The 72,089-nt window shown below is 33.9% G+C and overlaps 4 protein-coding genes across 7 annotated transcripts in view; 2 read left to right on the forward strand and 2 right to left on the reverse strand.

Moving 5' to 3' along the window:
* Nucleotides 1-317: 317 nt before the first annotated feature.
* On the forward strand, nt 318-16,860 carry LOC132715043 (long-chain fatty acid transport protein 4-like; the record flags this gene model as incomplete). The annotated part of the gene is made up of 5 exons (XM_060698017.1): nt 318-487; nt 1,315-1,452; nt 7,530-7,694; nt 11,075-11,224; nt 14,498-16,860. Coding segments are annotated over 5 exons (781 nt in total), but the record flags the coding sequence as incomplete, so codon positions are not given.
* Nucleotides 16,861-26,099: 9,239 nt separating this feature from the next.
* Nucleotides 26,100-43,699, reverse strand: LOC132715041 (uncharacterized). Of its 3 annotated transcripts, none has more exons than XM_060698013.1 (9): nt 43,558-43,699; nt 41,168-41,479; nt 37,844-39,431; nt 35,357-35,511; nt 33,768-33,923; nt 32,302-32,440; nt 30,317-30,417; nt 28,136-28,453; nt 26,100-26,521 (listed from the first exon to the last, which is right to left on the reverse strand). In XM_060698013.1, the coding sequence occupies exons 2-9, from the start codon at nt 41,462-41,464 to the stop codon at nt 26,471-26,473; spliced, it is 2,805 nt and encodes a 934-aa protein (XP_060553996.1). In that variant the 5' UTR covers nt 41,465-41,479; nt 43,558-43,699; the 3' UTR covers nt 26,100-26,470. The 3 variants fall into 3 exon arrangements, with proteins under 3 accessions (XP_060553996.1, XP_060553997.1, XP_060553995.1); XM_060698014.1 differs by having other exon boundaries at nt 43,651-43,684; XM_060698012.1 differs by lacking the exon at nt 43,558-43,699 and adding an exon at nt 43,353-43,496.
* Nucleotides 43,700-52,222: 8,523 nt separating this feature from the next.
* Nucleotides 52,223-72,089, forward strand: part of LOC132715042 (NXPE family member 4-like) — a 21,338-nt gene continuing 1,471 nt past the window's right edge. The window contains exons 1-7 of one of the 2 annotated variants that reach the window (XM_060698015.1): nt 52,223-52,752; nt 64,605-64,902; nt 67,333-67,505; nt 67,998-68,168; nt 68,390-68,500; nt 70,206-70,258; nt 71,484-72,089. The exon at nt 71,484-72,089 is cut by the window's right edge and continues 1,471 nt beyond it. In XM_060698015.1, coding sequence (XP_060553998.1) covers nt 52,637-52,752; nt 64,605-64,902; nt 67,333-67,505; nt 67,998-68,168; nt 68,390-68,500; nt 70,206-70,258; nt 71,484-72,089 — 1,528 coding nt within the window. In that variant the 5' untranslated portion in view covers nt 52,223-52,636. The remainder of the gene's footprint in view (nt 52,753-64,604; nt 64,903-67,332; nt 67,506-67,997; nt 68,169-68,389; nt 68,501-70,205; nt 70,259-71,483) is intronic. The other variant, XM_060698016.1, reaches the window with a different exon arrangement.
* On the reverse strand, nt 55,990-56,720 carry LOC132715045 (uncharacterized; the record flags this gene model as incomplete). The annotated part of the gene is made up of 2 exons (XM_060698018.1): nt 55,990-56,566; nt 56,599-56,720. Coding segments are annotated over 2 exons (699 nt in total), but the record flags the coding sequence as incomplete, so codon positions are not given.

The following is a 72,089-nucleotide window of genomic DNA, read 5'->3' on the forward strand; positions in this document are numbered from 1 at the left end:
ATAAATCGCTCTTCGTTATTACGCTCAATCTCAGTATAGCACTCATAGACCTACCCCCCCCCCCCCCCCCCCCCCCCCCCCCCAAAAAATAATTCAGTAGATCTAGATTTATAGCGCGCTATAACGCTTGTTCAATTTGACTGTCAAGTACTATAAACACTTATTGTAGTTATTACGGAAAAACTGGGTGAGGTTTGAATGATCTGAAATTTTGCACACAAGTTAATGGTCTAGACCTTCAACAAATTGAATATTAATCTCAAAAAATTATTTCCAGTCCTGTTATATCAAAAAACCTCAATGGAGTCCCTTTAAAGTATCTGTATTGGTTTTGTTTATCTTTCAGTCAATTTCACCAATCACATTGGAGCGTGCGGTTTCACCTCTATGATAGCTCCGTTTATGTACCCTGTGACCCTGATTAAAGTAGACGAAGATAATAACATTATGAGAGACAGGAACGGTGTTTGTGTAAAAGCTAAGCCAGGTAAAACTGTGGGGATTTTATTAGTTTACCTAGACTGGAAAGTATTATAAATTTTACAATCTTTTCATGTGATGTTACATCACTGTTTTGAAAGGGTTGGATCCTTGTATAAAGTCACAGTGACATTGTACAAGGATCCATGAATTTGAAATGAATATAACATGAATATATCATGAATTAACAATGAATGTATCATGAATTAACAATGAATGAATCATGAATGAATTATAAAAATAGCATGAATATATCATGAATTAACATTGAATGAATCATAAATATGTCATTAATTAACAATGAATTGATCATGAATTTAAAACGAATTTTATATGGATATATCATGAATTAACAATGAATGAATCATGAATATATCATTAATAAACCATGAATGAGTAATGAATATTTCATGAATTAATCATGAACATATCATGAATTTAAAATGAATGAATCATGAATACATCATGAATTTAAAATAAATTAATAATGAATACATCATGAATTTAAAATAAATTAATAATGAATATATCATGAATTTAAAATGAATAAATCATGAATATAACATTTATCTTATACATGAATATATCATGAATTAACAATGAATTAATCATGAATATATCATGAATTTAAAATAAATTAATAATGAATATATCATGAATTTAAAAAGAATAAATCATGAATATAACATTTATCTTATACATGAATATATCATGAATTAACAATGAATGAATAATGAATATATCATGAATTAACATTGAATGAATCATAAATATGTCATGAACAAAAAATTTATAATGAATTGATCATAAATTAACATTTATCTCGTACATCAGGAGAGCCTGGAGAACTGGTAGGAAGAATTGTTGTTGGAGATCCACTCAGACAATTTGATGGCTATGTTTGTAAGAAAGCTAGCGACAAAAAGATTGCGTCTGATGTGTTTAGAAAAGGTGACATGGCGTTCTTAACAGGTATGTGGTGTCAATATAAATGTAATAAATTGTTTCACAGCACACAAAATCACAGAGTAATGGGAAATTTTACACAATCCTAACTTCTCATGAAATTTTATAGAGTTAATATGATAATCTAGAAACATAATACTAAATAACAGCTATACCTTACTGACCAATAGAAGAAAACCCCAGTATAATACAATTATAAACAAAATAGTTATAACCAATTTTCTATACTGCATATATTCCAAATTATATACATAAAATTCTGTATAAATTGGGTTAAATACCTATTTCTTAACCTCTCAGGAAAAAAATAAAAAGTGTATAAGGTAAATTAATTTGTTATAATTATTAACATATATATTTTAGTGATTAAATAATAAAAATCCCAACTACTTCCTTCATAAACCTAAAAAGTTATAGCAATTCTCCTATACAGCATACCTTTCTACAAGAAATTTGCCAAATCACCTAAATTAAACATCTCTTAAACTGTATTATAGCATAAAATCGGCTATTTTTCCCTATTTTGCCCATGTTATAACGGGACCAAAACCATGTGTTAACATAGTCACGCGCTCTTGTTATAGCCCGGTTTCACCTATGCGCAACACATACAGGGCCCAGTAAACAAACAAAAAATGACGATTTTGCCTGTTTGCCAAAGAGTCATGCGCTCTTGTTATATTGAAATTTATTGATTCGAGGGCCTCAGTCGCATATTCAAGTAAATATGCCGGAAAAAACGGCGTATAGACATCGGTGCTAATCTTGGTTGTCGCCCTTTCTAAGAAACGGACAGTTGTCAATGTAAACAAATACAGTAGAATCTACCTGTCATTCAGTTTAAAACTCCGATTAACTTACAAAACTAGATAACACAAAATTAATATGAGAAAATGTTTTTTATTTATGTTAATGTTGATAAATGCTCTTTATATTTCTTTGAGAGAATAATGCTTAGTGCCTGATTTTTTTATAAACTTGTTTGCTTGAAAAAAATAAACCGATTCTGATGTCACTCATCAATCTGAAATCATTCTAAGAATTTCTGAGGGTCATGTTTTGTCTTGGGTAGAGGGTAGAGTAATGCAACCTGTTTTTTTCTTGAGATAATAAATCTCCAAAGGCAAAGCTTTGCTAAAACAATTAAAATTCAAAATAAAAAAACATAAACATAGTATATTAGTTAACAGACATATCTACTGGACATAAAACAGGAAATTCCAACAAATTTCACGGAAAAATAAAAAAGTATCACTATCAGCAAATTTCCTATGAGACATAAGATACTGATATAATAAACTAAATCAATAAAAAATTTGAAAATTTTACCCAATTATATCCATCTAGGAATTAAAAATACCCAAGTTAACCAATATATATCTATTATATTAATTAACAGATACATATAAATGACTAAAAAAAGAAAATCCAAACAAAATTCATAACAAAATAAAAATGTTATTTTATTTTTCTATAAAGCCCCAATTTCTATATCAGATACAATAAGCTCCAATAAGTGACTATGAGCAGTCCAAGGGAAAGAACTCAAATAAACCACTTTGCACTAAATCTCTTACATGTTGTAACTTCAACTGATTTAGTAAACCTCATTATAGTAGGATAGACCAAATTTAAATTTGAATATGTTCTTAATGACTTCTCGGTATAAATCTAACTAATAATTAGTTCAAATATACAGTTTAAGGGCTTATATTACCAAATATTTACTAAATAATCAATTAATAGGAGTTATCCACTCTCCCCTTTGAAATAAATAATATTTCACCACCTTTCTGCATTATTGTAATGTAAACATACTAGAAATAATGAATAAAGCATATATCGGGGTTAGATATTAGACTATCTTTGGTCAATTCGCACAATATTCTATCACTTTCCATGTTATTTGACATATACAGCATATAATTATCCAATTATACCCCAAACTAAGTATAAAAATGACTACTGTTGGTAAGGCGGGGGTTCAGGGACATCCTATGCTTTCCTTCAGGTCTATTCCATCAGGGGGAGGACGGCAAAAGTCTGTCTCGGGCACCCCGGCAGCGCCCTGTTTTATCAGGGAGGGGGGATACTTGTATCCTAAGTTACCGGGGAGGAGCTCTGGTTCACTCCAGGTTCCCTTGCTATTCCAAAATAAAAATAACATATATCATATATATATATAATGTAAAATCTCAATTGTATAAAACAATTTCAATAAAAAAACAGATTGGGGGCAGGCGGACCTGAGCGAGTGGACTGGCCAAACATTTGGTTAAAACCTGTCCCCGGACTGTTTAAATATTAAATTCAGACTACTTCCAAATAATTGAAATATATATAAACAATTAATAGCTTAATATACATATAGTTCTTATATTCACTCCTATGATTTCTACAAACAAATCAAACCAAATTAATAAATAAACTAAAATAAGTTAATAATCTAAATTTAACTAAGCTAACTAATGTATCTATAGAGAATAATGATGAATATATAGTTTTTATAATGTAAATAATCAAAGTTTTAACATAAATTAAGTCTAAATGCTCTACATAGTGTACTGCACAATATAATATACATGACTTGTTTATGCCACATTCCCAAAGGGGTCATAGGTCAATGTCTTGAGCTTGAAGTACGAAAAGTGTTATGTTATGTTTTTTTAACCATTATATATGTTTTCTTTTGTTTTGTTTTCGAAAGTAATGTTGTAACAAAATTTTCAGTGTAATATTTATGGGATATCTATAGACAATTCTTTTTTATTTACATGTTCATGAAAAACCTGAACTTTTCCCGAGGTTAGACATAGATATTGCTGTATTTGCTAAAAAATATACATTATAAATGGCGAAATTATCTATAGTTATAGACTATATATCAATATGAACTGAAATAATGTGTGTTTTTAACTAAATATTAGAAAATAAGTCGAAAAACTGCCGAATATTAGTATATGTTTTCATACCAAACACGGGATATAGAAGCTGCTCTCTGAGTGGTCGAGAGCACTTGTCTCCTATGTCGCCATTGGTCCATTTACTATCCGATTTTGATTTCAAGCTCAAGACTTTGACCCCCTCAAGAATGTGGCATAAACAAAGTCATGTATATAATATTGTGCTGTACATTTAGACTTTATTATCCCCCGCCGATGGAATCGGGAGCGGGATATAGTTTTGGCGTTGTCCGTTCGTCTTTCCGTCCATCTGTCCGAATTTCGTTCCCGGACTAGTTCTCTGCAACTACTGGCTGGAATTCAACAAAACTTTATGGGAATCATCAATATCAAGAGGAGATGCGCGTATCGTCGGCTTGTTCCGGTCCGACACTTTAACTCAGAGTTATGGCCCTTGATTAGTTATGTAGTATGCATATAGAGTAAAAATCGTTTCCGCGCTACTTCTCTGCAACTACGGGCTGGAATTCAACGAAACTTTATGGGAACCTTCAATACCAAGAGGGATTGCGCATATCTTCGGCTTGTTCCGGTCTGACACTTTAACTCAGAGTTATGGCCCTTGATTAGGTATGCAGTATGCATATAGAGTAAAAATAGCTTCCGCGCTACTTCTCTGCAACTACTGGCTGGAATTCAACGAAACTTTATGGGAACCTTAAATAGCAATAGGAGATGTGCATATCGTCACCTTGTTCGGGTCAGACACTTTAACTCAGAGTTATGGCTCTTGATTAGTAATGCAGTATGCATATAAAGCAAAAATCGATTCCGCGCTACTTCTCTGCAACTACTGGCTGGAATTCAACGAAACTTTATGGGAACCTTAAATAGCAATAGGAGATGTGCATATCGTCACCTTGTTCGGGTCAGACACTTTAACTCAGAGTTATGGCTCTTGATTAGTAATGCAGTATGCATATAAAGCAAAAATCGATTCCGCGCTACTTCTCTGCAACTATTGGCTGGAATTCAACAAAACTTTATGGGAACCTTCAATACCAAGAGAAGATACGCATATCATTGCCTTGTTGGGGTTAGACATTTAAACTCAGAGTTATGGCCCTTGATTAGTTATGCAGTATGCATATAGAAAAATATTCGTTTCTGCGCTACTTCTCTGCAACTACTGGCTGGAATTCAATGAGACTTTATTGCAACCTTCAATACCAAGAGGAGATGGGCATATCATCGCCTTTTTGGGGTCAGACATTTTAACTTAGAGTTATGGCCCTTGATAACTTATGCAGTATACAACCAGCAATAATCGTTTCCGTGCTACTTCTCTGTAACTACTGGCTGGAATTTAATGAAACTTTATGGGATACGAAGAGGAGATGTGCATATAGTGGCCTTGTTCCGGTTAGACACTTATAACTCAGATTTATGGCCCTTGATTAGTTATGCAGTATGCATACATCTCATTGGCATTTCCAGATATTACTATTTAACAAAGAGTTAAGGCTTTGTTATTGCCCTGAATATTTATCAAGTTCAAAGAATATTACTGTTTATGCCAAGATAAATATATAAATAAAGCCTTATGTCTTCAGTTGTTGTGTTAGTAATAACCAGTACTCGGCGGGGGATGTAAATTCAACGAATTTGCTTGTTTATGTTAAAATTTTGATTATTTACAATATAAAAATTAGATGATTGTCACTATTCCTTATAGATATATCAGTTAATTAATATGCAAATTAAGTTTAAATTCTTTACTCATTTTAGTTTATTATTTAGTTTGCTTTGGTTTGATTTGAGAAATTATAAGGGTATATATTAGGTTAGTTTTAAATTACTAATTGTTTATCTATATCTCCATTATATTGAAGCAGTTTGAATTTACCATTTAAGCAGCCTGGGAACGGTTTTTTCCTGATGTTTGGCCAGTCCACACGCTTGGGTCAACCTGTCCCAAACCTGTTTTTTATCAAAATTTGTTTTAGAAAGATGAGATTTATTATTTAATAAATAGATATATTTCTATTTTATATTGGATTGACCAGGGAACCTGACGTCAAACAGAGCCTCTCCCCTGCAACTTAGGATACTAGTATCCCCCTCCCTGAAAAAACAGGCGCCGCCGGGGTGCCCGAGACAGTCTTTTGCCATCCTCCCCCTGATGGAATGGATCTGCAGGACAACATAGGATGTCTCTGAACCCCCGCGTTACCATAAGCAGTCATTTCCATTATTATTTTTGGATAAATTGGTAATGTGACAGTGATTTTTCTCGCTCAATTGGGAAGAGGCCTTAGCCTCTTGATTTTGGGAAAAATTATCGCTAAAATTGCTAATTTGGGAAGAAAAAAGCAGGTTTAAGTTCAGAGTTTTGGGAAAACTGCATGATTTTAAAGAAAATTTCAATTGGGAAGAGGCCCTTTTTCGGAGTCTGTTATATAAGTAGGAAAATCACTGCTGTGACTAATGTCATATCCTCTGTAGGTCTAATTACATGAAAAATGAGGGAAATTTGTACACATTGACCAAGGATTGTTCAATATCTAACCCATATATGTTCTATATTCCTTATTACTATTATATTTACATTGTATTAATGGCAGAAATAACATAAAGGTTGTAAAGCAAAAGATATAATCTGTTTGTTGTTTAATTCAATGGGGTGAGTAGATAACTCCTGTTACTTGGTTATTTTGTATATATTTGGCTGTATAATTTATCATAACACATGATTTAACTAATTATTTATTGGTTTTATTCCAAAACGCCTTATAAACATATTATAATTATAATTTGGTATATCTTAACGTGTTCAGGTTAATTATATCTGTTAGAATCACAATGTAGTAGAAATTTAGTACAAGAATGATTAATTCAAGTAATCTCCCTTGGACTGTTAATAGCCACTGTAGGGGATTTATTGTAAATCATTTAGAAAATTAGATATCATAGGAAAATAGCCATAAATTTGTTATTTTTCAGTGAATTTTGTTGGGGTTTTCTTCTTTTAGTCCTTAATATGTATTTGTTATTTGAAATATGGGAATTATGCTGGTTAACTTAATTTGTTTTGATTCCTAGGAGGTTATAATTGTGTAAAATAATCACATTTTTATTTGATTAATGTATTATTTAAAATATCTCTTTATTATATACAAGGTGATGTTCTAGTCATGGACGAATACGGTTACATGCATTTTAGAGATCGTACTGGAGATACCTTCAGATGGCGCGGAGAAAATGTATCCACGTTTGAAGTGGAGACAACAATTAGTAAAATAATCAAACTTAATGACGCTGTAGTGTATGGTGTTGAGGTCCCAGGTAAATATCGTTTCATAATTATATTGAAAGAAAAACCAAATAGCATTGTAGTTTAAACCTTTGCCTGCTATAATGTACAGTGATTTGGCTGTCACTTACAGGAAAATAAACCTCCCTTGTATAACATAAATTGTGTATTAGAATTGGTGTTAACATACACAGAGTTTTATGATACAGGTATGGCACAGGGTTAAAATTTGTGTTAAAGCCAGACAGGGTTTAAATTTGTGTTAAAGCAAGACAGGGTTAGAATTTGTGTTAAAGCCAGACAGGGTTAGAATTTGTGTTAAAACCAGACAGGGTTTAAATGTGTGTTAAAGCCAGACAGGGTTAGAATTTGTGTTAAAGCCAGACAGGGTTTAAATTTGTGTTAAAGCCAGACAGGGTTAGAATTTGTGTTAAAGCCAGACAGGGTTAGGAATTTGTGTTAAAACCAGACAGGGTTTAAATGTGTGTTAAAGCCAGACAGGGTTAGAATTTGTGTTAAAGCCAGACAGGGTTAGAATTTGTGTTAAAGCCAGACAGGGTTAGAATTTGTGTTAAAACCAGACAGGGTTTAAATTTGTGTTAAAACCAGACAGGGTTAAAATTGGCGTTAAAAACTAGACAAGGTTAAATTTGTGTTAAAGCCAGACAGGGTTAGAATTTGTGTTTAAACCAGACAGGGTTAAAATTTGTGTTAAAACCAGACAGTGTCAAAATTGGTATAAAAACAAGACAGGCTTAAAATTGGTGTTAAAACCAGACAGGGTTAAAGTTGGTGTTAAAGCCAGACAGGGTTAGAATTTGTGTTAAAGTCAGACAGGGTTAGAATTTGTGTTTAAACCAGACAGGGTTTAAATTTGTGTTAAAACCAGACAGGGTTAAAATTGGCGTTAAAGCCAGACAAGGTTAAAATTTGTGTTAAAGCCAGGCAGGGTTAGAATTTGTGTTTAAACCAGACAGGGTTTAAATTTGTGTTAAAACCAGACAGGGTTTAGATTGGCATTAAAACCAGACAGAGTTACAATTTGCATTAAAACCAGACAGGGTTAAAATTGGTGTTAAAACCAGACAGGGTTAGAATTTGTGTTAAAACCAGACAGGGTTTAAATTGGTATAAAAACAAGACAGGCTTAAAATTGGTGTTAAAACCAGACAGGGTTAAAATTGGCATTAAAGGCAGACAGGGTAAAAATTGACGTTAAAACCAGACTCTGTTAAAATTGGCATTAAAACCAGACAGAGTTACAATTTGCATTAAAACCAGAGAGGGTTAAAATTGGCATTAAACCAGACAGGGTTAAAATTTGCATTTAAACCAGACTCTGTTAAAATTGGCATTAAAACCAGACAGAGTTACAATTTGCATTAAAACCAGACAGGGTTAAAATTGGCATTAAAACCAGACAGGGTTAAAATTGGCATTAAAACCAGACAGGGTTAAAAGTGGCATTAAAACCAGACTGTTAAAATTGGCATTAAAACAAGACAGAGTTACAATTTGCATTAAAACCAGACAGGGTTAAAATTGGCATTAAAACCAGACAGGGTTAAAATTTGCATTAAAACCAGACTCTGTTAAAATTGGCATTAAAACCAGACAGAGTTACAATTTGCATTAAAACCAGACAGGGTTAAAATTGGCCCTAAAACCAGACAGGGTTAAAATTGGCATTAAAACCAGACAGAGTTAAAATTGGCATTAAAACCAGACTGTTAAAATTGGCATTAAAACCAGACAGAGTTACAATTTGCATTAAAACCAGACAGGGTTAAAATTGGCATTAAAACCAGACAGGGTTAAAAATTTGCATTAAAACCAGACACTGTTAAAATTGGCATTAAAACCAGACAGAGTTACAATTTGCATTAAAACCAGACAGGGTTAAAATTGGCCCTAAAACCAGACATGGTTAAAATTGGCCCTAAAACCAGACAGGGTTAAAATTGGCCCTAAAACCAGACAGGGTTAAAATTGGCCCTTAAACCAGACAGGGTTAAAATTGGCCCTAAAACCAGACAGGGTTAAAATTGGCCCTAAAACCAGGTTCAAAGATGGACATGTCCATTGAAGACATTTAGGGTGGTAATAAATAATATATGATGTTATCTGGGTTTTGACACGAGAGCTGTTGTTTAGACTTCCTTTGTAGCACATTTTTGGAGCTATTGCCTTGACCTATTTTGGCAGAAGTGTTAGTTGACCTTGTAGGTCAAGTTTCATTTATGGGCATTTACTTCACTGTACCAAAGTACTAACAATGCTATTTATGTAAAACTTGGTATATGTATGCAGCTTGATCAGTTCTACCTGTCACACCTGTCAAACGTCAAGGTCACTGAAAGTGTATTAAGCTTAGAACATCAAACTTTTTTGTGTAGATTAACCTTGAAGAGTCCTTAATACCATACCAAATTTGGGCCAAAAGGTCAAAGGTCAAGGTTAACTATCATCACTAAGCACTGAATAATATGGAATGGTCTGCTCTTTCTACAGTGTGTGTGTTGTTGAAAAATAAACACAAGAACTTATATACAGTCAAACTTGTATTAAGCGACCGCACAAGGGAAACACCAAAAACGGTCGCTTAATGAAACGGTCTCTTAAGGCAAAGCATGACATAAAAGTCAAAATTTACAAATGACATCTTTCTGATGCGGTGGGAATGTTTGTTTAACAACTTCATTTTTACATAAATGTTGAATAATTGGTACGCTCGATAATCAAAATGGATGCCAATATAAAAATAACTTGCTGTTATTTATTGACAAAACAGTTTTGATCCATTACGTACATGTTTGACATTTTTTCCAGAATTTTTTAACTTCTCCGTTGTTTTTCCTTGTCTCCAACACAAAAACCCTAGAGTGAAGATGTTTCTGTTGTGCATTTTTCATTCGAAATAAACAAACTACATCTACTATAATTGCTGGTCAAGTTCAAGGTCAATTCAATGCAGTCTAAATGTCAACAAGCGAAGCGTATACACCACATCAGTAGGAGCGGAGCGTTGCATTGTTTAATCGATATTATTGGATAATACACGTCACGTGTATACTTAACTTCATTTGCTTACACTAAAACGGTTTGAGAAATAGAGTTTTTCACACATTTATTTGTTGTGTTTTGATTGTTGACACTTGTGACTTTACGAGGCGGCGGTCTCTAAAAACACAATTACTTGACAGGTAAAAGTGGTCGTTTAATGAAAAGATTGCTCTCAATTAGGTGACTAATTAGCGGTCGCTGGTCGCGTTGAGCAAAAGTCGCTTAATACATTAAAAATATAGAGAGAAAATGATCGGGGGGGAATTTAAAGTGGTCGTTTAAGACAAAAGTCGCTTAATACACGTGGTCGCATGGGCAAGTTAGACTGTATATTTTTTAATGTTTTTAGGGTCTGAAGGACGTGCTGGTATGGCAGCAATTGTTGATCCAAATGATCAGATAAATCTGATGGAACTGTGTATGGCGTTGCAGAAATCTTTGCCGTCATATTCGAGACCTTTGTTTATACGTCTAATGAGACAAGCTGCTGATACTACAGGTATTGTCATTGAGTTTTATATCATAATGATTAGAGTAATACAATCATACAAACATAATATAGAATAATAGTCTTTAATATTACAACATTAAAGCAGCACGCCTCCAGATTCATGGTAATTTTCATGAAAATTTTGAATATGTATTTAAAAGTAAAATATTGTGAGGTGAACTTATAAAGCAATTTGCATAATTAATGCAATCGGCATTTACAATCCAAGAAAATTACCAAAAAGTGGCCATGATATGGAAAAACAGCCCTTATTGCATTAGTAATGCAGTAGAAATATGGTGATAGAATACTGCTAAATCAGTCTTAAATCGCACATAACATGTAAAATATAATTTGATCTCGAATATTTTTACATTTCTGAAAATTCTAGAACATTTTCTCAATATTGATTTTCATGAAATATTTTTGCTCATCTGGAGGTGTGCAGCTTTAATATGTCCATCTACTTAGGGGAGAATGTCGTAATTTCTCCTCGAAAATTGATCTCATATATTGAGTTTATTTCGTCACCTCAGTGCAATAACTGTTAAACTGCTATTATATTTAGAAGATCTTATTCCGTTACTGCACCAATGTGACAATTTGTCATCCCCTGCTGATACAGAAACCATGTAGGGTTAATAATCACTCAGTTGTGTAGAACAAAGGAAATTACCTGATAGTTATCCAGGGAAAGCTAGTTAGGTAGATTTACCACCAAGATATGTTCACAAATGTGTTAAAATCAGAAAAAAAAGTGTAATACTTTAACTATTGATTTTTATGAAACTTGCATAAGTAATTACAATATGCTTGTGTGGCAGCAAATGAAGGAGAAGTGAAAGGGGAGAAGTGTCTTAATCTCTTATGGACACATTTCTAGTTTTCTGTCTTTTATATTTATAATGTAATTTGTCAAAGCAAGTTAACTTGTTTTAAAATTCATTTAGATGGCACTATTGTACAACAAAATGACTGTATATTTTATGATACAGGTACCTTAAATGACTATATTTTATGATACAGGTACCTTAAATGACTATATTTTATGATACAGGTACCTTAAATGACTGTATATTTTATGATACAGGTACCCTAAATGACTATATTTAATGATACAGGTACCTTAAATGACTATATTTTATGATACAGGTACCTTAAATGACTATATTTTATGATACAGGTACCTTAAATGACTATATTTTATGATACAGGTACCTTAAATGACTATATTTTATGATACAGGTACCTTAAATGACTATATTTTATGATACAGGTACCTTAAATGACTGTATATTTTATGATACAGGTACCTGAAATGACTATATTTTATGATACAGGTACCTTAAATGACTGTATATTTTATGATACAGGTACCTTAAATGACTATATTTTATGATACAGGTACCCTAAATGACTATATTTTATGATACAGGTACCTTAAATGACTATATTTTATGATACAGGTACCTTAAATGACTATATTTTATGATACAGGTACCCTAAATGACTATATTTTATGATACAGGTACCTTAAATGACTATATTTTATGATACAGGTACCTTAAATGACTATATATTTTATGATACAGGTACCTTAAATGACTATATTTTATGATACAGGTACCCTAAATGACTATATTTTATGATACAGGTACCTTAAATGACTCTATTTTATGATACAGGTACCTTAAATGACTATATTTTATGATACAGGTACCTTAAATGACTATATTTTATGATACAGGTACCCTAAATGACTATATTTTATGATACAGGTACCTTAAATGACTATATATTTTATGATACAGGTACCTTAAATGACTATATTTTATGATACAGGAACCTAAATGACTATATTTTATGATACAGGTACCTTAAATGACTATATTTTATGATACAGGTACCTTAAATGACTATATTTTATGATACAGGTACCTTAAATGACTATATTTTATGATACAGGTACCTTAAATGACTATATTTTATGATACAGGTACCTTAAATGACTATATTTTATGATACAGGTACCTTAAATGACTATATTTTATGATACAGGTACCTTAAATGACTATATTTTATGATACAGGTACCCTAAATGACTATTTTTAATGATACAGGTACCTTAAATGACTATATTTTATGATACAGGTACCCTAAATGACTATATTTTATGATACAGGTACCTTAAATGACTGTATATTTTATGATACAGGTACCTTAAATGACTATATTTTATGATACAGGTACCCTAAATGACTATTTTTAATGATACAGGTACCTTAAATGACTATATTTTATGATACAGGTACCCTAAATGACTATATTTTATGATACAGGTACCTTAAATGACTATATTTTTATGATACAGGTACCTTAAATGACTATATTTTATGATACAGGTACCTTAAATGACTGTATATTTTATGATACAGGTACCTGAAATGACTATATTTTATGATACAGGTACCTGAAATGACTATATTTTATGATACAGGTACCTTAAATGACTGTATATTTTATGATACAGGTACCCTAAATGACTATATTTTATGATACAGGTACCTTAAATGACTATATTTTATGATACAGGTACCTTAAATGACTATATTTTATGATACAGGTACCCTAAATGACTATATTTTATGATACAGGTACCTTAAATGACTATATTTTATGATACAGGTACCTTAAATGACTATATATTTTTATGATACAGGTACCTTAAATGACTATATTTTATGATACAGGTACCTTAAATGACTGTATATTTTATGATACAGGTACCTTAAATGACTATATTTTATGATACAGGTACCCTAAATGACTATTTTTAATGATACAGGTACCTTAAATGACTATATTTTATGATACAGGTACCTTAAATGACTATATTTTATGATACAGGTACCTTAAATGACTATTTTTAATGATACAGGTACCCTAAATGACTATATTTTATGATACAGGTACCTTAAATGACTCTATTTTATGATACAGGTACCTTAAATGACTATATTTTATGATACAGGTACCTTAAATGACTATATTTTTATGATACAGGTACCCTAAATGACTATATTTTATGATACAGGTACCTTAAATGACTGTATATTTTATGATACAGGTGCCTTAAATGACTATATTTTATGATACAGGTACCTTAAATGACTATATTTTATGATACAGGTACCTTAAATGACTATATTTTATGATACAGGTACCTTAAATGACTATATTTTATGATACAGGTACCTTAAATGACTATATTTTATGATACAGGTACCCACAAGTTAAAGAAGACTACTCTACAAGCAGAGGGGTTTAATCCAACTATAGTAAAAGACAGGTTGTTTTATATGAACAATAAAACTGGACAGTACGAATCTCTGACGCAGCAAGTGTTTACTGATATAACTAACCAGAAAATTAGACTATGATATAAATATGACACAAAGAAGTATATATTAAAATGTGCGGATAATCTAATTCTGATCGTTAATTCAATTTGGATAATTTTACATGTATACTGATTGTTATGATTCAGGGACTAAAAAAAATCTACAAATCTTGACTGGTTTTACAAAGGATCGAAATTAGGATCATTATTAGGATTGACATTGGGATCAAAAATTAGTCTCATTATTGGGATTGAAATTGGGATCAAAAATAAGGGTAAAAATAAATCCATTGTTAATATTGATGGGTTAATGAAAAGTTAGTGTGAAATTAGATGGTGACATGTTTCCATAATTCTTCATTATTTTTCAAGAAGGTTGTTTTAAGAAGTTCATGTTTATTAGTCCCCTACTGGTTTAACCAGAGGTGACTTTAGGTTTACCTATTGAGAGCTGTCCTTCTCACCAAGCGTTGGTGACCTCAACAAGCAAGTTTCTATGCTTTTTAACTATAAGTTTTTTATTTTTTAAGGATCCTGTAACTCAATTTTCATGATTTTATATCATAAATATAATGCTCAAATGCAGATTTATCAATATTGTAAGTTCCAAAAGCATTATTTGTAAAGATATTACTGAATTTACATTTCATGTTAAGAAAGGGTGGTAATTAGAATTTTTTTTTCTAGTCAAATTTTTCAATAAAAAATGAATGCATGTATTTAAATGATTACTTATAAAGTGTACAAATATTTGCAGTACATGTTTTACATATTCTTCGATGTTTGAAAATTGTTTTAGAAGCATAATTATATACATATATAAAATTTCATTTAAGTGTGATAACCTTAATTACAACATGACAGGATCTGTAAGGTATTTACTTCAAACTTCAAATATATGTTTCTGATCATCAATCACATCATATGTGACAAGGTTTACAACTGTAGCACAAAAATATCAGAATTACACCCCTGGAACTTATAATTTTCATTAAAAAAAGTGTGTTTTTTTTATAACTTCTTTTTTTCTTAATGTATCTATTTAGAACTCCAATACATGTTTCTTATTATCAATCAAGTCTGAGAAGCTTTAATACTTTGACTTGACTATTTTCAGAATTATGTCTCCTTTGAAAATGATTTTTTTTTCTAGAAATAATTATTTTTCCATGATTATTGTCAATTTGAACTTGTAATTTATTTGAAAATTGTTGTTCTTTTGTTTCATTTTCTTCTTTGTTACTATAATTGATATATTTGAAAATTGTTATTTTTTTCAGTTTTCTTATTTGTGACTGTAAATGGTATCTTCTTTAAACTATAGATATTTTTTCTTTGTTACACTCACATCATGTATGACAATGTTCATAAGTCTAGCATATTTATTTCAAGAATTATCTCATCTTTAGTTTAAGAATTTTGCTTTTAAAAATGTTATATTCTTGTAACAAGCAGGGATTTTTAAAAAATAATATATCCCAAACTGTGATTTTAGCGTTCAATAAAGTCACTGAATTATATCATGAGGGCGTAACTAAGGTGATATAATGATGTGCATCAGAACAACAAACAGTGATGTTATTAAAATCACCGATTTAGATATATTATTTGGATTCTAACATGACATCAACAATTAAATGCTGCCATACTTGATATTAAGCAAAATTGCGCCTGATTTGTTTCCATACTTTTTTCAGCGCGACGGTTTTTAGTGGTTACATCAAATGTACATGTATAATGATTACGTCACATGTCTAAATATAGAAAGTCAGCTTTAATATTTTTGCATAATAATACACTTTCGGTTCTTCTATGTTCAATTGGGAAAAATGCGGGTCGTGTTAGAATTTAAGATGTACCCTCAAGAGTGTCTGTCAAACCATTTGTTCCTTAAAACTCTTTCCTGAATTCACTTTTAAAGAACTTGGAACTTTTCCAACAAATTTACTTAAAATAGAGAGAAATTGAAATATTAGTTATATTCATTCCAAGAAAATTGGATCTTTTTAATATCTGTTGTATAAACATAATTTCCTTACTAAGCAGGGAAACTTAACACATTTCTATAGAACAGACAAACTTAGAACTCAAAAGATTTAAGATCATGCATGTCATTCATTCATTCCTTCAGTGGCATAATTGAGTTGCCAGTGGCCCTTCAGTATGTTACTGGGGTTCTGAGAGGTAGGGGACTAATGTATTGCTTGCAATACTGTGATAATTGCTTGAAATAATACTGATCTAATCATGCGCCTGGATTATTATTTTGATCCAGTTTTGAAATAGGTTTTCAATTTTGAAAATCTTTGTTATCCGATTGACAACTGGTGGGGTGATCGGTTGGTCGGTTTGGTTGGTCAGGTGTCTACAGGTGGTTTCTTGCCAATAATTAGAGGTAGGAACAAGATATTTTAACCAAACTTGGAATATAGGAAGCCTATGTGGATAGACCTTGCCTGGGATTGCTTTCAGACACCCTAGGGTCAAAGTCAAGGTCACTGTTAATTAAAAATAAATAGAATGGTTTCTTGTTTGAAAACCTTGGTTTTTTTGCATGTTTCTTGTTTTTGTAATTTACATTAAATTTGCTGGCTTAGTATAATGTTTTTGTCTAGTTTGTGAATTTGGAACTGTGTTTTCAAAGTTTAAGGAATTTCAATATAAAAATACAAAAATTGGGCTACCAGCACTAAAGAGAGCTCCCCCCTTGCCTGGCTTGATACTGATGGAATAGGTTAGTCAAGTTTAAAGGTTGAAAACTACATGTACAAATATATATAATGAGGACAGTGTACGATACTATGAACCATTGCTACAAATTTTAACTTAATCATGTTTTCCCATATTTTTTTTTCTTTTTTTTCTTTTTTTTTTAAATATATTTCTCTCTTTTTATATAAAAAATGAATTTTATCTTACTGAATTGTCTTGTTTTTTTTCTTTCTTGCTGTTAATTGTGTGTACTTTCAAATTGAAAAATTAAGATGTATTGCAAGTATACATGTATAGATGATATTATTTATTATCAGACCAGAGGTAACCAAGCTTTAATTTTGTAGATTCTTTGATATACTGTATAAAACATTTTTAACAAATATTACTCCCAGTTTTTGTTGTTTTCTTACAGAGTCAAGGATGGGGTTCTTACAGGGTCAAGGATGGGGTTCTAAGAGGGTCAAGGGTGGGGTTCTTACAGAGTCAAGGGTGAGGTTCTTACAGGGTCAAGGATGGGGTTCTTTCAGGGTCAAGGGTGGGGGTCTTACAGGGTCAAGGATGGGGTTCTTACAGGGTCAAGGATGATGTTCTTAAAGGGTCAAGGGTGAGGGTCTTACAGGGTCAAGGGTGAGGGTCTTACAGGTCATGGGTGAGGGTCTTAAAGGGTCATGGGTGAGGGTCTTAAAGGGTCAAGGGTGAGGGTCTTACAGGGTCAAGGGTGAGGGTCTTACAGAGTCAAGGGTAAGGGTCTTACAGATTCAAGGGTGAGGGTCTAACAGAGTCAAGGATGAGGGTCATACAGAGTCAAGGGTGAGGGTCTTACAGGGTCAAGGGTGGGGGTCTTACAGAGTCAAGGATGAGGGTCTTACAGAGTCAAGGGTGAGGGTCTTACAGAGTCAAGGGGTGGGGTTTTTACGGGGACAAGGATGAGGTTCTTACAGGGTCAAGGGTTGGGTTCTTACAGGGTTATGGGTTGGGTTCTTACAGGATCATGGGTGGAATTCTTACAGGGTCAAGGATGGGGTTCTTACAGGGTCAAGGGTGAGAGTCTTACAGAGTCAAGGGTGGGTTTCTTACAGAGTCAAGGGTTGGGTTCTAACAGAGTGAAAGGTGGGGTTTTTACAGAGTCAAGGATGAGGTTCTTACAGAGTCAAAGGTGGGGTTCTTACAGAGTCAATGGTGGGGTTCTTACAGTCAAGGGTGGGGTTCTTACAGGGTCAAAGATGGGGTTCTTACAGAGTCAAGGGTGGGTTTCTTACAGAGTCAAGGGTGGGGTTCTAACAGAGTCAAGGGTGGGGTTCTTACAGGGTCATGGATGGGGTTCTTAGAGGGTCAAGAGTGGGATTTCTTACAGAGTCAAGCGTGGGGTTCTTACAGGGTCAAGGATGGGGTTCTTAGAGGGTCAAGGGTGGGGTTTCTTACAGGGTCAAGGGTGGGGGTCTTAAAGGGTCAAGGATGGGGTTCTTACAGGGTCAAGGGTGGGATTTCTTACAGAGTCAAGCGTGGGGTTCTTACAGGGTCAAGGATGGGTTTCTTACAGGGTCAAGGGTGAGGGTCTTACAGAGTCAAGCGTGGGGTTCTAACAGAGTCAAGGGTGAGGGTCTTACAGGATCAAGGATGAGAGTCTTACAGCATCAAGGGTGGGGTTCTTACAGAGTCATGGGTGGGGTTTTTACGGGGACAAAGATGAGGTTCTTACAGGGTCAAGGGTTGGGTTCTTACAGGGTTATGGGTTGGGTTCTTACAGGATCATGGGTGGAATTCTTACAGGGTCAAGGATGGGGTTCTTACAGGGTCAAGGGTGAGGGTCTTACAGAGTGAAGGGTGGGTTTCTTACAGAGTCAAGGGTTGGGTTCTAACAGAGTGAAAGGTGGGGTTTTTACAGAGTCAAGGATGAGGTTCTTACAGAGTCAAAGGTTGGGTTCTTACAGAGTCAATGGTGGGGTTCTTACAGAGTCAAGGGTGGGTTTCTTACAGAGTCAAGGGTGGGTTTCTTACAGAGTCAAGGGTGGGTTTCTTACAGAGTCAAGGGTGGGTTTCTAACAGAGTCAAGGGTGGGGTTCTTACAGAGTTAAGGGTGAGGTTCTTACAGGGTCAACAATGGGGTTCTTACCGGGTCAAGGGTAGGGATCTTACAGGGTCAAGGGTGGAGTCTTTTTTTGACATGGTACAGCTAGGTGTTTATCGTAACTAACAAACTAGTTTATGTCTAAATATGTTCACACTTTATATCTGAGGCCCATCAAGGAGAAATTATCAACAATACAGTAAGTACCATGTGTCCAGATAGAAATGAAAGTCATCAGATGTTGATTCAATCAAGATAAAAGCTTGAATGTTTTAACATGATATACAATATTTCAGCAGCAAATGCTGAAGTTTTGGATATCCTATTATTTACTCTGTAAATGATTATAACTTGTAAAAGAGGTCAGGCATTGCTCTCTCGAAGTCCAAATTTTCAACATCAACATTCTTGAAATAGACATTAAAATATGATCGCTTACAAAAGTTGAAATGAATCTAATTTATTCATTATAGACGAATCGTGCATTTAATATAGATAAAAAAAGTGACTGATATTGACAACCACTGAACCTAAAAAAAGAAACTAGATCATGAATTTTTCGGGGCCTTCTGGGTTTGATGATGTTTGGTATTAGTGGTCCCTAACCAGTACAGTCTATCTTTTTTTATTTAAGGAATTAGCATATTTGCATATTATGAACTTACCTGTTTGCATATAATGGGTCATAACTTTGATGTTGCCCCAAATGTTATGTCCAAGTATGACAACAATCATTTAATCAAGAGCAAAGGTATATACAAATTAACCAATAAAATACAAATTCAAGCAAATTACAGAATAATTTGACCTATTCAGGGTTCATAACTCTGTGTTAAAAATTCTAACTGGCAATTATATGTGCATCTCCTTTTCATATTGATGGTTTCCATAAAGTTTCTTTAAAATCCACAAAGCAGTAAATGAGAAATATCATGGAAACATAAGTGTATATAGAGGATATTTGTTTAGTTCAGTGTAAGATCGGAATATATTTCACCAAGTGAGCACCAAAAGGTATATTTCACGAGTGGCGCAGCCACAAGTGAAATATGAACTTTTTGTGTTCACAAGGTGAAATATATTTCAATCTTACACTAAACTAAACAAATTTTCTTTTTATTACATGCAAAGAAACGTTTTAAAAGGACATTAAATCTAATACTGAATGAAAACGCGCCAAATTATAATACAACGTGACGTTAAGTTGGTACCCAGTACTGTGCACGCTGGTATTTCACTGAAACAAGGTAAGGGGCTTAAATTCAAAACAGTGAAATTATCAAAGTGGTAATTTCACTGTTTCAAACAGTGAAATTACCAGTTTTATATCACTGATATATTTCTATAAACCACCGAAAAGCATGTAATAAATCTGTATACATGCTTCAAAACTAATCAGATACCATTACTAATTGATGAGTGGTCTGACTAGGTCGTGCAAATTATATGTGCATCTCTTGTTTGTATTGAATGATCCCACAATTTCTTTAAAGTCCACTAAGTGGTTGCTTAGAAATAGCACAGAAACAAAAACATTACTCAGTTTACCATCATACTGTATTACCAATCAGGGGCCATAACTCTGACTTTAATGCTCTGATCAGGTCATGCAAATGATATAGTCATACCCCCTGATGATATTAAATGTTCTTACAATGATTCACTGAAATCCAGTCAGTAGTTACAGAGAAATGGAGCAAATGAAATATGTATACATAATGCATAAAAAAATCTGGGGCTATAGCTCAGATTTATGTTGTCAAGCTTAGGTAGAGTAGAGCTCCTTTAACATTTGAGCCATGTCATGACAAAACCAACAAAGTCGGTTTGCGACCAGCATGGATCCTGATCAGACTGCGCAGATGCGCAGGCTGGTCTGGATCCATGCTGGTCGCAAACGCACTGTTGGTTTTGTCATGGCGCGCCTCATTTTTTGAATAAAAACAATAAAAAATAAACAGATTTATGAAGAATCATTTTATTTCAATTTCACTAATATCATTTAAAACATTCATTAACAAAACATACTGTAGTTGTAAACATGTATACAGAAATTCTGTGATATATATAAAAACAACAACTAGTGATGGCATATATTATCTTTCTTGATATACAGTCTAACTTGCCCATATGTATGAACCAACTTGTCTTATGCGACCACTGTATTTTTAATTCCCCCCTGATCATTTTCTCTCTCTATCAGTAATGTATTAACAAACTTTTGCCTTATACGACCACTTTAAATTACCCCTGATCATTTTCTCTATATATCTTTTTTGTATTAAGCGACTTTTGCTCAACGTGACCAACGACTGCGAATCAGTCAGCTAATTGAGCTCCATCTTTTCATCAAACAGTCACTTTTACCTGTCAAGTACATTTGAGCCGCGTCACGACAAAACCAACATAATGGGTTTGCGACCAGCATGGATCCAGACCAGCCTGCGCAGTCTGATCAGGATCCATGCTGTTCGCTATCAGTTTCTCTACTTATAAAAGGGTTTGTAAGCGAACAGCATGGATCCTGATCAGACTGCGCGGATGCGCAGGCTGGTCTGGATCCATGCTGGTCGCAAACCCATTATGTTTGTTTTTGTTGTGACGTGGCTCATATATCTTAAACAATGATGACTATGGTACTAGTATTTCAGAGTGTGGGAAATTACAGACAACTTGTCAAAACATGACTGTAGATACATGTATATCTCTTATAACGGAAGTAACACTGGTACTAGAATTTTGGAGAGAAAAAAAATGAAAATTCTGACATTTTTTGCATAAAAAAATTCAATGTTTTCTTTAATTATTGATATTTATTAACTTAAGTCTGCATACCTCCTTGGCTATTAATCTAACAGAACACTGTTACTTATTTAGTGTTTGTCATGCAGTATTATAGCCAGGCTGAAGATAATATACCAGTAAATTGTGCAGCCGGACCAGATTCTTTCATGTTGACAGCTCAATTTTAGTATTTTAATACGGAAATCTCTTATTATTCAGATGGACTGTAAGTTGGGTAAAATCCATAACAAATACTTTTGTGATCAATTTTAGTATCTTAAAATGAAAATCCATTAATTTTTAAATAGACTGTAATTGTTCCAAATTCAAAGCTTGGTAGAATTCATAACAAATACTTTTGTGATAAATTTTAGTATTTTAAAATGGAAATTTAATCTATAAATGGACTGTTCCAGATTTAAAGCTGGGTAAAAATCTGTAACAAATTCAGCTAAATCACCTCACACATGATTATATGATGAACCTTAGGGCTCAGATATAAAATTCTAGGTAAAAAGAAAAGAAAAAAAATGCTGTATTTGCATATACTCTAAGGTATAATATATAAAACAGGTAAAAGCTGGTGTAAAAAAAAACAATAACAAAAAAAGAAACAGACAAGAGAGCCATGATGGCCCTCAATCGCTCACATGAGATACAGTGCTATTTTTCAATGTTAAAGTCAGTAATGAAGTCATTTTTTACCCAAACTGCATAACTTTAAAAAAAAAATGTAGATGTCTGCTATGAAATGCCTTGTGACAAATACCGAAGCTTTTAGCATTGTTATTTCACACAAGAATACTAAATTGAATGTATTTTACAATGTTTGTTTGATCGGGTTTTACGTCACACCAACACTGACACAGAATAGGTCATAAGGCGACTTGTCAGCTTTACTTGTGGAGGAAGACCTCAGATGCCTTTCCGTGCATTATTTCAGGCACAAACGGGCACCTGAGTAGAACCACTGACGTTCTGTAAGCTAGCTGGATAGCTTCCTTACATGAAAGAATCCAAAGTCCCTGTCGTGATTTGAACCCACAGCAGTGAGGGGCAAGTGGTTTGAAGTCAACAACCTTAACCACTTGGCCATGGATGCCCCCGTATTTTGCTATGTAAGTCTATATAAACTAAGTAACCCCTAGGGCAAGAACCAATTTTGATTTTGACCAAGGGGCATAATTTATTTAACTTTTATAGAGCACCACAATCTGATGCAAAATGTCTAAATTCTTTGCATTTAACTTTCATGGTAGACTTTTATGACTTTTTTAAACTGTGGACCCCAGGGCATGTCTGCCATAACTGTTTGAACTTTTGTACAATTCTACCAGGCAATGTTACATGCCAAATATCTAAGCTTTTATCATGGTAGTCTCACTAAAGAAGACTAAAATGTATTCCTCTACACAAGTGTTTATTAACTAAGTGCACCTCCCCCCCCCACCACCACCAGGGTGGGGTCAATTTTGATCAAAGGGGAATGATTTATGTGATTTTTGTTGATCAGAACAGAACAGTTGATGTTACATGCCAAATATCTAAGCTATAGGAATTGTAGTTTCTGAGGAGGTATCTTAAAATATTTTTTACTGTATAAGTCACTATACAAATTAAGTGACCCATTGGGCCAACTTTGACCCAATAGGCCATGATTTATATCACTTTTGTTGAGGACCACAAGGTGTTGCTACATGCCAAATATCTAGGCTCTAGGTATTGTACTTCATTCTTCTTACATTTCACAACTGTTCTGTGTAAACTAAGCCCCTGGTCTGTGCCAATTTTGCAATCAGGCCAAGAAATAATAATAAAAATCTATGACAGCTAAAAACTTATTATCAACATCAATCAAAATGAATAAGGATGAAAAAACATCATATATCAATAGAATTAAATGCACAGTAATTTTTGTATTAATATCCAATTACACATAATAAATTATAAAATAAACCAGTACTTGAATGAATAAATAAATTACAAAAATAATAAACTAATTAACAAATCACTAGCTTATTTAAAACACATCACATGGCTATGATATGAGCCGGGTCACGACAAAACCAACATGATGCGTTTGCGACCAGCATAGATCCAGACCAGCCTGCGCATCCACGCAGCCTGATCAGGATCCATGCTGTTCGCTTACAAACCCTATAACAAGTAGAGAAACTGATAGCAAACAGCATGAATCCTGATCAGACTGCGCGGATGCCCAGGCTGGTCTGGATCCATGCTGGTCGCAAGCCCATTACGTTGGTTTTGTCATGACGCGGCTCATATCTATTATCTTGTCCAGAAGACCTTAACTTTTATAAAACTGCACATTTATAACATTACTTTCTATCGATTAATCCTTGTGTTTATATAAACTATATGCACTGCTGTTGTCAATCAATGAAGTCGTTTCATTTTTTTCTCTAATGAAACAAATTTTCTTTTCTTTTATAAATTCTAAATAAAGATTCTTTGCAGGTTATATGGCCTGGTAGCTCAGGTTATATAATTATGCAAACAGTCATTTATACAGGGGCCATATAACCAGTCAATTTTTTTTCTTCATAACAATGTGATCTAAAAATAACTGGCAAAAAATCTTTTTTAATTACCTCCCAATAATATTTAACTGCTTATTCAAATCTTTATTAAAGCAGCACGCCTCTAGGTTCATTCTAATTTTCATGAACATTTTGAAAATGTATCTGAATGTTTGTTGAATATTGTGAAATAACCAAACTAATCCTTTTTGTTTTTGATGCCCCGCCCCTTTACTGACGCCCCGCCTCTATAGCGTAACACTTACATTTAGTGAATCTTTATGTTATATTTGTATAACGCAAATGACTTCATGTTAAAATAAATGCACAGCCATGCAATACCATTTTTGCGGACTCTCAAAAGCTGCATGGATACGTGATAAATTATATATATATTTAACACATATACAATGAATAGCTTGATTTGTATTGTTGAAATGTTGTAATGGCAATTTACTGACTATAATCAACAAGATTATTTTATGAAAAAATTTCATACAGTCCATCAAACAAATACAAGTAAAATATTTGAGCCGTGTCACGACAAAACCAACATAGTGGGTTTGCGACCAGCATGGATGCAGACCAGCCTGTGCCTCCGCGCAGTCTGAACAGGATCCATGCTGTTCGCTATCAGTTTCTCTACTTGTTATAGGGTTTGTAAGCGAACAGCATGGATCCTGATCAGACTGCGCGGATGCGCAGGCTGGTCTGGATCCATGCTTGTCGCAAACACATTATGATGGTTTAGTCGTGACACGGCTCATTTGATTATTCTATCACAATGAATACAATAATTTAAAAATATTTTTACATAACATAAGGTAAGAAAAACTGGAGTAATGATCGATTAGTGCTGTAACGGGTTACCAACCCCTATAACAAGTAGAGAAACTGATAGCAAACAGCATGGATCCTGATCAGACTGCGCGGATGCACAGACTGGGGCTGCATCCATCTGGGGCACTACTTATTTCGTCTCGGCGTGACTTTATATCAAAAAACCCGTTTACGATAAACCAAAAATTTAACTTATAAAAAAACATTGTTTGGGGAGTTAAAATTCTACAATTTTTGTTGCTTATAAAATATCCCTTAATTGTAAAAAAAAATATTAAAATTTTATAATAATCACTAGAAGTAAAATAATAACATATTGTTAATAATGATATTTTAAAATCAGTAAAAGTGGTTTCCTATAATCATGGGGTACAAAAGTTATTATTTTTACATGCTTTTCGTGTTTATAGAGATATATCATGATTTTTTCACTGTTTTGAATTTAAGCCCTATTTGTTTTAAATAAATACAGCATGCACAAGTACGGGGACGAGAAATTAAAGAATGACGTTTTAAATGCGTCATGTTGTTTTATTTTGGACGTTTTTCATTCAGTATTAGGTTTAATGTCTTTATAAAACGTTTCTTTGCATGTAATAAAAAGAAAATTTGTTTAGTTTAGTGTAAGATTGAAATATATTTCACCTTGTGAACACCAAAAAGTTCATATTTCACTCGTGGCTGCGCCACTCATGAAATATACCTTTTGGTGCGCGCACGGTGAAATATATTCCGATTTTACATTGAACTAAACAAATATCCTCTATATTGTACCTCAAGATAAGAAGGGATTTACCAAGTTCCTGAGTTTCTCTATGCAGAACAATTGTGCTGCTAAAAATAGATCACTTAGAATGCTAAAAATAGATCACATGTGTTGCTAAAAATAGATTAATCCTGTAACAATGTTAATCTCTATGTGCAGCTGACTGGCGACAAACTGGGCATATTGCGTTTCTCTGAAATATAAAAAATATTTATTAGTCAAATTTTTTAATCAAACTGTGAGGTAAAGTGGTAAAGATATTATATTAGCTGCGAAACTTATTTTCTTAACTTTGAAAAAAACAGAAAAACAAAATTTCTCTGAAATAACTGTATGAAATGAAATTCTTTAGAGTGTATGGCACATGCACAAAATTAATGCTAAATGGTTAAGAACTGTACTTTTAAAAGCAGCACTATATTTTGTTCGAGAACATTTTATTTGGTTGTTTGCTTGATTGGGTTTTACGTGACACTGACACATACAGGTCATATGGCGACGTTCCAGCTTTACTGGTGGAGGAAGACCTCAGGTGATACTCTGTGTATTATTTCAGGCATGAACGGAACCTGAGTAGAACCACTGACGTTTCGGAAGCTAGCTGAATGGCTTCCTCACATTAAAAGGAATCCAAAGTCCCCCCGTCTTTTAAGAATCTACCATAATACCATGTGAGCAACATAATTTTACTGTTTCAAAAGTTTATGGAAATATTTCATAACATATATATGTTACTTGTAACATCAAACCACTCTCCTGTAATTTGTATGAAATGAAGCATAGCCATGCATTAAACTAAATTTTCAATTTAATTCCTACTTAAAGGAACTCCACTAATTTGGATTTCAGACATATATCAGCTGAGACACTTAAAGCAGCACGCCTTTAGATTTATGCTTATTGTCGATAAATTTTGAAAATGAAATTAAAATGTATAATATTGTATAGTAACCAAAAGGAAGCAATTTACACTTCTAACCCAGGTTTAATTACCAAATGAGGTAAAAATATGCAAAAAAATGCCATTACTGTGTTAGCAACACAATAGAAGTATAGTTACACATAATGAAAATTCCATTATTTTTCGCCTGATTTGTGTGATAATTTTCAGTGGTACAATGCTTTTCAGTTTTGGGTCATATTGTTCACAATAATTAGAAAAATTATTCTGAAAAAAAAACCTAATTAAGCAAATGATCAAAACTTTTTGCACCCAACTAATTGGTTTAGACCTTCATCAAATGGAACATTAATCTCGAAAAATTAATTCTAGTTCTGACACGTCAAAAAACCTCAGTGGAGTCCGTTTAACATGCAAAGGTACATAGCAAATACAAATTTTAATCATCGCCATCAGTCTGTCAGCCTGCTAAATTATTAACAAACTGATCTAAGTCAGCTGCTGTTAACTTGTGGTTCTTAGGACAGATTTGCACAGTGGCATTTAAGGGGAAAATATTTGTTGGCATAGGGGAAACAGTAAATATTTGGCTGTAAAACGAGCCATGCCATGACAAAACCAACATAATGGGTTTGCCACCAGCATGGATCCAGACTAGCCTGCGCATCCGCGCAGTTTGATCAGGATCCATGCTGTTCACATACCAACCCTATAACAAGTAGAGAAACTGATAGCGAACAGCATGGATCTTGATCAGACTGCGCGGATGCGCAGGCTGGTCTGGATCCCTGCTGGTCGCAAATCCATTATGCTGGGTTTTGTCATGGCGCGACTCATTTGTTGGGATAAGGGAAAACAGTAAAATATAGATGACAAAAATTAAGTTGAAAATCATGATTCACTTACTCGAAGCCATTCATCTATACAGTCAACATGATATATATGGCAACATGGTAGAGTTCTCAACTTCTCACCCTCCGTAAACTCACTCAAACACACCAGGCAGTCAGTTTTATTATCATCATTATCACCTGAGCAAGGTGTTTTATATGTATGTATAGGTAACACAGATATATCCCTATCCTCCATTCCTACGCGCCTTACTTCACCGAGGTTTTCCGCTAACTCCCATAATGCCTCATAGTCGCTAAGATCGACGTGATTAGGTATCATCATGTCAGGTGCTCTTGTCATTAGCAACGTAGCTAACAACTGTGGATCACGCTGAAATATCAAAAACAAAAACCTTGTGAAAACCCTCACCAATAATAAATAAAGAATATTATGTTGTAGTAGCTAATTAAGGCTTTGTATTTTGCTAGGAGCAGCAGTGGAAAATTGATATCTCACGAGACCCAAGGTCAAGTGAGATATCAATCATTCAAGGTTGCGAGTAGCAAAATACAAAAATCTGGAAACAAAGTGATCCCTCGGAAGCATTAATCACAACAAAATTACACGAGAATTGCAATCTCGGTTTGATTGAGTCTGTACATGAGGGATAATGAATATGTGCAACATCCCTCACGCCCCCTAGTAGCACCCGCTTGAGCGGTACTCAATTCTCAACACTTAAAAGTGCTGGCATCAAAGATCCCAAGTGACCAGAAAAATATATAACAACACTGAAGTGAAGAACGGGGCAACATTTTACAGCTGCCACACAGCACTTGACACAAAGCCTCAGAAAGCTGCTACATTTATTATATACAGTACCCTATTCGTTTTAAGTAATAAGTATATTTGATATACTCCATTTCTATTATTAATTTCAGAAAATGAAATGTAGCTGTCAAGAAAAAATTTCATGAGGACGAATATGTATTTTTTGCAAAACGGGCCGCGCCTTTAATAATTTTGGTTCCCGTTTCAAAAGGCTAAGTTATACACAGATAAGATCGGACCCAACATCAAAAATTGTCCAGCACCTCCATATATGGTATTGTATTTGTCACTAAGAAAAATACGGAAATTTCTATCCGTTGCAGCATATTTGTGCTTCAAGACTTGCGTGTATTTTAGGCAGAAAATGTATAGGTATCCAGTAATATCAATTATAAGCATGACTAAAGATGACTCATTTTATTGCATACTCTTAAATATGTCTTTCTAACTTACGTTAATGCAGACAAATCTTTGTTACTTGCTTTGAATACTAACAAGTCCACCAAGCTTTCATATGCTGATTTGTCTAACTTACAATAATTCTTACAAGTCGACCCTACTAACATCAATAATATTGGCAATTATAATTGGCAATTTAAAGCAGCACGCCTCCAGATTTATGCTAATTTTCATGAAAATTTGAAAATGTATATAACAGTAGAATATTCAACACAGTATAGGTCATATCACGACGTTCCAGCTTTATTGGTGGAGGAAGACCTCAGGTGCCCTTCCGTGCATTATTTCAGGCACGAACAGGCACCTGAGTAGAACCACTGACGTTCCATAATGCAATTTACACATTATCAATGGCACTTACAGCCTATGTTAATTACTTTTAAGAGGTCAATATATGCAAAAATAGCCCTTACTGCGTTAGTAACGCAGTAGAAATATTGTTATAAATACTGAAAAATTTGGTCATTAATCGCACATAACACGTAAATTTTTACAAGAATTTTGAATCTTTATACCTTTCCTAAAATTTTAGTACATTTTTCTCAGGTTTGATTTTATCAAAATATTTTTGCATTTCTGGAGGCGTGCAGCTTTAAGGCTGACAAATCTTAAATGAGCTGCGTCATGACAAAACCAACATAATGGGTTTGCGACCAGCATGGATCCAGACCAGCATGTGCATCTGCGCAGTCTGATCAGGATCCATGCTGTTCGCTATCAGTTTTTCAAACCGACTCTGCAATTCTTATGTAATTTTGTTGTGATTAATGCTTCCAAGGCATCACTTTGTTTCCAGATTTTTTTTTTCTACTTGTAATAGGGTTGGTAAGCAAACAGCATGGATCCTGATCAGACTGCGCAAATGCGCAGGCTGGTCTTGATCCATGCTGGTCGCAAACACATTATGTTGGTTTTGTCGTGACGTGGCTCAATTATATTTCCTGACAAGTTTATCTGACTTACATTTATGCTGACAAGTCTATCTTCTCCATAATCATCAAGCATTAAGTCCGGATCATTCTGATAGCGATAATAATAATCCTGACTTGGTGGAATGTCATATCCTATAAATAAACATAAATTGGTGGAATGTCATATCCTATAAATAAACATAAATTGCTGGAATGTCATATCCTATAAATAAACATAAATTGCTGGAATGTCATATCCTATAAATAAACATAAATTGCTGGAATGTCATATCATATAAATAAACATAAATTAATGGAATGTCATATCCTATAAATAAACATAAATTGGTGGAATGTCATATCCTATATATAAACATAAATGGTGGAATGTCATATCCTATAAATAAACATAATTGGTGGAATGTCATATCCTATAAATAAACATAAATTGGTGGAATGTCATATCCTATAAATAAACATAAATTGGTGGAATGTCATATCCTATAAATAAACATAAATTGGTGGAATGTCATATCCTATAAATAAACATAAATTGGTGGAATGTCATATCCTATAAATAAACATAAATTGGTGGAATGTCATATCCTATAAATAAACATAAATTGGTGGAATGTCATATCCTATAAATAAACATAAATTGGTGGAATGTCATATCCTATAAATAAACATAAATTGGTGGAATGTCATATCCTATAAATAAACATAAATGGTGGAATGTCATATCCTATATATAAACATAATTGGTGGAATGTCATATCCTATAAATAAATATAAATTGGTGGAATGTCATATCATATAAATAAAAATAATTTGGTGGAATGTCATATCTTATAAATACATGTAAACATAAATGGTGGAATGTCATATCCTATAAATAAACATAAATGGTGGAATGTCATATCCTATTAATAAACATAAATTGGTGGAATGTCATATCCTATAAATAAACATAAATGGTGGAATGTCATATCCTATAAATAAACATAAATGGTGGAATGTCATATCCTATAAATAAACATAAATGGTGGAATGTCATATCCTATAAATAAACAAATATTAATGGAATGTCATATCATATAAATAAACATAAATTGGTGGAATTTTGTATCCTATAAATAAACATAAATGGTGGAATGTCATATCCTATAAATAAACATAAATGGTGGAATGTCATATCCTATAAATAAACAAATATTAATGGAATGTCATATCATATAAATAAACATAAATTGGTGGAATTTTGTATCCTATAAATAAACATAAATGGTGGAATGTCATATCCTATAAATAAACATAAATGGTGGAATGTCATATCCTATAAATAAACATAATTGGTGGAATGTCATATCCTATAAAATAAACATAATTTGGTGTGCAAATTTGTTCGAGAGATTAGGCAATCATTTTCCAAAGTTGTTGAACAATGTTAAAAATATATTAATCTGTTTATTATGGTCATTTACTAAAATAAACACATGTACAGGTAACATTCTATAGATAACACTGTTACAATTCACCACAGCTGTAATTAAAGCTGTCCAGGAAAACATCTTCTATTTACTGACTTATTTCATGTTATTGCCTTTATATCGTTACTAAAGACAGCAAATAAAAAATATTATCATAACAAACAAGTAGGGTAGAACACCTCTAATTTTGTATCAATTAACTTTAATTGCCTTTATCACGATCACAAGGTGTTAAAAGCATGTGTCGCCGGCTGTCATTTATTTAGAACATGCCGATCCGTAGCTTTTATTCTCTTTTTGTGTGTGACTGAAAAGGTGTGATTTTCACTACATTTCTGCTAAAGGGACCAGGGATAAGGTCCGAGAGTTCGAGCGAATGGTGTTCGATTGATCTACGGTAGAACAATATATATTATACAGGAATTTTGCTAGGACTGGGTGGTGGGTTCGAGCGAAGGGAGGTATTCGAGCAATCAGAGTTCGAGCGGACAAATATTAACTGTACGAGGGCACTTGACAACAGGGCACTTGAAGTAAAATAGGTTACCTTCACTGACAGGGAGATTATGGACTGAATCTAAATATCCGAATTCATTGTTGTCCGATCTCTGTTGAAGGGGACGGTCCCATGTGTTCCGACTCCGCACATGACTGTCTACAACATTGTTTGCTGCTCCACCTAGTGTCTGAAATGCAAAAATCAATAAAATATATTATAACATGTTAAAAAGTCCTTAAGTGCACTTTACTCTTTCAAAGGATGTAACAAGGGCAAGTAACTCTTTCAAACCAGGCTACAGTGATGGTATGTAACAAGGGCAAGTAACTCTTTTTTAACATGACACAGTTACAGGATTAAAAAAAAAGGCCTGTGACAGTGATGATATGTATCAAGGGCAAGTATGATGTTACATTTCAAAACAAGATATGGTGACAAGAATCGACAAGGGCAAGTAACTCTTCTATAACATGATACAGTGACAGCATGTAACAAGGGCATGTAACTCCTTCAAAACAAGATTCGGTGAAAATAATGTAAAATTACCATTGTCTTGATTTATCAGAGATTTGGAAGCAATATCTTATCATATTTATTCTTCTACAAATAATCACAGGAACTCTTCCTAACACTCCATAGAGGCCAGTAATATTAGTTGATTTATTAATATATAAAAGTTTCCGATTAAAAATTAAGTTTTTTGAATGACACTATGTAATCCTACTGTGATTACCTGTAGTGTGTAGAGTTTAAAACATAACATATTTTCTCTGTGTGTATTCAAAAGTTGTTTATTTTACTTTTCAAAAGGGACTGTAATTATCAGTGTTTTTGAATATCAAATTTGAGTGAAATATATCTTTAATATCATGTATTACAGACATTATTTTTTTGGATGCTAACTAACTTTTTTCTTATAACCACCAGGTTTAGCCATTTGTCCTAAAATTGTACACAGCTTAGCACAACAATTTGTTTTTGAAATTTGGGAAGCAGATCCAGTACCTTCTAATTAGGAAGTTGGTCCAGGGCCACGTAATTGGGAAGCAGGTCCAGTACCATCTAATTAGGAAGTTGGTCCAGGGCCACATAATTGGGAAATGGGTCCAGGACCATCTTATTTGAAAATACTTTGCAGCGTCATGCCAAGATTGGATTTTTTCTTAAAAGTTTACACATAATCATATTTTGTTCTTTTATCTATTTTCATATTAAAGATAAATGACTCTATTCTCATTTCTTTTGAATGTTTCAATTATGCCTGTTAGTATGCCCCATACATGTACATGTTAATGCTTTTTTTATTCTTTACTTCTAGAATTGGGAAAAAAAATGTCTGTATTTTCAATTCAGAAGTGTCTGTTTACTGGACCCAAAGAAAAAGGAAAAAAATTGCTGATTTGGGAACTTGAGTTTTGAATTCAATTTAAAATGTATGTAATCTTTAAGTAGTTAATGGTCCTTTAACCAGTCAAATTTTGAAGAAAAAAAATTACAGTGAAAGATACACTTACTGGCCCTACTCTCAATGGTCTATTTGTCCAGGTGTGACCATATCTTGTATGTAGAGGTTGAAAGTTTCTACGAGTATTGTTCTGCTCAAAGTTGCCAACAGCAACTCTGTTACCATGGTGATGTCCTATATGTGGATCCGCTTCACTTTCTTCTTCCTGTAATGAAATTGAAATATCAAGCAAGAATATTAGGGATTTTTTTTCTATCTTGAGTGATAAAAAAATGAAGTAGGAATATTACAGGCAGTTTTTTTCTATCTTGCATGACTGAAGGAATGATAGTTTTTCCATGTTGAGTGATTGAAAAACATGCAGTGGGAATAATTATATAGGGTTACTTTCTCTGTAGAGTGATTGAGATATTAGGTAGGAATATTAGGAACTATTTTTTCTACCTTGAGTGATTGAAAAATACCGCAATAATATTAGGTATTACTTTTTTCTATCTTGAGTGATTGAAATACATGTATACAGCAGAATATAAAGGACTATCTTATGAAAAAGTGAAATATTATGTAGGAATACTAGGGACCATATTTTCTACAAGGAATGAAATATACAGTTGAAATATTAAAGACTATTTTCTTTGTTGAGTGAATTTTTTTTCTAGCTTGAGTGATTGAAACAGAAAGTAGGAATATTAGGGACTATCTTTTCTACCTTAAGAGATTTAAATAATTACATAGTAGTAATATTTAAGGACTATTTTCTATCTTGAGCAATTGAAATGTACAGTAGGAATATAATGGACTATTTATATACCGAATGATTGAATTAAAATGTAGGAATATTAGGGACTTCTTATTCCTATCTTGATTGATTTAATTAAAAAGTAGGCTGGAATATTTTGGACTTTATTCTATTTTGTTTGTAATTAATGAGCACATACTATTTTCACAAGAGGAAAAAAATTCACAACAGAGAAATACTTGAGTTGTCAGAGAAAACTAAACAATACATGTCTTACACAATATTTGAAATATACGTACAGTATATATTTTATGTATATTTCAAATATTGTGTAAGACATGTATTGTTTAGTTTTCTCTGTAATATTTTCACTAAATATGCCTGGACTAAAAGAAATCTTTCTCTATATGTGCCTGACATTCAAGTTATGTCACTTAATATGCCAGCATTACTTGTAATATTTCACTAAATGAGCCTGGACTAAAAGTAATCCCTCTAAATGTCCGTGATATTCAAAAAATGTCACTAAATATGCCAGCATTACTTGTAATATTTTCATTAAACATGCCTGGACTAAAAGAAATCTTTTCTCTAAATGTCCCTGACATCCAAGTAATGTCACTAAATATGCCAGAATTACCCGTAATATTTTCACTAAACATGCCTGGACTAAAAGAAATGTGCCTGACATTCAAGTTATGTCACTAAATTTGCCAACATTACCCCTAATATTTTCATTAAACATGCCTGGACTAAAACTAATCTTTTCTCTAAATGTCCCTGACATTCATGTTATGTCACTATATATGCCAGCATTACTTGTAATATTTCACTAAATGAGCCTGGACTAAAAGTAATCTCTCTTAATGTCCCTGACATTCAAACAATGCCAGCATTACCTGTAATCTTCTAGCAAATTCTTCATCCTGTTGTTCTTGGAGTCTTCTAGCATATTCTGCATCATCTAATTGTTCAGAAGGTTGCCTAGCAACACTCCCTCTAGCCACTAAAGAATTCAGCAATGCTGGTTCTGGCTGGACTATTCTTCCTGCATCTATATTAAACATGATTTTATATAATTCATGTATAAGAAATTAACCCGATAACAATGAAAATAACTCAAACCCTGAATTGTGCAAAATGAAATGAGCCGCGTCACGATAAAACCATCATAGTGCGTTTGCGAGCAGCATGGATCCAGACCAGCCTGCGCATCGGCGCAGTCTGATCAGGATCAATGCTGTCCGCTTACCAACTCTATTACAAGTAGAGAAACTGATAGCGAACAGAATGGATCCTGATCTAACTGCGCGGATGCGCAGGCTGGTCTGGATCCATGCTGGTCGCAAACGCACTATGTTGGTTTTGTCGTGATGCAGCTCAAATTTAATATTTTACTAGCAATTTTTACAGATAATCCGTGTATTATTGTAATACCATGCAAAAAGAATTGATGACTTTTTTCCATTTTCCAACATGCAATTATGCATAAATGTAGAAAGTAAAAAGATAAGAATAGGCTGAATTTAAGTTAGCACATAAGTAAAATTACAATAATGTCACTTGGCTTATTAATATCTTATCTGAAATAAGCATTCTTTTCTTTATGCTCTGCCTATATTGTGTTTATTTAATTAGGTTTTACAACGCACCAACACAGTTAAGGTCATATTGGCACCAAACAAGGAAAGATGATTTTGGCTAACATCGGGTGTCAACACCTGGGATCAAAACTACTTCACCTATTGGAGATAAGAGATGCATAGACTAATTCAAAAATTCAAAGTTGCCTCTTATGATCAAGCAGGATAAAAATGGTGCCTGTAAAGGCAACCCCTCAACCACAAAGGGAGCATATATTATGTAATGAAGTATTTGACTGTCCTGTATGTGTAATACGGGAAATAGTGTGAAGTGTGCTAGAAATAGCTTAATATCTGCTTATTTTTTCATTTTTATTATACACCGGGCTCCCTCTTTTGACATCTTGAAAATTTGAGGACTGTTCCAGGGCTTTTCAAGGATTTTAAAAAATTTAAGGACATTTTTTACAAGATTTAATTCAATTACATCTTACACATTGCCCTATGAATATGTTTATGGTAATGTTTTCAACACCATTAAAATGACAACTTTCATTAGTTTCAACATAATACATTGCTGTTAATGAGGGTCAATATAATACATTGCTGTTAATGAGGGTCAATATAATACATTGCTGTTAATGAGGGTCAATATAATACATTGCTGTTAATGAGGGTCAATATAATACATTGCAATGAACTTTGCAATAATGCAGTAGTGTATAGTGAATTAGGGGATCAAGGTGATATTCATACATTTCAAATGAAAGAAAGTGTCATAGTAACCTAAGAATTTGGGGAAATTTATTCATCTGGGAAATTTGTTCATGGTAACTACATGTACATGTAACTGAAAAATTGCTAAGTTTATTCATGCTTACCAATAAGAAAATTGGAAAATACATGTATATTCATTGTATCTAATAAGAAAATTGGGGCATTTGATCACTTGGTCAAGTTAATCAATAAGACAATAAGACCAGTTTTGGTCTATTAAGACATTTTACAAGATACATTTGATTTATACACAATTACCCTAGATCGCTCACCTGACTCATCAGAACAATTACCTACTACTTTTTTATATAAAGGAGTATAAGTTAAACTGTAACATGTGAAATAAATCATTTAAATTTCAATAGTTTCAGATTGTAAAATCTGAAAGTAATCAACATCAATCAAATTGTAATCATAATTACAGACTGAATTTAAGCTGTAATTGATTAATTACAATTAATGTAATTAATTTTGAGCAAGGTAATCAATTACATGATGATTACAGTGTAATCATGTAATCAATTAAAAAATCGATGATTATGATTGATGATTACCCCAGGTCTGTTACCTAGACAAGCATTCTGACCAAATTCATGACAGGTGAGTCAAAAATGTGACCACTAGAGTGTTAACAAGATTTTTCTATTTTTAGCTCCTGTGACCTAGTTTTTCAACCGAGATCCATGTTCAAACTCATCCGAATAATTACCTAGGCAAGCATCCTGACCAAGTTTAATGATAATTGAGTCAAAACAGTGACCACTACAGTGTTAACAAGGTTATTCCATATTTGGGTGGTGTGACCTTGTTTTTCATCCGAGATGACCCATGTTCGAACTCATCTGAGCTATTCCATAGATAAGCATCCTGACAAAGTTTGATGATGAATGATGCAAAAATGTGACAGCTAGAGTATTAACGAACAAGTGTGGATTGACGACGGACATTCAATGATCCTAAAAGCTCACCCTGAGCTAGCTCAGGTGAGCTAAAAAAACTAAAAAGCAGGAAGGGAATGAAACCTACCTTCATCATACGGAATATAGACTGGTTCTCTCTGACTATGTGATGGCTCGCTTGGACAGCTTAAAGTTGGGTATTGCTCATCATTCTGAAGTTGACGTGTTAACCTTGTCGCTGGACTAGCCCTCGCTGGAATAGCCCCGGCTCTATTTCTCTCAACAGCCTGGTTATCTCCTCCCTCGTCTTCTCCCCGAGTTTCTTCCTGATTTTCTACTCTATTTAAAACACGATTTTCGCAGGGAATATAGAAAGTCCTGTTACTCCCTTGAATAGCCTCTTCAGACCGGACATCATACACTGGGGCTATATCGTTCGCCAGACTGTCGTTCAATGTTTGATATTCGTTGGCAGTGATATAGTCAAGGGTTCGATTCTCAATATTCGGATTGTTAGAAATACTGTAATCACGTTCTGCATCAGCATCGTAAGATGTTTCAATGTGACCGTTATGATTTCGCCGTCGACGTTGACGTTCTTCATCTTCTTGATCAAACTGTTGTTGTAACCTCTGTGCCAATAGGTAATCATTGGAGATAGTCGTACCATCACCAAAAAGAATATTAGATGAGAGATTTGATGGCAAACTGTCGCTAAAATGTAACGGACTTGTCATTAATGAGTTTGTCAGTGAAGTAGTGGGCGAATTATTGAAAGACGATACCAGATTATGAGGTGAAGAGCCGGCGCTAGCTGATGCACCGTTCAACTGCATCAAGCTATCCGCAGAACCACTTAACTCATAAGGAACCACGATACTTGTATTCAAACCAGAGTCGGATGATGCTCGGTGAAGGGGTACTGGATTGGCTAACTTAACAACAGTTGTGTTGTCACCGTCTGCAATATTCTTCACAAGCTGCACTGTACCTTTTCCAGGCTGGTCAAGTCTAATATGAGCTATATTTGGATTCCCCCTGTTTTTATCTTTATTCTGACCTTCCCATAGATTATTATGAATATGTTTAACATTAGAGTCTTCATAAAGCTTAAGACTCGTATTACCTTGTCTATTACTATCTTTGTGATGTACCGAATAGAAATCAGTCTCCAGGTCATTACCAATGTCAATGTCTCCACCCTGATCTGAATTATTGGTATTTTTAACATAAATATTGCTGATATTACGGGGATTACACACAGGATCTAAACCGGCTGGTAATGGCATGCGTGCGACGTTTATTAAGGAGTCGCTGCTACTATCGTTTGAACCATGTACGTCCTCATTCTGACTCTTCATCATAGTTTTATTTATATGCTGTTTCCTTTGTTTTGATTGGTTAATAACTTTTCTGTAGGTAGTGTCGGAATTTTTCCCGTCATCGTCATCACTGTATCGCTTCAACTGTAAGCTTGGTTCCCAGCCCGCTGTCTGGTCCCTAGTCCTAAACTGTAGATCACTAGTTTTCTCAACATTACTCGCAACAAATCCATTTCTTTTCTTGGAAGAATTTTTATTTCTGTTTTCTTTATTTCTGTGTGTCTTGGCTCTGGCTCCACCATTGTCAGGGTCATGTTCCTGTTGATGCTGATCATTTCTTGTATCAAACACAGCCAACAGATTTTCTGGAGGACTCTGTGGTCTTAGTACAGGCTTAAATAACAATAAATTAAATCTTCAATAACAGTAAATTATTGCTAAAATAACAAAAAAACACAGCTTACAAAAATAGCAAAACTAACAAAGAAATTTTGCTAAAATTATCAGTACAAAGTCAATAGTACAGTGACTTAACATGTCCATGGCAACAGTATAAAGTCACTAGTACAGTGAAAATGACTTGTCCATGGCAACACTATAAAGTTCTAGCACATTGAAAACTTGTTTTATTATGATTTTAAGCAGAATCTAATAAGCCAGTTTTTTATTTTTATGCATTTTCTTGGATGCATGGGGTAAAGAATTCTGCATCAGTATAGATGTTTTGGGGGAGGGTTATTTTTATGCAGGATTATAAGTCCAGTAAATCCATGATTTTGGAGCAGTAATTGCATTATGCATTGACCTTTTGAAAAACCTAGCTAAACACTGTTTTCCAGTACGTTACAGATTAAGCTCTGGGAAATTGCATCAAATGAAGTACATAACACAATTACATGATATTTCTTTTTTTTCTATCATAATTTTACCATTTACAGTAAGGTGAAAAAATTTGATATGTTATCAATAAAATTATTTAATTATCAATTTTCTTTTTATCATGCAACTGCTAATGGTAACTGCCCGATAACACTTGTCTGATAATTATTTTTGATATCAGGTCAGTAACCTGATATCAAAAATAAGCCCCTCCCATTTTAACGGACTTTTTTTTCAATTGCTTATATTCTCATTTTCATCAGCATGTGAATTCTACAATGCAATCTCATACCCTTACAAGTCTTGAACCAAGAAGTGATATTTATTTATTTATTATTTCGATTTCAATTACGAATAACTTAGATAGCGAATAGTTTTAGCACCAACTAAATGAAGTGACGTCATAATTTATATTGCAAATGACATCATCGATGTTCACGTCATACTATACATGTAATCATAACAATTTACTTTTATAACTTGTAAATGTTTACTTTATTTCGCCGGATTATTATTTCATAAATGAACACATTGTTTCGTTTGAAAAATAAGAAGCATGTTTGTGTAGCTTGTGTTTGATTGCCGATTTGACTTTTCTTTGATTGAAATTATCGTGAACTTTTGAATTTGACAATTCAAGACAAAAATTGCAGTTAAGTTTATGTGATTCTTAGTGGATTTTTGTTTAAAGGTAAGAATTTTATCGTATTAGGCATATATTCTGTTGTATCTTTTATCCGAGTCGAAAGAAAAAATGGCCGCTATTTACAAATTCTAAGTTTCAGGGGCGGAAGAATTTGTTTTCAAGAATTATTTCTTTGAAGAAAAATCCCACTTTTTACGAAATCCGCTATTTAAAAGTACATGTAGATTATTTTGTTATTTTGACAGTTATTATGTGTTACATGATAAATAGAAAAACATGCTACTGTCTTTTGATATCAATTTTATCAGACTCGGCTGATATGGGCAGAAAGGGCTCGGCAATCCTTGCCCTTTCTAGCCCATATCAGCCTCACCTGATAAAATCGATATCAAAAGACAGTAGCATGTTATTCTCTATTAATATAATATTGTAAGTTTTTCAAAAAAATAAATTGTTTATAAAGAAAATCAATAAAATTAAAACAGCCGTAGTGGCATCTTTCATAATAAATACAGATATTTTCTGTGTATTTACTTTATTTTTTGTATGAAATTATTCAAACAATGATATTTAATTAGTTTCTTACAAAGAAATAAACACAAACCTGTTCCCTTCTATTGTCCTGCCATTGTCCAGTAAGCCTCTGTCTATCCTGATTTTCAAAACCAAGCCTCTGCTGATCCTGATGTTCAATTCCCAGTCCCTGGTGATCATGATGTTCAGTATGTGAAACAATTCTATTATTAGCCCTCAAATGTAAATCCATTGTGTTTGTTCTATCAGCTAATGTTTGTTGCTGGGGGGAAATATTGCCCTGCTGGGAGTTAAGGTTCCAACTACCTGTCCCTGATTCAAACAAAGCATCGTCTGATATGTTGTCTAAGTTGAGTGATTGATGCATTCGAACAAACTATATCTGAAAAAAAAACGTTAATGTCCTAATCTTATAATTCTTCTATGCAGCATGATTAAAACATTATTTAAATTATAGTAAAAAAAACTAGAAGGCTTGGAGGTTTTTGTAACAAAAACATACGACTGCCAAAAGTAGAAATGGTATGCTTTTTTTACCAAAAGTCATGGGCATTTCTAAAAATAGACCAGTGACGCATGATGACATCACAGGAACAAGCATGGAAATTACCCGAAAATGTTTAACTATTTGTATTCTGCACTGTCATGATCTTTTGTGCATCTCTTTAGACTAATTTCTGATTATCTAACTCATTTTAATATTGGTACCATTTTTCATTCACATGCATTTCGCTTTTCCTTGAGTCGTGGCTAAGATGTATGTTAACAGTATTGCAAGAAAATATTGGTCATATATCACTGAACTATTTCAAGTTACCTTACAAATTTTGTTTATTAAAGCAGCACGCCTCCAGATTGAATCCAAATTTCATGAAAATTTGAAAATGTATTTAAAAGTATAATATTGTGGAGTTACCAAAAGAATGCAATTTACACATTATCAATGGCACTTTCAACCCATGTTAATTACCATAAAGAGGTCAAAATATGCAGAAATAGCCCTTACTGCGTTAGTAACGCAGTAGAAATATAGTTATAAATACTGAAAAATCTATCATTAATGGCACATAACATGTAAATTAATACCAGAACTTTGAATCTTTATGCTTTTCCTAAAGTCTTAGTACATTTTTCTCAGGTTTGATTTTATCGAAATATTTTTGCTCACCTAAAGGCGTGCAGCTTTAAACACCATTACATGACTAGAGCAGTATCTGGACTAGAGCCTCCTATCATTAGCAATGTAGAATAAGATTTGATTAATTTATTCTGTACTTAAAAGTTCTCAATAAGATCTATAAAAGTTTGTTATCAAACTAAAATGAAACAACAGGGCAACCATTCTGCCTTCAAAAATCTTTTATACATTAACAAAATTGTAGCAGCAATTGCAAATGATATTTTAAATAAGCAATTGTGGTTTTCAAATGAATCCTATTCCCCTTAATTTTGCTTTATAAACAAACATAACTAATTGCAAGAAGACGGAGATACAACAATTTTGTGCAGCGAGGCAGAACAAGCTGGCGACATACACAACTAGGTATGATAATGATCTCTCTTTATAAGTTTCATTTAAACCCTGCCAGCAGTTTGATCTGTGAAAGCCAGACAAGCCTAATTCAAATAGACACAGGGACGGTAAAGGCAAAAACAGTATGTCTCACAAAAAAAATTGTGAAGACATAATAAATAAAAAGGCAACATCAAAATTTAAAAAAAAAACGACATACTGGCCCATACGTCTAGCCATGGAGGTAAATATAATATATAAGATAAGATATAAGAGAAGAAACCGTTAAAATCAGTATCAGCGGAATTGTGTGACCGCAAGTTATCATATGTCGCGAGATTTAAAAAAGACTAATCATTTTTTACTTATAAAAGAACCAACAGTTATTTTTTCTAAAGCATACAAAACAAACTTTTCCACACAAATATTTCTCCAATGAAAATCCATGTCAGCAATGTAAGCCATAATTCACGGATATCGCCAAAGTTTAATGATAGCGTGAAAATCGGAGACTAGCGGGAAAGCCCGATTATCACCAAAGCGCGCAAAGGATTGTGATTCTGAATCGGACTCTCGTCTATTTTCGGAGTTTCCTATCTGTTGTTTGTGGTCTAGCCACTGCCTTCCCAATCATAGCCCCATAAAACTGATTTGTTTTGAACTTTGATTCAACATAAATGTTTGGTATTTAATTTATAACAAAGATTACACAACCACTATAATTATGTCAAAAGGTACAAACTCTAATGAAGCTTTAGTACAGCTAAAATAGGTTCACAAGCGGTCGTTCACAAGTCTACCGACAAATCATCTGAAAGTGAAAAGTAAAATTTGACACGTCCTTTAGTTTTAATTGTCGTTTACGGCTCTTCTTAATTTTCAGGAATGTGACTGATGGACTTCAGTATGGAAATATTGTTCATATAAGAAAAAGCAAACAGATTTACCATAACACTATAATTAGAAATATTTGTCATTGTGAAAATGACAGAATTCCTTGTCAAAATAAAAACAACAATGAAACAGGAAGTAAAGTTTACGTAGAATGGTTATTTCCCGTTTGTTCCGTCCATGTTATCGGTATGTTATCTCACTGAACTATTAGGCCTATCTACTTTCTTGATACTGTTGTAATACCGTCAAGCACGGCTTTTAATTATAAATTGTGATTGTGTACGTTAGTCGCTGAATGGAAGTCTGTATACATTTTGCTTCTTTTATTACAAATAATTTCATCACATTCCGCGCTAAGTACTGCGGTATTCCTCAAATATGAAAGTAAGATTTTTGACGAAAGTGAGCGAAAGTGACTTTTAACGTTTAAATAGAATTTTACAGTGAATTTTCTGTTTGTAGACGTCACGTATATTATTATAGCAATTTATAATATTTATTTTCAAAAAATAATAATTATGATGATTTAATCACCATTTGTTTGCATAATTTCTATACTGTACACAAGTTCTGAGATCTTCCTTTCGCTTACATTGAAAAATACGAAAGCATGGAGTTTAATGTATGTATGTCTGTGACGAAAGTGACTTGTGAAATATGAAATAAAGCGTTGAATTGAAAGTTATACTAATATTGCATTTTTCAGGCGTATATTATTTATTTTCAAAAATAATCATTATGATGATTTTTACCCCATTTTTACATAATTTCTATATACAAGTTCAGCAATTTTCCTTTTGCTCACATAGAAAATACGAAAGTCACTTCTAAAATATCAAATATAGTGTTTAATCGAAATATAGTGTTGAATATCAAATTATTAATTTCTGATAATATATACGTTTACAAACTACAATTCAAGTACATTTTCAATTCAAACTCTATATTCAATAATACTTTACAAGTCACTTTCGTATTTTTCTATGTGAGCGAAAGGAAGATCGCTGAACCTGTATATAGAAATTAGGCCAATAAATGGCGATTAAATCATGATTATGGTTATTTATTATAATATATATAATAAGTTGCTAATTTAATAATATACGTTTACAAACAGCAATTTTTACTGTAAAAATCTATTAAAACGGTACAATTTAAATTCTAAAAGTCACTTTCGCTCACTTTCGTCAAAAGTCCCGCGCTACTGTACTGTCTTCAGGCACGGATTTATATTATAAATCCGTGCTTCAGCGAGCAGGTGTCAAGTGATGTGTGGCAGCTGTAAAAAGTTGCCCCGTACTTCACTTCAGTGTTGTTATATTTTCTGGTCCTTCGGGATCATTGATGCCAGCACAATTGAGTGTTGAGAATTAAGTACCGCTCAAGCCGGTGCTAGGGGGCGTGAGGGATGTTGCACATATTCATTATCCCTCATGTACAGACTCAATCAAACCAAGTCTGCAATTCTCTTGTAATTTTGTTGTGATATATGCTTCCGAGGGATTACTTTGTTTCCAGATTTTAAGATATGAAGTCGGAAGAAAAAAAGTCTTTCAATTATATCGATATGTATATGATAATAGAGCTATTTTATTTTAGAAAGAATCACCTTGTTTTCATATAGATCTTTATGTTGAAAAAAATGTAGGAATGTTTAACAACAAAATATCTCCGTTATCTAACGTGTATGAATTTGTTTTATGAAAACAGGGAAAAAACGTTCCTTTAGGTATTTTTTAAGTACTTTTGTTTCTTCTCGCATACCTAAATATTTGTTCAGGGACGCACTATCTGCATGGGGATTTTGACGTCATTTGATGCGAATATTTGTTTATAAGCATTCATACCGAGCTATCTTTATTACAGATACCAAATTATTCGTGCCGCTGTGCAAAAGGTTTTATTCAAAAACAACGTACTAACTAAATACAATAATCAACTCTTGCATTGTAGGACTTGCTACTTATACATGTATCATTTACTTACACACGTTCATGAATGTACATATGTACATATATATCTAGTTAAAACAATTGCTAGATCTACATGTTCGTATTTTTGTGGCTAATTGTTTGTTTATCATAGTAATAGGAAGAACATCGAAACACGAGCTAGGCTGTCAAGTACAATGGAGCGTAGCCCCCCCCCCCCCAACCGAATTCCAACCCCCCCCCCGAATTTTAATATTTTGATGTTCTTTCTCTTTTGCATCATAGTCAAATATAAAAAAAACACGTTCCCTGTTGTCACAATATGAAACCCCGGCAAAAACAAAAAGTTACCAATGAACGAACATCTAAATACGATACTCCTGTCGCTTTCCCTTTCTCTGCCGTCACAATAAGTAAACCCCAGCAAAAATGAGCCAATTAATGGGCATGCTCTAAAGTGCGGTTAACTAATACCCGCACTGTGCATGTATATGTATACGATTTATTCAACAGAAAGGTCCCCAAACTATGATACGATATACAGTTATAATTAACTCAATGGTCATGTCATGCACAGATCATAGGTGTTCGGCGCGTCGATTGGTCACTACCCCCGGGCCCCCCCCTCACCCACTCTAGAATCCTCCTACCTCTCAAAACCACAGGTGGCAGTATCAGTGTTTGGACACCCCACCCCTTTCTGCCCCTGGACCTCTACTACAACCCTGGAAAAAAAATAATTCAACACTCTAAGGCTTACTATAAGGTACCAAATACAAAACCACCGATGAAATTATATTAAAAAAAAAAATCCACTATCAAAATTATAGTTATAGAAAGGTGAAAAGCCTACTATATGTTCATTTGCCAAACAATGTGGAACACAGGAAATCGTCGTTTCGGCGACTGAGGCGCATTCCGACGGCATTTTGCTGCATCATTCATTAACATCAATAAAAAGAAGTAGAATTCCACAGCTGTGCTCAAAACCATGTAAAATTTAGCATTTTTCATTTGAAACATGTTTAAATGTTTGGTATATGCTTTCAATTCAATTACCTCCATTTCTCACAAAAAATAAAAACTGATATAATATATATTAAGTAAATATAAATATATTTTTTTATTTTTTTTGTGATAAATGAAATTAGTTGAAATTAAAAGTCAGTGTCAGTCAATAGTACAGTGAGACGAAAAACACACTTCAATAACTGGTATTCTATTTCCGTTTTTTCGTGCAAAGCACGTATCTAACCCTAGGTCTAATTTTTGCTCTTCTATTGCACTTCTGTGGGTTTTCAAGGTCAGCTTCCTGCATATACAGAAGAGTGTTACGTTAATCAAAAAGCTGGCTCACGGAAATGGAATGCTTACGCAAACAAGCCTCTGTCTGCGCTGGAATTTCAGGTTCGATTGCAAAGTTCTGCCTCCCAAGTTTCGTGCTCGGAAGGAAGATGTGCTCTCCAATTTGTTCTTTCATTTGGCGCTAGACTTGGCTATTCTGCTGAGAGTAAATAGTCACAAGTGATGACCATGCTGTTGAGATATTCAGCTTGGACATTTTCACACAATAAGTGACTGACATTCCAAATATGACTTGGAAATGATTATCTAACAGTACGAGTATAAGCAAGCGCTCGGACTACCCAATTATGTCGATGTCCAAGGACATATGTAGTACTAGCGTAACGATAGATCTTTTAGAGACGTTGCCATCATCCATCCATCCATCCATAGTTGGACTACTGTGTACACCAAGATTCGTACATGTAGAAGACCCCTCGGGGCTGGCAAAGTTTGATTTAGTTCTGGCATCAATAAAGTTCTATCAGTTTATACGTCGTTTTTATTTTGACGTTTGTGCGAACAGGTCAAGCAGTACTATAAAACCTGTTCGCAGCTAAGTTTGATTTTGACTTTTTGTTGTAAATGTGAAGCATTTCTTAACTTCGTATTGTATTTTAAATAATACATATATTAATGAGTGTAGGACAAAAGCCCTCCCCCCACCGAACAAAAGCCTCCCCATCTAAAAATAACAATTTAGTTGAACAAAAGCCCCCCCCCCCCCCCCCCCCCCCGGTGCACCCATAGGTTTACAGACCAGGCTGACTACTATCTTTATTCACACCTCCAGGTACTCATAACCTAACATAACTTTTATTCGACCAACAACAAAATTATAGTCGATTTACATCAAATAGTGCAAAAGTGAAATGTTTGAAAATTACTGGTTGTGGGACAACCGGACAATTAATTTTTCATGAAGCATTTTGTTTACAATAAAATCTTAATTTATGGCTAAAACAACCTTTCTCATTAGTTGTTTTTTCAGTTAGGTCAGAGGTCACCTTTGTATTACTGTTCCATTCCATTCTTCAGATAAACAAACTTTTGAAATTTCTATTGGTTGTTTCATCAGTTAGGTTAAAGGTCATTTTTGTACTACATTGTATCCCTTATGTTGTGTTTAAATGCATGTTTATTATTCACATTTTTGTATAGCATATCATCTACCTATAGCTATAAATAGATAAGCAAAACCAACTACGCCAAACTGTATAAAACTGTTTCAAGAATATTTTGTTTTTGTCCATGAAATATATGGGTTGTAAATTGACACAAATTTCGCATTTTCACGCTTGTTTCACAACTTTTTTTTTTTTATTAATATTTTTTTGTTACTTGGTATGATGCCAAGTCAGGCCTATATGTAACTAAATGTCATTGGTGAATTCCCCACAAACCTTTTTTGATTATACCCTGTAACAAACCGTATCCTGATTTTGTATTTGTCTTTGAAATAGCGATAACAAGTACATGTATACACATGTATTTCTGTTGACATATACACTTACGGTACAAATACAAAGAGAAAAGAATGAAGTCATTGCAATTTATTCTATCAAAATCGATCACGATACGAAACTGTAGCTGATAAATAGCATATATATATATATGTACTACCTTTATAGTACATAAAGCATGCCTGCATTTTTTCGCGCCAAAGGTTTGCTTTGTTAACGTATTTTGAAAGCTTATGAGATCGAGAGGAATGGAATATTAATAGCTTTTAGGGGCTTAATGGTCAATTGAATAAACATTAATAACACTGACAAGTAATTTATAATCCCCGCACTTCTACCAATTTATATTTACTTTACCATAAGATCAAACTTTCATCAAGTGTTTGAAACACCCATTATTGTTTACATTGTTATAAATTAACCTTCAGATCACACGGTTTGAGGTTTCCAATGTTGAGTTTAACTTGAAAAATCATCAAGTCAACAGCGTACTGTAAAAAAGTTTTTATACGGCAAAGTCCATGTAAAACAGACATATCACGTGACACCGACAAATAAATCTATACTCCAATTTTGGAGAGCAAAGCATATATGCAATGATATGTAATAAATATTTTGTACTAGTTTAGTATAATTATACTATACATGAAGCCAGACTGAAGAGGTGTAAAATTCTGGATAGTTATTACACATATGTACATAAACTCCACATTTATGAGTATTTCAATTACATTGTATATCTATTGTAAGCTAAAAACAGCGCCAATCGATACACAGTGCGGAAGAAGTAATTAAAACTTTCGGACTATATGTGGAATTTTAAATTAACATCCCCACGTATCATGGTTTGGATACTGGTACCATTCTTACTGCATACATCATTGTCACTAAACCTGCAAATATCCAAGATATTTATTATACAGTATATTTACAAAATATAAAAATCAAATATAGTTTAAAAAGTTAAAAAGACCCACATAAATAATAAAATACAGGTAAGAACCTAAAAAATAATCAGTCCAAATAAAACCTCTTAAATAAGTGAGTTTTAAGTGCTCTCTTAAACACTGTTAGAGTTTCACAGCTTTTAAGTGTTCTAGGTAGGGCATTCCAGAGTTTAGGGGCTGCCGTCATAAAAGCACGATCACCATAAGTCACAGTCCTTCTACGCGGTACAACAAGTGCTAAGCAATCAATCATTCTGGGACCTAAGTTGTCTGAATGGGATATAAATATGGTCTTTTTAACTGGTGAATATGATAAATAATGATAGATCGGGCAGTTACGTTCATATTACTTATTGCGACGACTTGAAACCCGTTTCATTTTTGGCTATGATGTTCCAAGAAAAAACATCAAAACACTCGGCCATCTGATTTTTGCTTTAGTACATATCACATAACCTCGCCTTTTCATATTTTTTTCTCTACCACTGACCAAAGGGGTCCGACACATTTGGATGTGTTCATATATAGTGTAATTAACTTACACAAGTAATTTGACAAAAATATAAGGATAAATATTTTATACAGTCTCTATATAGAATATTTGTCCCTATAGTTTTTGAAATACAAAATCACGGCTTAGGGTTGACATCATGGTATGTCTAGAAATTTAAGATTACGGCACAGGGTTGCCGCCGTGCGTTAAAATGTTAAAATACGGCAAGGGTTAACGCAAAGCAAGTTTGACATATTTGTTCATCCTTATTTACCACAATGCATAACACATTGACACTGTAGTTGGCAGATTGACAGAAAGTAAAACATGGCTCATTGCTCATCCCCAACAATATGCCACGGAGAACGGACAAGAAAAAAAAATCGACTGTTTATTTAATAATCGTGCTAAATTCGTAAGCCTGTATAAGCCTGCTTTTTGAATTTAAATTATGTTGACTAAAATCATTGAACAGTGAAGTCAGTCTTGCATGAAGTTATGAAAACGAATAAATATGTCATTACGTCTGAATGCTATTGGCAGCGCAAACGTGCAATACTTATCGCATGGTTTCGAACTTTTTCTTTGTTCTTACTAACTCATTATACTCTGTACACTTCAATGAGCATCGAAAACTGCATTGATATAAAGCAGTGCAGTTTTTTATTTATTCATTTAGGACAAAAAGTCATTTGCTATATCGGTAACGAACATTCCGAATAATATTTATTCTCATATACACAACTGCTTAAATCAAAAGGTACTTCCGCTGAATGAATTATTTCCACTTGAGAAAAAAGTCCTTAAATCTTGAATCAATATAATTTTCTCCACAAGGTATTAGCTCTTACATTTGACGTCTTTGAATTTTCAAGGGTTGCATATCTTGTTTTATATAGCTTACGACAGCATTAGATAGTATTGGTTCATTTTACCTGGGGTTTCTATTTTTTTCTTTTTGTTTTGTTTTGCTGATTTCTTTTACAAAACAAATTTGTGAAATTGCGATAAAACAGTTATAATATATGAAACTCGTTAGTTACGGGGTAATAACACTGGCTGGGGTGACATCTCGGGATATTTCTGCAAAAAAATCGTTTCGGCTATCGGCCTCGATAGTTTTTTAGCAGAAATATCCCTTGATGTCGCCCCAGCCAGTGTTATATCCTCGTAACTAACTCGTTTCTTATACTGTACAGTGGTAGGGTACTACGTCATTACGCACCTGCTAAATGCTCCCACTCGGACCATTTTTTGCAGAAAATCCGTCGACTAGAAGGTAAAATTTTATGATAAGAAATAGTAAGAGTATTAAAAAATCATGTAGCGCACCAAAGAATGGCTATAGTACTTGAGATAATTGTAAAAAAAGTTTAAAGATTTATTGAAAACGGGATAAGTGTTTTTATTTGTTTGGGTCGTTAGATCAAACAAATTATGGTAGCGAAATTTCAGACCCTGATGTTCTTATTTGCAAAATTAATGCCGAAAGTAGTCCAAACTCCTCGAAGCGGTTACTTCTCTTCATATGTACATTGACGCCGAAAAATTAAGGGGAGATCATTGCGTAAAGATTGTCAAATGATAGGCGCATTAATTTTCGTAACGTAAAAATAGTTCCCGATTGGTCGAAGATTTCTAATATTGTGTTATTCTTATAGATATACATGCTTATATTCAGCTCCATGATTATTTACTTCAGTGTTAAACAACAGGTTTACCGTGAACAAAATACATCGAAAGGGTTACAAACTCTAATTAAGAATAATATGGAATTCTTCAGGCTGATATCTTATAACTCCTCATGGTCGAGGGAGAAAATATATCTCGGTCTGTTTCTTAAACAATTTCATTTCATACAGGTCTGCTACTTGATAATATGTATGTCATTTGCTTCAAAAGTTACTGCATTGCGCCTTCATGTTATATTTTATGAAATTTAGGAAACAATGCTCTTATTTAAAACATATTGTCAGTGGTGCTGAGATAAATTGATTTAAATTCCAGTGACATGAAAATGATTATTTGATATTGGGCAACCGACCGTACAGTTAGATATTTGTCAGTCTACCGTATAATTTGATAATTGCCAGTCGACCGTTTAATTTTATATTTGTCAGCCGTCCGTTTAGTTTGATATTTGTCAGCCGACCGTATAGTTAGATATTTGTCAGCCTATCGTAAAGTTTTATATTTGTCCGTCCGTTGAATTTGATATTTGTCAGTCGTCCATTTAGTTTGATATTTGTCAGCAAACCGTATAGTTTGATAATTGTCAGCCTATCGTATGGTATGATATCGGTCAGCCGACCGTATAGTTTGATATTTGTCAGCCTATCGTGTAATTTGATATTTGTCAGCCGTCCGTGGAATTTAATATTGGTCAGCCGATCGTAAAATATTGGTCACCCGATCGTAAAGTTTTATATTTGCCAGTCGATCGAATAATTTTATATTTGACAGCCGACCGTATAGTTTGACATTGGTCAGCCGACCGTATATAATCTTGTTAAACTGTACAGATGTGCAGAATGGCTTGGCTCTGCGCAGGTGGCAGTCGCTATTGAGTTTTGATTGCGGTTAAAGCTCACACTATTTACGTATTTTGACTAAGATAGTATTTTATGATAACCTTATAAATGATTCGGTCATTTTAATTTACAATTTTGATTGCGAAGTGATAATGATCGAAACGCTAGCGCAACATATCTGTAGCGTTCAATTCATTCGCATTCAAGGCTTTTTGCAAAATTACGTCATTTCTCGCCGAAAGATAGGTGTGCACACATTTATAGACGGAAAGTAAACTTTTATTTAGTTTAAATATTTATCCGCTTTTGTTTGGAGAAGGCTAGTTTAATTATTATAGCCACTAAATCTTGTTGACCATTCTTTTACAGAGTTAAGAACGAAAATATTCATGTTTCTTTATTTTCGTTTCCGTATAAATTGCCATGGAAAAGAATTGGATTAAACTTAGAGTGAAAACAAATAAATGTTTAAGAACTGTTTCGCTAGTTTTCTTTACCATTGTTATTTGGATAACTATTGAAACCATCTTTGATTTCAGGTAGGTAATTGAATTCTTCTCCTTTGATTTATCAACCGCTACACTATATTAGTAATATAAAGATTTTTTTTAAAAGGTTATATGACCCTATGAAAACGGTTATATAGCAAACAACCGTTAATATATACGGTCATATAAAAATTAACCTGTCAGAAAAATCTATAACGAATTTAAAATAGGACAAGCATCTTTTTTTTTTTAAAGAAAAAAGTGAGATTTCTTCATAAATTGACAGCAGCCGTGTATAAATATAATTTTCATGATTGTCAAACTGAAAACGACGTAACAAAAGTTCTATATAGAGGATTATTCAAGTTTCTTTTTCTATAAATTCAGGATTTATTTTCATCGGGTGGTATGAAAATATATATTTCATAAGTTGATGTAGCCGCAAATGAAATACATATATGATAATTTTCATACCATTTAATGAAAATAAAGTCTGTATTTACAGGAGAAAAAACTTGAATTTTCTGTTTATTATATACATTTCCCCTTTTTACACATTACAATTTGAAAGACTATCCCTTTAATTTTATGTATTGACTGAATTTAGAAGAAAGTAGCCCGGCAAGACACCAGTGAAAATACGGAAAAAAATGTTTTACTGCAGTGAAAAATAAATTTTTACAGTGAAAATACATGTACGTAAAATGAAAATACGCATTTTATTTCATCATTTTTTTCTCAATCTTTCATTTATATGCATGTATTTACTTGTAGCACCTTGGGTCATTATTATAAATATTATCCTTGCTACACAAACGTATATAGCTAATATGCATGCATTTTTTTCTATTACAAAATGTACCTGTCTTTCTTTTTCTCCACTACGATGAATAAGCGACGTGTATAAACTTTATATTATCTGTCCATCATAGGACTTTCCTTATTTCGTGGATTAGTCAAGTCAAGTCAATATTTATTTATTGTTGGAATGTACATACGTTGTATAACAATATAGCATAAGCAATGTATATAGCTTTTGACCTACTTTATCATTGGTGTACAATGAGTACATTTTCCATGCCTATTTCAAATATTGATAAAAAAAACAGTGAAATCAAATCGTATCACTTGGATATTCTTGCCCCCCCCCCATAAATAATAGTAATAATTAAATAGAAATGAATGAATGAATAAATAAATAAATAAATAAATAAATAAATAAATAAATAAATAAAAACAATGTTACCAGGGTTCAATGTAATTTAGTAAGAACATTTAAATATATGATGATGAATATTATTTTGTCCCCGAACATATTACTATATTCAATTCAATTCAATAATTTTATATATGAGCCGCGTCAGGAAAAAAACCCAACATAGTGCGTTTGCGACCAGCATGGATCCAGACCAGCCTGCGCATCCGCGCAATCTGATCAGGATCCATGCTGTAAGTCTACTTGTTATAGGGTTTGTAAGCGCACAAAAAAGGAAACTAAGTCATAATGATCGTAAAGGCATACACTATAGTATCACAAAGTTACAGTTTCAAAATAGTATAATAAATGTACACAGGATCAGTATTTAAGAATTTCTAAAAGAACAACAATCTACTTCATTTGTTGTATTAATTGTCATCTTAATAAAAAATTAATTTGAAAGTAAGAAAACATTTTAAAAGCGACATATAATATAACTAGTGATCAAAAATAAATAAATAAATAAATAAAAAAATAAATAGAATTTAAGCGACATTAAAATATAACTAGTAATCAAAAATGAATTAATTAATAAATAAATAAAAGATAAAAAAACACAAAAATATAATTATAGATATTAATCAAAATAAAATTAATTAATTGATTGATAAATAAAAAATAAAAAAGCGACAAAAAATATAACTAGTAATAAAAAATGAATGAATTGATAAATAAATAAAACATATATAAAGCGAAATAAAAGTATAACTAGTAATCAAAAATAAATAAAAATTATTAATAAAAATATAAAAAGCGACATAAAAATATAACAAGTAACCGAAAATGAATGAATTAATTAAAGGGACTCCACTGAGGTTTTTTGGCATGAAGGGACCCAAAATATTTGTTGAAGATTTTTGTACCAATGGATGTAGATCTGTATCAATAACTTGTGTGCAAAATTTCAGAGCATTTGCCTGATCCGTTTTCCTACGATATCATTTTAATTATGCAAAATTGGCCCCAAAATGAAAAGCGTTGCAACGCTTTTCACTCAAAGTGGACCAATAATCGAAACAAAACTTGATTATCAATTCAATACTGAGTATAGTTCTATATTATCTTTTGCATATTTTTCTGTTTTAGATGATGCAATTGATTTATGGAATAATTTCAAAATTTATTATTTAGGCTTTCGGACCTCAGTGGAGTCCCATTAATAAATAAAACATATATAAAACGAAATAAAAGTATAACTAGTAATCAAAAATTAATTAATTAATAAATAAAAAAAAGCGACATAAGAATAAAACAAGTAATTAAAAATGAATGAATCAATCAATCAATGAACGAATGAATGATAAAGTATATGAAATTGACAAGTGACATTAAAAAATGACTTCTTTTCATTGGCATGATTTAGATAATTGTCACCTAATACAGACCAAGTCAGATATGTTATCTACACATATAAAAAAAGAGAAAAACCCAGAGACATTTTATCATTTAAATTGCATGTATTTATACAGGCCAAATAACACCATTTTTCATGTTTGTTTACAGGAATTTAGTTCAACTTACGCAGGAAATGTGTTAACTTTGTACATAACCTACCATACAGATCATTTTTTGTTGTTGAATAGCTAACGGGATACGGGCACACAAATAACTCTGTTCCGTTCTGTTCTATTTTAATGTCACAAAAATTCAAATCTAAGTTCAGGTAAAAGTGAAATTAAAGTCTTGTTACTCTACCTCGGATTTATTTTGACTCGTTTCATAGCCACGAACTTTTCCTTGACTCATAATAGTACCACTGACAGTTTTCCCGCTAATTTATTTTGAGTGTCTCATTACTCCGACAATGCCCCCCAACCCATCCCCCTCCCCTTCATTGATTTTGACTGGTTTCATCACCTCGGAAAATTGCCCCCTCCCACTCATTTATTTTGACTGGTTTTATCACTTTAGACAATTGTCCCACTTATTTATTTTGATTGGTTCATTTAGCTGAATATTGGAAAATCTTAGAATTGGCCACATTTTTCCATTTTAATTGTTTATAGTTCATAGTAAGTATCACCATATAATTATGTCATTGTTTGTTTGTAGTTATCATGTGTGTGGGAAGATGAGGTTGGGGTAGGAGATGAGGTTGGGGCAGGAGGTGAGGTTGGGGTATGAGGTGAGGTTGGGGTATGAGGTGAGGTTGGGGTAGGAGATGAGGTTGGGGCAGGAGGTGAGGTTGGGGTATGAGGTGAGGTTGGGGCAGGAGGTGAGGTTGGGGTATGAGGTGAGGTTGGGGTATGAGGTGAGGTTGGGGTAGGAGATGAGGTTGGGGCAGGAGGTGAGGTTGGGGTATGAGGTGAGGTTGGGGTATGAGGTGAGGTTGGGGTAGGAGGTGAGGTTGGGGTAGGAGGTGAGGTTGGGGTAGGAGGTGAGGGTGGGGTAGGAGATGAGGTTGGGGCAGGAGGTGAGGTTGGGGTATGAGGTGAGGTTGGGGTATGAGGTGTGGTTGGGGTAGGAGGTGAGGGTGGGGTAGGAGGTGAGGTTGGGGTGGGAGGTGAGGTTGGGGTGGGAGGTGAGGTTGGGGTGGGAGGTGAGGTTGGGGTGGGAGGTGAGGTTGGGGTGGGAGGTGAGGTTGGGGTAGGAGGTGAGGTTGGGTAGGAGGTGAGGTTGGGGTGGGAGGTGAGGTTGGGGTGGGAGGTGAGGTTGGGGTGGGAGGTGAGGTTGGGGTAGGAGGTGAGGTTGGGGTAGGAGGTGAGGTTGGGGTAGGAGGTGAGGTTTGGGTAGGAGGTGAGGTTGGGGTAGGAGATGAGGTTGGGGTAGGAGGTGAGGTTGGGGTAGGAGGTGAGGTTGTGGCATGAGGTGAGGTTGGGGCAGGAGGTGAGGTTGGGGCAGGAGGTGAGGTTGGGGTAGGAGGTGAGGTTGGGGTAGGAGGTGAGGTTGGGGTAGGAGGTGAGGGAACAGCGGGGAAGAGGGGGTGTTTTTAAAATTACACTGAAGTTTTCAATCAAGAAGAAAATGACACAATTGTCTTTACTATATGTATATAGCTATAATTTACAACTGGGTGAGTTACTATATGTAGATGGTTCCATACATAAATAAAATGATTTCATATATTGTAAAAATGACATAATATATTGATAATTCGGTTTCATATAAGGGTATCTGGTTAATCAAGTCATATATTCTACTTTTGTTCCATACATTGATAAATAGGTTTCATATATTGTTAAAATGAATTAATATATTGATAATTTGGTTTCATATCAGGACATCTGGTTCCATACATGGCTATTTTGGTACTTGGAATCATATATTGAGAAAATCAACTTATATCGTATAATGTAATAACCAACTCATATATTGCTACTTTGGTTCCATACATTGATAAATTGTTTTCATATATTGTAAAAATGAATTAATATATTGATAATTCGGTTTCATATCAGGACATCTGGTTCCATATATGGCTACTTTAGTACCATATATTGAAGAATTGGAATAACCAACTTTATATTTCTACTTTGGTTTCATAAATTGATACATTGGTTTCATATATTGAAAAATGAATTAATATATTGATAATTCGGTTTCATATCAGGACATCTGGTTCCATATATGGCTACTTTGGTACCATATATTGAAGAATTGGAATAACCAACTTTATATTTCTACTTTGGTTTCATAAATTGATACATTGGTTTCATATATTGAAAAATGAATTAATATATTGATAATTCGGTTTCATATAAGGACATCTGTTTCCATACATGGCTACTTTGGTACCATATATTGAAGAATTGGAATCATATATTGAGAAAATCAACTTATTTATTGCTCACTCGGTTTCATGCACTGACAGTATGGTTTCATTTATTGTAACTGTGGATTAATATAATGGATTCCGGTTTAATAAGAAGGTGTTTTCAATTCATATATAGTCGAAGTGAACTCATGTATATATTATCCAAATGGTTACATAAATTGAAAAAGAACAATAACAGACAGCCATAGAGTGAGGCAAATTTTATATCCCTAGTAACCGGAGTTATATCTCTAGTAATATTAGAAAATGGGAACATAAAAAAATAAGATTTAAACAATAATTTTGTCGTGGTTGAGTATTCGAGTACTTTATCTGTAACTCTGATAAAATCGAGACATCAGCGGAAACAAATCTCAATTATATCCGATAAATCTAGTTAATTTTCGAAAAATAATATAGAGGCATTTTCCCGTGATGTTAAAATTAGCATGATTATTTAAGGTCCATTTTGCCCCAGAAATGCTTTTATTTTTATTGCTCTTTAACCATTATTTAAATGTAATAAAACTCATGTTTGACCTTTCTAAAGAAGTACGCTTTCAAATATTTAATCATATCGGAGACATAATAAAATAAATAAAATGGGCGACATTACACAGGTAAAACTACGTGTAAAAGAAAGATGCACACATTAATAAAGTTGAACAAGTTGCCACATGAAAACTTTATGTCAGTACAATTGATTATTGCTTGTGATAATTTTGTCCCCAAATAATCATTTCACTTTTGCTCGGAATACTAACCAATCGCAACTGTTCGGCCCTTCTCGTCAATCATCGGATAAGAACATCAATCGCGATGACAACTTCTCGGCCATTTCCGTCAGTCTTCGGATATAGACCGAATTCGGTCAAACCTACGCTAATAAATGTATATATTTAAACAAATACAAGAACAAGTAAAAAGTGCATTAATGATATACTATGGTGGCTGATTTGGAATGCTTTTTTAGCGACAGGACAGGACGAAAGTCAGACAAAGCGCCGTTTTGCGCTTTTGTCGTGCTGTCGCTAGCGGCAAAACGACCCACAAAAGCGTTCCAAATCCGTCACCATAGTATATCATTAATGCAATTTTTTAATTGTATTTGTTTAAATGCCGTTTGGAGTGCTTCGTTAGCGACAAGACAGACATATTTACAATATATTTATGTGACTTAAAAATTATCTGTTTTGCATCACAGTCAAATAAAGGATAAAATCAGGTAAAATGAACACTAAAAATGCATTATCACCGAGTCTGTTCTGACTATTTTTCAGAATGCTTATTAACCTCGATTGTATATGTTATAAAATTTCTTTTATCTTTTTTATGAACTATATCAACAACAATTTAGTTGACTTCCATTTGAATAAAAGATATAATTCCAAATTTTCTTTAAAAAAATCTCAATATCAGGTCCGTGACCGTAAGCGGGCCCACCGTAAGTGGGAATTCTTAAACAATTTCCTTTTCCATGCCGCAACAAAGCTTTAAAGGAATCTTTTCTATTTTTGTTTAAAGCTATTTGATATAATTTTCTACCTTTTACCTTAAAATAACTCGGAATTGTCTATGAACTTCTTCTATATTTCTATGTTAGGGAAATACTACTTCCGGTCGATTTTTCATAGCAACGGACGCGTAGGTTAGACCGAGATACCGCATACGTTCTGTGTATTCATATTATTGTGTTCGAGGTCCTTATCCGAATACTGACGGAAATGGCCGAGTAGTTGCGGTTGCGAGATCCTTATACGAGGACTGACGGAAAGCGCCGAAAAGTTGCGATTGTCAACACAGAGGAGTTCGCAGTCAAAGATAAAGACATGCACTTTCTTCCGAGGGACAAGCTCGTGGTAGACTAAAACACTTTTCCGGTTGTATGATGCAACATTCTACAAAGTATCCGTGGCATATAAGGAACAAATTGTCCAATTTAGATAGCCAATTTAGCATTAATTAACATGTGATCACTGAGAGTTTGTTAAAAGATTTCTAGTTCATGTTTTTATTAATTTTTGACATAAATAAAATGTTATTTTTTATTTCAGGCTGAATATGTTATGGGTCAATTATTTCAATAAGCGTGAAATATGCAACTTGTAAATAGATAAATAATCTCAAGCATTTATATAAGATTAATTCAATGATTATTTAATCTTCAAATCTGTATAGTTACAGCGATGATTTGCTCGTCTTTTTTTTTTTCGCATTTTCTTTTAAATTTAAGGTACCACCAAAACATGCTTTGTTTTCTTTCTATTTTCATTAAAAAATAAGTATTACAAATTATGTGTTTTGCTCTACTCAGTTTGCGCATTCGCGAGGAATGATGCATTTACTTCACTGTGTTCAACAACGGAGCAATTTCGTGTATTTTTTTTTTTTGTTTTAGAACATATTATATGGGGTTTTTGTTTGTTTTGTGATTAGTTTTGTACAGATAAATCATCTCTCGGCGGTATGCCACACCCGATATTACAAAGAAAGCTTTAAAGACACATCATGCCTCAGAAATTAATATATTTAATTTTTTTTTAAATAAAGGGCAAACTTGAGTTAAATAATGATGTTTGGTTTTTTTTTATATGAGATGATTTTACCGAAACTAAGTAGGTCTGAAAGTAAAAGAATTTGCTATAAATGTGTAAAACGTAAACAAATTTGTATTTTGACTTCCATACAAAATAATGAAACACTAAGACTGTACCGATTACAAAGAAAAAATAAAGAGAAAAAAAAAGAAAAAAGACAGAAAGAAAAAAAGAAAGAAAGAAAGAAAGAAAAAAAGAAAAAAAAGAAAGAAAGAAAGTCATGGTTCATCTATTTGGTCAAAGAGTACTTTTCCTCTAAACAAGACACCAAATATTAAATGTCTTAGATAAATGAAAGTAAGAATTTTGTTGCATATTGGGCATTTAACAGCTTGTGAAATCTTTTCTTTTTTCATTTTTAACATGATCAAATAATGTAAGATTTTTCATCTAAACGTTCTGGCGTTCCTTGAACAAATTCGAAATATCTTTATTTCATCCAAACAACACGGACATCTTTGTTGACGATTTATTTTTCATTTCATAAAGAGCATGTACATATTACCAGATATAGATTTTACGACACCTGCTTTCAAAAATTTGTTTGGATTTTTCTAATCATTTTATCTTAAGATTTTCGTCAGTTTCTATCAAATCTATCTGTCAATAGTTGGAGAACGATAACAATAACAAAAGCTTATAACATTCCTTTAAAATGATCTTTTTCTGTTTTTCTTTTGAATAATATTTGACGCTTAAAATAGCTTGATAAGGCGGTGACGTCGACCATAACTGCATAACTGAAGAATGTTTAAAGGGACGCCACTGAGTTTTAAAAGCATTAAAACGTAAAATATGAATTTCTTACATACATCAGCTGGGACACTTAAAACATAGGAAATTGCAAAAGATCGTTAAGAAATATACCCAGAAATAAAATGATAATCTTATTTTTGCGCTTTTCTTAGCCTGATTTGAGTGAAAAGAGCAATGATCTAGTGTTCTACACTTTCATCAAATGGAACATAAATCTTCAAAAAAAAATATTAACAGTCCCGTCATGTCAAAATACTTCAGTGAAATCCCTTTAAAGTCTTGCAGTTTAACTTATCAAGTTTGAGCTAAGTGCCAAATTAGGCAAACATTAGGTAATAAGGTAAAATTAATCGATTTGTTGATAATATAATGCCAAAAGTCATTTATCTTTATGGTATGGAGTATAATTGATGTGTAAGATATGATCTAATATCTTTGTACAGCCAGTTATGTCTAAAATAAGAAACATGGTAATTGGAGTGGGTGAATTGTGGGTGAGTCACACCAACATGGCGATTTTCGTGAAATTCCCCTGGTTCCCTTCCTTGTATTATTCCAGGCACGATTGAGCTTAGGATCAACAACGTTCCGTAAGGTAGCTGGATAACTTCCCCACATGAAAGTATTTTGCTTCCTCACATTTAAGTATCAGTCCCCGGCGGGATTCGAACCATAAATGTTTAAAATCGTATTTTAGCATGCGGAAGAACAGAAGTTGCGGTGTCAAGTTTTAAAGAAAACAAAAACAAAACTGTGATAATATACGAGTAAAAATTATTGTGTACATTTTAATTGCACATGCTGTGATGTGATCGGGGAGGTCAAATGGTATGAGATAAAGTGATGAGGTAGATATAATGAGATAAAGGAATGAGGTAGATGTAATGAGATAAAGGGATGTTGTGGATGGTATGAGATAAAGTGACGAGGTAGTTGTAATAAGATAATGGAATGAGGTAGATGTAATGAGATAAAGTGATGAGGTAGATGTAATGAGATAAAGTGACGAGGTAGTTGTAATGAGATAAATGAATTAGATAGTTGTAATGAGATAAAGGGATGTCGTGGATGGTATGAGATAAAGTGACGAGGTAGTTGTAATGAGATAAAGGAATGAGGTAGTTGTAATGAGATAAAGGAATTAGGTAGTTGTAATGAGATAAAGGAATTAGGTAGTTGTAATGAGATAAAGTGACGAGGTAGTTGTAATGAGATAAAGTGACGAGGTAGTTGTAATGAGATAAAGGAATTAGGTAGTTGTAATGAGATAAAGTGACGAGGTAGTTGTAATGATATAAAGGAATTAGGTAGTTGTAATGAGATAAAGTGACGAGGTAGATGTAATGAGATAAAGGAATTAGGTAGTTGTAATGAGATAAAGGGATGTCGTGGATGGTATGAGATAAAGTGACGAGGTAATTGTAATGAGATAAAGGAATGAGGTAGTTGTAATAAGATAAAGGAATTAGGTAGTTGTAATGAGATAAGGTGACGAGGTAGTTGTAATGAGATAAAGGAATTAGGTAGTTATAATGAGATAAAGTGACGAGGTATATGTAATGAGATAAAGGAATTAGGTAGTTGTTATTGAGATAAAGGGATGTCGTGGATGGTATGAGATAAAGTGACGAGATAGTTGTCATGAGATAAAGGAATGAGGTAAATGTAATGAGATAAAGGAATTAGGTAGTTGTAATGAGATAAAGTGACGAGGTAGTGTAATGAGATAAAGGAATTAGGTAGTTGTAATGAGATAAAGTGACGATGTAGTTGTAATGAGATAAAGGAATAAGGTAGATGTAATGAGATAAAGTGACGAGGTAGTTGTAATGAGATAAAGGAATTAGGTAGATGTAATGAGATAAAGTGACGAGGTAGTTGTAATGAGATAAAGGGATGTCGTGGATAGTATGAGATAAAGTGATGAGGTAGATGTAATTAGATAAAGTGACGAGGTAGTTGTAATGAGATTAAGGAATTAGGTAGTTGTAATGAGATAAAGGGATGTCGTGGATGGTATGAGTTTAAGTGACGAGGTAAAAAATTAATAAATAATCAAATATAAAATTTAAAAAAAAAACACCCAAAACAACTTGTCTGTGATAAATGAAAGAATAAAGATAATTTTTACCACGTGGTATAAGTATATAAGAATTATTTCTTTTTCAAAATATTTTTTTTCCTTTGTTGTTTTTCGTATTTTTGTTTGTTTGTGCTTATACATTGTATCTCACCAAACTTACCGAAAATCTATCGAAAATCAATATACATGTATTCTGTGCATCAGTATGCATTTGACAGGTAAATAAAATCAAACAATAACTCCGATGTTGTTATTGATAATAGCCGATATGTTCCGATTGATTCAGCCAACAGTGTAGTGAAGTTCATGCTACATGATGTAATACCTGGCCTGGCTGTTGTGGCAAAGGATGGTCCCTATCGCTTTCTACTGGACACGAGTAGGCCTTAAAAGATAAGAATAGTATTCTGAATCCTTTGTAAAATGCCCAAATGAAATCCTACATTTTTCCTTAAAAAAAACCCTCAAAAACAAAACAACAACGGTAGCAACAACAACAAAAATCAGCAGTTTCAGGATAGGCCTTAAGAAAATGAGTACTTATTTCCATTAAGACCCATTTTTCATTGACGTGCCTATAGTCTAACGTTAACATTTAACGCGTCTTAACGCTATTTTTATATAACGAAAATGACATCACGTCAAAATAATTATTATATGCACGACCGTTCAATACCATTTTTACGGAATCGTTTAAGCTGCACGGGTGTGTGATAAAATGATTTCTTGTAAATTTGTTAAATTGAAACATGAAAAGCAGTCTTTGTGCATTTGAAACATACAGTGTGTATAAAAAGCATGTCTTGTTAATTCGATTGATGACAAACATAAAATCACATGACCACGCCGATTTGTGACATCATATAGAAGATATTGGATGGGTATAGATTCAATACTAAATTTATTGAACGAGTTGCATAAATTCATAAAACGCGATCTCTGACGTGAATAATATTATTTTTTTCAACAAATATTATATATTCTTTTTATCACATACCAAAACTAAAGACTGTTTAAAGTAAAAAAAAGAATAATTTTCACTCACGCACTTTTAAAACTAACATTAAGCGCGCCTTTACGCTTTGTTTCTATAACGCAAATGACGTCACGTCAAATTATTTGCACGGCCTTTGTACGGAGTCGCAAAAGCGGCACGGGTATGTGATAAGCAAAATACATACACGTTTAGCGAGCTAGCAGCGTTACACTTTATACGAATAATTGCATCAATGAAAAAAGTGGTACTGCTGTTGTTTTTTTTTACTGTTAAAAGTTCTTATTTTAGATCTGTGATAATTAGAATATTATATTCGGATAGCTTCATTACTAAATTTATTAATCTCATTTGTTATAAATGTAGCAATTGCCTACCAATTCGTTCAATGCATTCAATATTAAACTTACGCTCATTCAATATCCTCTACATTTTTTTATCTGAAATATTAAATCATACAGTTGTATCCACAGACTTAGACTACACGACATACTTCCGGACAACCAGATACCGTACAATGACCCACTTATTGAGTATGAACCGTGCACAATGATCCCACACGCTCCAAAAGGAACCATATGGCCGGAAGAAGAGTTCAGGCATGATACTGAACCAGATAGCATTTTAGAGTTGGCCGATCCATTAAAGTCTAAGGCATGGATTGAAGGAAGAACTGTTGCCATCGTCGGTGACACAGTGACTGTTAGAGTAGTACTATATAACGGATATGGACAGAGGAAGCAACAAGGAGGAGATCTTGTAAGTGCAGTATTATAAGAATCTTGTACACTGGTTGCCGGTACAGACCGGAATTTCTAGCTCGATGGTAACTGTATACGGCGGTAACGAGGCTCTGCCGAATTTCCGCTCAACAGTGACCCGAGAGCTAAATATTCCTGTCTGGACCTATAGCCAGTGTTTGATTCTTTTTCTTGCATACCGGTATTAAATGTCATTATTTTCGGAACAGAAATTACGAAAACTGACATTTTCATTACGCACTTTTTTCTTATAGTAGCATATGAACTTACAAATTTCTTTCAGAACGGTAAATGACGTCATCCTTAGAATACAATTCATTCATAAAAGACGCGCGGCAATGACGTCATTTAGAGCACGCGACTTGTCTTACATGGGGGTGTTACGGGAGATAATCCTGCCTGATATGCAAGAATAAAACTCATCCAATATAATCCTTAATTAGAGGATAATTGTACCTATTATTAATGTCTACAGAAGCACGAGGACACAAATAAAGCCCGAGTCCCTGTAGGGTGAGTGATTTCATAAGCTTGAGGGCTTCTGTAGATGTTAATGTACGAAAAATGGTACAGTATCGCTATTCTTGCATAAAAATCAAAGTCTAGTTCTGTTATTCCGTTTTTCATATAAAGAACGGTTTTGTCATGGTTTTCACGTGCTAGCACGATGCCACTTTATGTTTTGATGATGAACTACCAGGATCGTCATATATATAAGCTAGTTTTGCATGGCACCCTGAGTCACACATATAAATATAACAAACAACAGAGGTAGAATCTATGACTGACTACCCAGGTAACATTATATGTAAGAATATTCAGCAGACATTAATGAGCCGCGTCACGACAAAACCAACATAGTGCGTTTGCGACCAGCATGGATCCAGACCAGGCCTGCGCATCTGTGCAGTCTGATCAGGATCCATGCTGTTCGCTATCAGTTTCTCTACTTGTAATAGGGTTTGTAAGCGAACAGAATGGATCCTGATCAGACTGCGCGGATGCGCAGGCTGGTCTGGATCCATGCTGGTCGCAAAACCCACTTTGTTGGTTTTGTCGTGACACGGCTCATTTATAAATGAGAGGATGTCCGAATGTATCTCATAATCTGTCCATGAAAGCAACGGTGGATTTTTCATGGCAGCGATCGTATGCGCATGCGCATTTCGAAGTTTCTAGTGTGGCTCGGTAAAACCGTACAGAAGAAAAGATACTCTTTTCATACATTTGTTGCTTCGTTTGACAAACATATTGCTCTTTATAATTATCACATGTGACAAGATATATAACATTTTTCGTAGAACAATCAGTATTGTACTACTAAATATATTACTTTCAATAATGGAGCTGCAATGTGTACATCTACTTCTATCACACCTGGATGAAAATTTCGCTGTTTTACTAAAAAAAACAACAGACAACAGACGACCGTGGTGTAAAACAGAAATGCCCATGCATTATATTTATATGATATATTTTTTAGTTTTTTTTATAGCATTTTCTCTTGTACCCATGCAGTATATATATGATATATTTCTTAGTTTTTTTATAGTCTTTTCTCTTGACAGCAATGTCATCATGAAGAGCGGCTCTTATTTTAATCTTATAAATTATGGACATACAATATTATATCATATGTTGGCTGATTTATGCAATGTCGTATTTTAGCCGTTTCGCCACGAAATTACAAAAACTCAAAGAATCGCCAAAATACAACTGAATTTTAGCATGCTTAATTTATTTGCATAATCGATTCTGTTTATAATGTAACATTTTTGCTTTCAGCATTTTTACGTTTTTGCTTTTAGCATTGTGACCCTATATTTTTGCTTTTTCATTTTTTTCTGTTTTGCTTTTTTGCTCTTTTCGCTTTTTGACGTACGGTTACAATTGTGCAGATCAATCGCATGTTCTCGGCCCTTTCCGTCAAACTTCGGTTAAGGTAATTTTGGATAATAGCCGCTTGTTACGATTGTGTGCAGATATATTGCAACAGGGACAAATAAAATGTATATTTTTGGCTCCAGATTGCATATCTACGTACACATGCACTTGTTCAACCGGAACCCGGAACGAAGCGAACATGTAAGATTACGAAAAAGCGAAAACATGACTTTGCCGTATCTTCGTGTTGCAATTGTTGCCAAGAAAAAGCAATGGCAAAACAAATTTAAAGCCCATGCAGGTCATAGTGTTGTTTATTTAGTTGTTTGTTTTGTTTTTTTTTCTTCTCGAGAATGCGAAAACACAACAATACATCAAACTTATTAAGTTTCTTCGTATTTTTGCTATTTTGTTTCCATTTTCGTTGTGAAAAAAACGAAAATACGACATGGCGAAAATCAGCCACTATTAAACAATTCAGTTTAAATGTTGGGAAAAGGAAAACTATCTACAACAAGTATCGGCCCTCTTATCCCATTTACAGATAAGAGTTTGGATGAAAGAACCAAGTCTTGGCGCAAGTTCAACTGGTCATGTAATTGATAATAAAAATGGAAGTTATTCTGCCATTCTAACAGCCTTCTGGGAAGGTAAACCGGAAATCGTTATTGCAATCATTTCACCAAGGGAGGTGATATCAACAGCTTTCAAAAGACGGTAATTTTTATATTTCAATTAAAACAAGCGAGCTGTTACTCAAATAAAAGATGTGGATAACATTCAAAGCAATATCTTAAGATAAACTTTATAAATTTGTTAGTCTGTTAGCGTCATTTCTTTGCAAACTATGGTAGCCCGTTTTTATTTTGAAAATAATTTAATTAAACAACTAGTCTAGTCAATCAAGACCCTATATTTGTACATTGCTAATGTGTCATACAGACCTCTCTAGCCCGGCAGTTAAGGTCGCCGTATTCAAATTACTTGTCCCTTACTGCTGTCGGTTCAAATCCCGTCAGGGACTTTGGGAAGCTGTCAAGCTTGAATAACTAACGAAAAGTCGGTAGTGCTACTCTGCCCAAGTTAAAGCTGGAGTGTAGGTGTGACTTCAAATCCCAAAAAAATAAAAATCATAGAAAAGGCATATCTTTATTGTCTTTGATTTTCTTTGTGTCTTAACGTTTGAATTTGTTGGGGTCTGTTTTACAGTTACTGGTGTCCGCCTGTGCTCATGAATACAGCCATCTTTACACACCCAGTCGTGACGTCAGTTGTTGAAGAAACCCCGTGCAATTACGTCAGTCAAGTACCCGGATATAAAGAGTTGTGTAATTTTACTCAAGAAAATTATGGCCGCCCATGGTTTTGTGGAAAACCGAGGTATTTAGATAGAATTTATATGGTAAAGGAAAAACTGCAAAGTAATCTTTTTCGGCATTGCGTTCACGAAAGTTATAATTAAGTAGATCTACCTGTACTAATTAACTAATTTAAATTTTGATTATTTCTCAGTGAAAATTATCAAAATATAAGTTCACTTTCTTTAAAATTTTAACAGATTAGATAATCATTTACTGAGGTTACTGAGATTTATATTTTAGACATCAGCGGCTCATGTGTCAGGACTGGACAATGGTTGCCGACGTCAACCTCTGGCAAAGAGGAGAAGAAAAGCGCCTGTTGTCAAACATTGAATATGACCTCATGACGCTGTAAGTTTTAATCTTTTTTATTATTCGTTTTAAACCTAAATTCATTACTTAGACTTGTATGTCTTTAAAGTAGGACCGGGCCATTCAACATTTTACGGACAATTTCGAAAAATATATATGCCGACTGAAGAGCGAACAATGCAGACCATGTTCAGATGGTGTGGATAGGCTGCAGCTGATATTGGCCTGTGCATGAATACAATCAGTTACAGCGAGCTGGCCGAAGGCTTAATAAATACAATCCGTGTATTTCTTGCATAACAGACTGGCGTTTCCGTTAGTAATGATATAAATTTTCATTGAAAATAAAGATAAAAAATTTAAAATATAATGGAATATGGTAGAATATGCAAGAAAAAATATCTGACATATGTTTGCGGTTCGGATCGGAATATCCGTCCCTCGGTCACCCGCCCATGGGCGGTAACTCGGCAAGCCTCGTTACCGCCCATTGGGCGGGTCACCTCGGGACGGATATTCCGATCCGAACCGCAAAATATGACAGATATTATTATTCCTACGCATATTCAACATAGGACTACAGTACGGTGTTCCGTTTGGACATTCCTGATTTTTTTTATTTCGTCCTTACCTGTGATGCACGATGGTACGATGGTGTATCAAGCGCGATGATACGATGTCAAAATGAAGAATCACGATGTTACGATGGTGAACATACGATGTTGCGATGGTGAAATTGCAATGCTCCGATGGTAAAAACGCAATGTTATATATATATGGCGTTTTCATCATCGTATGCATACCATTGCGATTTCACCTTCGTTCCAACGCATTTTCACCATCGAAACATCGTGTTATCGTGTTTTCACCATCGTAGCATCGCATTTTCACCATTGTACCATCGCTTTTTCACCATAGTGCCATCGCATTTTCGCCCTCGTACCATCGCCTTTCGGTCACCAAAACCAGTGCACATACATGGATATAATTCTACGGTGTTCCTTTTAGACAATCGTGATAATTTTTTTTATTTCGTCCTAACCCGCGATGTACGATGGATACGATGGTGAAAACGCGATAGCGCGATGGTACGATGATAAAACGCGATGGTACGATGGTGAAAACACGAAAGCGCGATGGTACGATTATGAAAACACGATGGTACGATGATAAAAACACGCTGGTACGATGATGAAAGCAAGATGGTACGATGATGAAAACACGATTTTGAGTTTTCATCATCGTACCATCGCGTTTTCACCATCGTGCCATAGTCTACAGTTGGTCATGCGCAATGCTACATTTTTTATCAACAATGGATGAGTCCTCATTATTAAATCCCGCACTTCTTCTGTATGCGTATCTTTGAGATCTATCCACTCAAATATTCTTTGAGTAATTAGTATTTAAAACATACAAAATAAAAAAGGCAATCGCTCAAAATTATGAAAAGTAAAGTCGTTATCCTTGTGCACTCACTGTACATATAAAGTTTCAAGTTGATATCTCAAGTACAGCAAAACAAAACGTAAATTAAAAAATATTTGATCTATATACAATGTACAGGATTATCACTCAAATGAAAATGTAAAGATGACAGGTTTCATCATTAATAACTTAGTATTTATTATAAGTCCATAACCTGATTTGTGCGTCATGCTTGTATGTTTTTGTTTCAGTTAAACATTCTGTATTGTATTAAAAAAAAGCTTTGTATTTTTTTGTATTTTTTTCTTCATTTCAGAAACTATACAGCAAGGAAATTAGATTCGAAATTAATATTGACTGTTACGACAGGTGAGAAAATTTACAAAATGCATGTATCCAAATTCGTTTCAATAACCGCAGGCTAGAATTTCAATCATTATTCCGAAGTGCCTTCAGCAACGATCACTGATGACACAGTCATCTCATGGCGATCGCAGACGACACATGCATTCTTTGACGATCGCAGACGACACATGCATTCTTTGACGATCGAAGACGACACGACGACACATGCTTTCTTTGACGATCGCAGACGACACATGCTAGTTTAATTGACGATTGAAGACGACACATACTTTCTTTGACGTTCGAAGACGACACATGCTTTTTTTGACGATCGATAGCGACACATGCGTTCTTTGACGATCGATAACGACACACGCTTTCTTTGACGATCGCAGACGACACATGCATTAATTGACGATCGCAGACAACACATGCATTCTTTGACGATCGAAGACGACACATGCTTTCTTTGACGATCGCAGACGACACATGCTAGTTTAATTGACGATTGAAGACGACACATACTTTCTTTGACGTTCGAAGACGACACATGCTTTTTTTGACGATCGATAGCGACACATGCGTTCTTTGACGATCGATAACGACACACGCTTTCTTTGACGATCGCAGACGACACACGCTTTCTTTGACGATCGCAGACGACACATGCTTTCTTTGACGATCGATAACGACACATGCATTCTTTGACGATCGATAACGACACATGCATTCTTTGCCGATCGATAACGACACATGCATTCTTTGACGATCGCAGACGACACATGCATTTTTTAACGATTGCAGACGACTCAATCTTTCCATGACGATCGCAGACGCACAGTCATTTCATTTGTAAGAAAGACACGGAAGAAGACACAAAAGACTTTAGATAATGACAGACAATCCTTGACGAAAGCAGACAACACAGTTATCTACGACATAGTTATTCCAGGATGACGTCACACGGCGTGCATTCTTTCCATCTTTCCAACACACTCCACTTAAAAACAATTCTAAAAAAAGAACTGAAGAAAAAAATCGAATATGTTCAAATCCTTCAAGAACATGATATATTTCGTATATTTTAGACGTCCGAACAAAAGAGAAAATATTACAATTTGAAATCAGTCTGGTGCGAACGTATTGAAAAAAATGTTTGTACTGCTACATGTATGTAACCAATAAGGATACACAAAAAAAAGAATGAAACAATATGTATACACTGTATGTATTTCATTTCTGCTTTTAGGCAAGAGCAATCAATCTGTATTAGTCCCCTTGGCCAAATGTGCTGACGTCACGAAAGAATCCTCATGGGAAACAATATCACCAACTGGTTATTTCTACCGTCGCCGATGGACAAACAAAATCTGCCGGACTACTTTCAATCTGACAAATAAAAGTAGCCGGGCTACTTTCAATTTGACAAAAACCGAAACGTGCCTTCGTAATACAAGTCTGATACTCATTGGCGACTCTACTCTTAGACAGATTTTTTCTGAGCTCGAATCTCTGGTGTCATGTAATTGGATCACAGATCATTGGTCCACTAGTGGCAAACATCGTCCAGCAATCTGTGTAAATAGGTCACAAAATTTCAGTCTCACTTGGGAGCTTCATCCACTTCCGTTTTGCACACGGAACACGCCGAGACACTATTTTAAGTCATTTGGCGCATACCTAAATGAACTACAAAGTCACTCTAGAACAATAATTGTTTTACATATGTATGCACATGTCCTTAACCACCATTCTAGTGTATTTTTTGAAACCTTAAAAGATATGAAAAAGGGTATTATTGGGCTTTTAGACAGAAATAAAAACGCGCATGTGATAATAAAAGGACCAAATGCGT

This window comes from Ruditapes philippinarum, unplaced genomic scaffold (assembly GCF_026571515.1).
Source record: "Ruditapes philippinarum isolate M1 unplaced genomic scaffold, ASM2657151v2 ctg6281_1_1_1_1, whole genome shotgun sequence".
Classification (NCBI taxonomy): Eukaryota; Metazoa; Mollusca; class Bivalvia; order Venerida; family Veneridae; genus Ruditapes; species Ruditapes philippinarum.

Excerpts from the sequence above, each read along its gene's own strand:
- LOC132715041 (XM_060698013.1), bottom strand. The coding sequence starts at position 41,464 with ATGCATCAATCACTCAACTTAGACAACATATCAGACGATGCTTTGTTT. Across the intron at positions 32,441-33,767 it reads GACCATTGAGAGTAGGGCCA|ACACTAGGTGGAGCAGCAAA; the intron begins GTAAGTGTATCT and ends TTTGCATTTCAG. Across the intron at positions 30,418-32,301 it reads TAATCTCCCTGTCAGTGAAG|GATATGACATTCCACCAAGT; the intron begins GTAACCTATTTT and ends GTTTATTTATAG.